General features: G+C 44.5%; 3 protein-coding genes and 2 non-coding genes across 8 annotated transcripts; 4 read left to right on the top strand and 1 right to left on the bottom strand.

Annotated features, from left to right (window-relative positions):
* Positions 1–3136: 3136 nt before the first annotated feature.
* On the bottom strand, positions 3137–8225 carry LOC111957868 (ubiquitin-conjugating enzyme E2 R2). 3 transcript variants are annotated; one of them, XM_070436853.1, is made up of 6 exons: positions 8112–8225; positions 6904–7152; positions 6411–6497; positions 6209–6306; positions 3937–4071; positions 3137–3746 (listed from the first exon to the last, which is right to left on the bottom strand). In XM_070436853.1, the coding sequence occupies exons 2-6, from the start codon at positions 7078–7080 to the stop codon at positions 3488–3490; spliced, it is 756 nt and encodes a 251-aa protein (XP_070292954.1). In that variant the 5' UTR covers positions 7081–7152; positions 8112–8225; the 3' UTR covers positions 3137–3487. The 3 variants fall into 3 exon arrangements, with proteins under 3 accessions (XP_070292954.1, XP_023834685.1, XP_070292953.1); XM_023978917.3 differs by lacking the exon at positions 8112–8225 and adding an exon at positions 7946–8051; XM_070436852.1 differs by lacking the exon at positions 8112–8225 and having other exon boundaries at positions 6904–7405.
* A 9278-nt stretch (positions 8226–17503) lies between these two features.
* On the top strand, positions 17504–17575 carry trnah-gug (transfer RNA histidin (anticodon GUG)). The gene has a single exon. It is a non-coding gene; the product is annotated as a tRNA-His (tRNA).
* A 909-nt stretch (positions 17576–18484) lies between these two features.
* Positions 18485–33823, top strand: LOC111958231 (kinesin-like protein KIF24). The gene is made up of 11 exons (XM_023979446.2): positions 18485–19440; positions 19673–19835; positions 23122–23219; positions 26894–27130; positions 29501–29588; positions 29759–29880; positions 30349–30454; positions 30560–30631; positions 30801–30910; positions 31034–33165; positions 33355–33823. Exons 1-11 carry the CDS (start codon positions 18704–18706, stop codon positions 33459–33461), a joined length of 3972 nt encoding a protein of 1323 aa, XP_023835214.1. The 5' UTR covers positions 18485–18703; the 3' UTR covers positions 33462–33823.
* A 6483-nt stretch (positions 33824–40306) lies between these two features.
* On the top strand, positions 40307–65012 carry LOC111957473 (ubiquitin-associated protein 2). 2 transcript variants are annotated; one of them, XR_011474737.1, is made up of 27 exons: positions 40307–40395; positions 42032–42169; positions 42831–42908; positions 44853–44963; positions 45629–45785; positions 48947–49033; positions 50956–51019; positions 51195–51280; positions 51628–51683; positions 51776–51831; positions 52248–52437; positions 52598–52859; positions 53333–53613; positions 53853–54046; positions 54154–54382; positions 54694–54733; positions 54870–54999; positions 58511–58568; positions 58748–58958; positions 59248–59339; positions 59527–59577; positions 59922–60000; positions 62785–63123; positions 63398–63500; positions 63744–63816; positions 64068–64251; positions 64828–64963. XR_011474737.1 is itself a non-coding variant. In XM_023978302.2 (26 exons), exons 2-26 carry the CDS (start codon positions 42074–42076, stop codon positions 64918–64920), a joined length of 3297 nt encoding a protein of 1098 aa, XP_023834070.1. In that variant the 5' UTR covers positions 40307–40395; positions 42032–42073; the 3' UTR covers positions 64921–65012. The 2 variants fall into 2 exon arrangements, 1 of the variants encoding a protein (XP_023834070.1); XM_023978302.2 differs by lacking the exon at positions 63398–63500 and having other exon boundaries at positions 64828–65012.
* LOC111958274 (small nucleolar RNA SNORD121A) lies at positions 54449–54524 on the top strand. The gene has a single exon (XR_002876511.1). It is a non-coding gene; the product is annotated as a small nucleolar RNA SNORD121A (small nucleolar RNA).
* Positions 65013–71027: the final 6015 nt, after the last annotated feature.

Genomic DNA, 71027 nt, shown 5'->3' with positions numbered 1-71027 from the left:
GTTCTAGTTCTTCCAAGCCTGCATACTCACCAGACATGTCACCCATTGAGTGTTTGGGATGCTCTGGATTGATGTGTATGACAGCATATTCCAGTTCCCGTCAATATCCAGCAACTTCGCACAGCCATTGAAGAAGAATGGGACAACATTCCACTGGCCACAATCAACAGCCTGATCAACTATATGCGAAGGACATGTGCCGAGCTACATGAGGCAAATACTGGTCACACCAGATACTGTTTTTCTGATCCACGCCCTTACCTAAAAAAAAAAAAAAAGGTATCTGTGACCAACAGATGCATATCTGTATTCCCAGTAATGTGAAATCTATAGATTACGGGCCTACTGAATTTCAATTGGCTGATTTCCTTATATGAACTGTAACTCAGTAAAATCTTTTGAAATTGTTGCATGTTGCGTTTATATTTTTGTTCAGTGTAGTTGATGCTACCAGCCTGGAGCCCTCGCAGACGTTTTCTCTCCCGGTGATCGCCTCAGCATCGCATCCGCAGCAAAGCAGAGGAAGGGAAGCGGACGCTTCTCATCACTCTGGAGAGCACTGCGAGGAAAAAATAAGAAGCCTGTTGTTGCACTGTTATACAGTTGAACCTGTTGATACAGGAATATCCAGTGTTTATGGCTCTTAACTCTGTAACTATCTATTTTCAGGCCCATGTGGCTGCAAAGAAAAAGGACAGAAGCTAGAAGGTTGAGAGCCTCACCTCACACCACAGGCAGATGCTGGCACCTTCATTGTGGAGGACCGGCTCATTGTAATGGCTGGAACGGAATAAATGGAACGGTATCGAACACATCAAACTAATGGTTTCCATGTGTTAGATACTATTCCATTCCAGCCATTATTATGAGCCATCCTCCCCTCAGTAGCTTCCTGTGCCACACAGGGAGATCAGTAGTGGGAGGTGCTCAATGCTACAGACACCTGCGATTGAGACTCAATTGCCTCTGCTTCCATCTTCAGACTTTCTCTCATTCACCCCACCGATTTTTATCAGCAAACTTTTTGGGGGCCATTTCATTTGAATGCATTTTCTTTTTCATTGAAACAAATATCTAACAAGTGGATGTTTTTAATGGCAAAAATAATTCTCACTTTGAAATAGCTTTGACAATTTCCAGCACTCTCTGTATTTATTTGACTTTGTGCAACAAACAACCCAAATATAAAGCCTTAGATTCACAAAAGAAAGCTTATTTTATCTTCAGTCAACGTTCATGACGTAAGTTCAGTTAGACCATGAAAAACAATGGGAATTTTCTACTCTGAAACAAACACGTAACATTAGCTGAAAGACACCAAGGGCCGGATCCAAGCCACCCTGCCTTAGCAATGTTTACACAATATCTTTGTTTACCCACTATGTTTAGGCCTACATACTACTGCATAAATATTGCCCTGTGCATTTGATTGAATCAAGCCCAAAGTCTCTAAGCGATTCTTGAACTTAAATTAAACATAATTGATATCTAGTAAATTATCATAATGGTTATGAAGCGCTCTACGTGTCCACAAACGGAATGCTTTTCTATGTAATGATTACCTATCTGTGGTCAAGGGCCTGTGACTGGCACTGGGAGGAGATCTCTTTGGCAACAAAACATCATGAATCACATTTACTTTGGAACCACTTGAGGACTACCAAACAAATGAAAAATCAAAAGACATTAAGTGGCTTTCAGTTCACTCCATTATACCCAAGCATTTTTAACCTCAATGTCTGGATCATCAGACCTGCATTCAAATACTATTTGAAATCAAATAGTTTGCTTTCAACAGTCTGGGGTGTCCAGTGAGTGGGGTTTGCACTTTTGGAACATTTCAAATGATTTCAAATTGTATGTGAATCCAGGTCTGTTGCTTATACACACCCTTAGTAGAGGAAGGTGACACACCCCAAACTTCAGCTGTAACAAAGTGTTATGGAATGGCCAACACTTCCCATGGTAATCCAGCATTCATTGTCTGTGTTTCTGGGTAAAGAGAGACGTTTTCATCAAACCTTGAACAGGAGATTACTGACTACAGCAAATACTAGCAGAACAAATTGTCTCTACTTGAAACAGCAGTGTTGCCTCTCTCAGTGCTGTTTTCTGTGCAGAGCAGTTTGATGGCTCCAACGCTCTGTGGTGTGGAGGGGGGTTGTCCACTTGTCTCATTCACCCCTGGTGTTCAAGTCCCCCATAGGCATAGAAAGAATGGGTTGTTACAAATCAGTCACCAAGGAAACAACGCCATGTCGCCAGTCCCCATGGAAATTATCCATCGATGGTTGAGGGCACAAGAGTTTAAGTGACATCAGGCGTGAGACTTAGCATCCTGTCTCAGAAACCCTTTATCAGTTTCAGGTGCATTTCACCTCAGAAGTTGGAGCAGAGATTGCTTCTCTACGGTCTCTGGTTGAAAATATGCATGTTGGGAGTCAGTACCCAACCCTTCCTATCTGCTAGCGATCTTTGAGTGGATGACTCAGAGAAACATGGGGAACCAAGCAAAAATTGCAGTGTCCTTTTTGTGTTCAGATCCCTGCCAGGGCAATACAGAAAGAGTAGGTTTTTGGTTTATTTATTTAACTGAAGAGTCTTCATCTTGTTGACTGTGTGAGAGAGTAAGAGAGGGGTATGTTAATTGAGTGCATCTTACCACCCTGTTCCACAGCTTAAGAACAAATTAGAGTTAATTTAAATTGTGTTTTTACGTTTGAATACGATTTGGTTTAACACAATGGAATTAGAACTAGTTTGAGTGTATTTTAACCCTGGGAGGGGTAGAAACCAGTGTTGCCAACTTAAAGTCGCTATATTCAGTGAGTTTTCAGACCCCCACAGCAACTTTTATTTGTCAAAGTGCCTAGCGACAAATTAAGCTACTTTTCAGGCTGCCTTGGAGATGAGTTTTGATACCCTTTAGTGACTTTTCCCACTAAATAATTCCACAAACGAAAGTGAGAAAAGCTGCCTATGCAACAGAAGTCACAGCAACACCGCACACACAGGTACAGAAGCATAAGGGGAGGGGGTGTGCAGCAGGAGAAGGGGTGAAAATGTCATGGTAACAGCAAAACATCATCTGGCGACAAATCAAGCAGCCAATAGGAATTCTCGCAAAAATATTGGTAGACAGCATACAAACCAGATTGGTGGCATTATAAAGCATGTGATTATGTTGAACTGTTTAAAACTGACCCCTCAAATGGCAGAATAAGAAAAATGCCATAATAAAACCATTAAATCTGACCCCCATAAAGCTGTTAAAAATCCCTGCTTCAGGTGTAGAGCGCCTTAATAGAATATGGGCATGTTAAGTGCTATGGGAAGCCGTCAAGAATGGGATGGATCCAGCAAGAGTGTGTGTGTTTGTGTGCGCACGTGGTAAGGAATCAGAAAGTAAGGATAGGAGGAGGCTGCAGCAGAGTCACTGGTAGGAAAGGTGTGGGGAGGAGCGGGATAAAAAGCGAGAGGAGGAAGGTCATGACTCTTCGTTGCCCGAGTCTTCCTCGTCAATTAAGCAGTTCCCCTCCTCTCCGGCTATCTGGCACCCAGCTTCTGCATCATCTTCATCTTCCTCGTCATCCTCTTCAATGTCATCATCGTAGAGGTCGTCGTAAAGCAAGTCCGAGCTGCTGTCGTGGGAAGGCACTTTGGTCTGGATGCAGTACTCTGCCAGCGTGGTAGGGACCTTCACCCCATCCCGCTCCGCCTCCACTTTAGTGGACACTACCTGCTTCCTGAGAGAAAAATAAAGAGAGGGAGAGAGCACAACCAATAGTAAATACAATGTCAGACAGACGGGTAAAAGAGAGTAAGATTCCAGGTAGAAAATTAAGTGATTGACTGCACTGAATTTGCATGTTTAGTCGTGTGTGTGAAGGAGTATATTGTTGTTTTCATTGTGTTAAAAGACAGAATTTTAGGTACCTGATGATCTCAGCATACTCTTTGTCCTTGCCCTTGCTGTCTCTCCACTTGCGGAACATAACAGAGGCATCGACATTGGCCGGGGAGAAGGTGTTGGGCTCGTTCAGCAGAGAGATCACACTCAGTAGGATGGTCCTGAATAGACATTCATATACAAAAAGTACACAGGTAAGGTCACAGGTGAGTACATCTGGGCCGTGTTCACTAGGCATGTCAGGGGTACGTTCAGTTGATTAAACATTTAGCTGAGTTTTACAATAGTACGTAGAGACATCCTCCTGAAATGTTGCGCACCATTCTTCAACTTTTAGGTATAAGGTGCATTTGGAAAGTATTCTGACCCATTGACCTTTTCCACTTTGTTACCTTACAGCCTCATTCTAAAATTGATTAAATTGTTTTTTCCCCCCTCATCAATCTACACACAATGCCCCATAATGACAAAGCAAAAACAGGTTTAGAAATGTTTGCAAAAGTATTAAAAATAAACTGAAATATCACATTTACATAAGTATTAAGACACTTCACTCAGTACTTTGAGGCAACTTTGGCAGCCTCAAGTCTTCTCGGGTATGACGCTACAAGCTTGGCACAACTATATTTCTCACATTCTTCTCTGCAGATCCTCTCAAGCTCTGTCAGGTTGGATGGGGAGCATCGCTGCACAGCTTCTCAAGGACATTCAGAGACTTGTCCCAAAGCCACTCCTGCATTGTCTTGGCTGTGTGCTTAGGGTTGTTGTCCTGCTGGAAGGTGAACCTTAACACCAGTCTGAGGTCCTAAGAGCTCTGGAGCATGTTTTCATCAAGGATCTGTACTTTGCTCTGTTCATCTTTCCCTCGATCTTGACTAGTCTCCCAGTCCCTGCCACAGCATGATGCTGCCACCACCATGCATCACCATAGGGATGGTGCCAGGTTTCCTATACGAGTAACGATTGGCATTCAGGCCAAAGAGTTCAATCTAGGTTTCATCAGACCAGAGAATCTTGTTTCTCATGGTCTGAGAGCCTTTAGATGCCTTTTGGCGAACTCAAAGCGGGCTGTCATGTGCCTTTTACTGAGGAGTGGCTTCCATCTGGCCACTACCATAAAAGCCTGAATGGTGGAGTGCTGCAGAGATGGTTGTAATTCTGGAAGGTTCTCCAATCTCCACAGAGGAACTCTGGAGCTCTGTCAGAGTGGCCATCAGGTTCTTGGTCACCTCCCTGACCAAGGCCCTTCTCCCCTGATTGCTCAGTTTGGCCAGGCGACCAGCTCTAGTAAGAGTGTTGGTGGTTCCAAACTTCTTCCATTTGAGAATGATGGAGGCCACTGTTCTTTGTCCTTCAATGCTGCAGATATTTTTTGGTACCCTTTCCCAGATCTGTGCCTTGACACAATCCGATCTCGGAGCTCTATGGACACTTCCTTTGACCTCATGACTTGGTTTTTGCTCTGACATACACTGTCAATTGTGGGACCTTATATAGACAGGTGTGTGCCTTTCCAAATCATGTCCAATCAATTGAATTTACCACCGGTGGACTCCAATCAAGTTGTTGAAACATTTCAAGGATGATCAATGGAAACGGGATGCACCTGAACTCAATTTCGAGTCTCATAGCAAAAGGTCTGAAAACTTAAGTAAATAAGGTATGTTTTTTTAAGCTTTTTTAATAAAGTCTTAAAACCTGTTTTCGCTTTGTCATTATGGGGTATTGTGTGTAGATTGATGAGGATATTTTTTAGAATAAGGCTGTAACGTGAAAAAGTCAAGGGCTCTGAAAACTTTCCGAATGCACTGTATAGAGAGCAATAGTAATGGGCTCCCGAGTGGCACAGCGGTCTAAGGCACTGCATCTCATTGCAAGAGGCATTACTATAGTACCTGGCTCGAATCCAGGCTGTATCACATCCGGCCGTATTTGGGAGTCCCATAGGGCGCCGCACAATTGGCTCAGCGTCATCCGGATTTGGCCGTCATTGTAAATAAGAATTTGTTCTTAACTGATTTGCCTAGTTAAATAAAGGTTTAAAAAAAATTCTAATTGTGTATTTTTAAGGCACTAACGTAGGCTAACTCCGCCATGGCTTGTTGGCCAAAGCCTATGGGGAAATTGGGTTTGTCAAGGGTTTTTGGATAAATTACAAAAATAAAGTCTGTGGTAACCACAGGCTTAGGAGATCTCATACGTTTTTGTTCTATGAGAAACTCGTCAGCTAATATCACTTTTTGTTCATTTTGAAGCATTTACAGTGCATTCGGAAACTATTCAGACGGAGTATTTTACCTGACATTCTGGGTGGGGTTCCATCTCTCAGAGGGTAGCTCTCCGCTTTGTGGGTCGTCAACAGGGGGGTGAAGGATGGAGATACACACTTCCCCATTCTGTAGACAAACAACAAGTTACTCTCCACAGCAAGACCAACAATTGCCCATGAACTCATAAATCACATAAAATCAAGACAAACATGCAATGTGGTATACATCACCTCATATATGTTGGGGTGCCACATCTTTGTGAGGAAACGGAAAGTAGGTGGAGAGTAGGGGTAGTCAACTGGAAACTTCATGTGTGCCTGGGAAATGAGAGTCAGTGATGTGTGAGGGAAGGAATACTCTGGCTTTTCACAAATAGTGTGTCGCATATCGACACCCACTGGAGGGTTGTGGCAAGTTCTTCCTGGGTGACAGCTTAAGACTCAGTTGTAACGTAAAATATTGCAATGTTTATTTATATGGTCAAAAAAACTATGGAAAGGCTACAAGCGGTATGCCAAGTTTGGGAAACACTGCTCTCTAGGCAGGGGTACAGGGATTGTCTACATATAACAAAAAAGTGTGTTTGTATATACTATAAGTAACGCTACTGTTTGGATTCTTGTTATTTTATTTATATACTTTCTATACTCTATAGACTAGTTAGCTATAGGTCCCAGATCAGGTGTATTGCCCACAGACATGACAGAAGAAATCCTCCCTCACCTTGAAGTATCCTCCCTCATAAAGTGTGTTGGGGGGTCCAAATATGGCCACCTCCCAGTTGTACAAGTCAGACTCTTCTACTGGGGTGATGCGGAAACCCTCCACTGGTTCCTCTTGGAGAGACTTCAGTTCAAGCATTAGTGCCTTCTGAGAGCTTGGCATCTGCTGCTGTGCCATGGTGACCCAGTGGCAATGAAGACTGGCTGAAAACCGGACGACCCCGTTTGCACTCGCTCTTTGGAAGCTTTCCTAAAAGCCAGTCAAATAAATCAGGACCAATTCAAATTGATCGTCCCAACAACCAATAGCTGGTTGTCAAATAGAGGGGCTGCAAGCATTACCCACCAGTGGTGGCACCACGTTTAGTTGGTAGCTAGGTTAGCTAACGTTATCCATCCAACTGTGCAGCCTGCTCTAAAAACGTTAGCTAGCTAGCTACAGTAGCGAGGTAAACAAAGCGACAAACTGCTGTTAGCTCTGTTGACAGTTCTGTAGATAATGAGGAAGCTGCTTTTGGTAGAGACTAAAATATTCCTATACGGTTTTATGACGTGACAAATATTTTTAACGCCGCATATTCCTCAATCTGATCATATATGTTATTATTTTATCCTGGCGGGAGGGGGTGCCGTTAACAAATTATCTTATATCGAAACGTTCAAAATATAGCTTGCTAGCGTCTTTGATCTCCAACCAGTTTAACTTGTGTAATAATAAATTAGACGACAAAGGGTGTTTCTAAAATGTTGCCCATGTCATTCGTCCGTTCTCTGTCGATAGGTGTGTACCGTCTCGGCACGTCCAGCGGGTTGTTTTCAGTCATTTGTTTGTGTGCGCGAGCATAGCAAGCTTCTCCACTAGAGTCAAACTCAACGAACGTTTATGATTTAGTTTTAAAGGCGTCCGACAAGCATAATCTCGTTAAAATAACTACAGTGATATAAATTAATCCAAGTGTGTAGGAACTTCATTTTCTCTCTCGTTCCTCACTTCGCAGTTTGCTTTCAACAGATTCCAGTGCACTTGCTGCCTCGCGCCATACCTGTGTGAAGCTAGCCAATTCTTCTTCGATGAGGTTTAACGGCGGTTGGCGTCCAATAAATGTTGCATTACCGTCACCTACTAGACTGGAGTATAACTTCCTTATTTTGCCTTTAAAAAATAAGAATACAAAAATAAACACCCTACACTCACTAAAAACCCACCACCCTACTCCACTTAACACACCCTGTAACTCTTCTGACGTCAAGTCTTGCACACTCAAATACCTCTCTGCAGCTGCCACCACAACCTCAATTTTCTGTGACTTACGTTCCATCCCTGCAGTACAGTTGATAACCATTGCTATAAATGCAAAAAAAATCTAATCTTACTGAAACATGTACTGTATCACTTGTTACTCACACCACTCCTCTCAGGATCCCTCCCCCTATTTTCTGAACTCCCTCAGCATAGGACAACTTCTGCTCTACTCTAACCCTGGAAACCTCAATCTGCCTCTCTCGCACAGGACATTTCTGATCTCCAACCCCATGGGCACCCCTACAATTAACGCATACCACTACTTTCCCCAATTCCCACACCTCCCTCCTACACACTGCTGCCACATGCCCATACGCTTGACACCTGTAACAACGTAATGCTTTTGGCACAAAATCTCGTAAGGGATAACATATATCTAACATCACTTTGTCGGGCAAAGACTCAACATCAACTCAAAAGGACAGACAACAACTCTTCTGTTTCGCCACCCTGTCTGCGTCGCACCAAACGACAAGTATCACAAACACTGGGAATCTTCCCTTTCAGTTGGTCAACTTTCACATTTACCCCTACCCCAGCAATCACTCCTCTCAATGGCACCCTTTCCTTGACAACAAAACAATTCACCTCCCTTGTCCCCATTCGTTTAACGCGGTGCGCCTGCTCCCTCTGGCCAGCAGAAACACAAACAATTATCACAAGACCACTTCTGGTTACCGTCACCGATTGCACAGGACCGAACTCTGTTTTCAGCCACCCTGAAACCACAAATGGATCAGCCAAAAGGGTCCACCTTTTCAAAAAATGTCACTCCTACGGTCACAGAGTCATCTTTATCCTGACCCTAGGTGCAAGCATCGAGCTCCGACAATGTCACCACACCTAGCGCCTCCGATACTTCGCCCTCTTTCACTTCCATTTCTCCTCCGGTCTTCGATCCGGCGTACAGCTCACTCTGCTTACACTTTCTACCATTCTTCTTTAATAAATCATCTCCTTACTGTGCTGAAGTGTGTGGTGATTCACAGTTTACAACATTTCTAAATCCTCCTACCTCACTACTTCTGAGAAAATAAAAAAGAGCCCTACTAGCTTCTAATAGACCCTCTCCCACCCCCCAAAATCCTTTCCAAACCTCAATGACCCTACACTTCAATCTTTCCCTCGCCAACATGCTTACAACAATATAACAACACATGCTCCACCGTTTCATCGACCATACACTCCAGACACAAACCATTCACATGCTTGCCAACCAGATGTAATGACGAGTTCAATGTACAATGTTCTTAGCGCAATCGAGCAAATACCACCTCTTCCTTCCTAATCTGAATTTTGAATCTTCCATACAGACAGAGAATCTGAGCATACTATAATTCTAACAGGTTGTATGTCCTTCACCCACTGGAGGGCAACTACTATTGCCAACAGTTCAACGGAGTATACTGACAGTTCATCTAGTCTTCTGCACATCAAATTCAGGAACGCAAACGCCTGCTCCTCTGCACCCACTATCTGGGTCCTTGGATCCATCTATGAAAAGCGGTAAAAAAAGCATAAATACTTTTACCAATGTAATTGTCAACCAGTTTCCCTAAATATCACTGACTTCTGACCAATCTTTCCTTTTCTCTACCAAGGTTAGATTAAGAAAAGGATCTGGGAGTAACCATGGAGGAAAATCCCCTATCACCACAGAAGGGCCAACCTCCAACTCCCTCAAACCACTCATCAGCAAGCTTTCCAACCAAAATATAGTCCATCAACGATTGTCTATTAGCACCCATTCATAACCAGAGACCGAGCACATAAGATTCAACACCTTCTTATACTTGGTTTCAACATTTATGACATGATCTGTCCATGTACAGTTGAAGTCGGAAGTTTACATACACCTTAGCCAAATACATTTAAACTCCGTTTTTCACAATTCCTGACATTTAATCCTAGTAAAAATCCCATGTCTTAGGTCAGGTAGGATCACCACTTTATTTAAAAAATGTGAAATGCCAGAATAACAGCAGATAGAATGATTTATTTCAGCTTTTATTTCCATCATCACATTCCCAGTGGGTCAGAGGTTTACATACACTCAATTAGTATTTGGTAGCATTGCCTTTAAATTGTTTAACTTGGGTCAAACGTTTCGGGTAGCCTTCCACAAGCTTCCCACAATAAGTTGGGTGAAATTTGGCCCGTTCCTCCTGACAGAGCTGGTGTAACTGAGTCAGTTTTGTAGGCCTCCTTGCTCGCACACGCTTTTTCAGTTCTGCCCACAAATTTTCTATAGGATTGAGGTCAGGGCTTTGTGATGGCCACTCCAATACCTTGACTTTGTTGTCCTTAAGCCATTTTGCCACAACTTTGGAAGTATGCACCCCCACAACATGATGCTGCCATCCCAGGGCTTCACAGTTGGGATGGTGTTCTTTGGCTTGCAAGCCTCCCCCTTTTTCCTCCTAACATAACAACGGTCATTATGGCCAAATAGTTATATTTTTGTTTCATCAGACCAGAGGACATTTCTCCAAAAAGTATGATCTTTGTCCCCATGTGCTGTTGCAAACCGTAGTCTGGCTTTTTTAAATGGCGGTTTTGGAGCAGTGGCTTCTTCCTTGCTGAGCGGCCTTTCAGGTTATGTCGATATAGGACTCGTTTTACTGTGGATATAGATACTTTTGTACCGGTTTCCTCCAGCATCTTCACAAGGTCCTTTGCTGTTGTTCTAGGATTGATTTGCACTTTTCGCACCAAAGTAAGTTCATCTCTAGGAGACAGAACGCGTCTCCTTCCTGAGCGGTATTGTCACGTTCTGACCATAGTTACTTTCTGGTGTTTTCTTTGTTTTAGTGTTGGTCAGGACGTGAGCTGAGTGGGCATTCTATGTTGTGTGTCTAGTTTTCCTTCCTTCTTTCTGTGTTTGGCCTAATATGGTTCCCAATCAGAGGCAGGTGTTAGTCGTTTGTCTCTGATTGGGAGCCATATTTTAGGTAGCCTGTTTTGTGTTGGGTTTTGTGGGTGGTTGTCTTCTGTCTTTGTGTTCTATGCCCAGATAGGACTGTTTCGGTTTTTCCACATTTATTGTTTTGTATTTTGTAGTGTTCACGTTTTTGTTGTTATTAAAGATGATGAACACTAACCACGCTGCGCTTTGTGTCCTCTCCTTTGTCCACCACAGAAGAAAGCCATTACAGAACCACCCACCAAAAAAGGACCAAGCAGCGTGGTAACGGGCAGCAGCAGCAGCAGGAGCAGCGCAAGAAGGAGGAATGGACATGGGAAACGTGTTGGACGGCAAGGTTGCTACACATGGGAAGAGATCCTGGCTGAAAGGGATCGCCTCCCATGGGAACAGGTGGAGGCAGCTAGGAGAGCAGAGGCAGCTGCGAAAGGGAACCGGTGTTACGAGGGAACACGGCTGGCAAGGAAGCCGGAGAGGCAGCCCCAAAAATTTATTGGGCGGGGGGCCACACGGGGAGTGTGGCGAAGTCAGGTAGGAGACCTGGGCACAACTTCCCGTGCTTACCGTGGAGAGCGAGAGTACGGGCAGACACCGTTTATGCGGAAGAGCGCACGGTGTCTCCTGTACGTGTGCATAGCCCGGTGCGGTACATCCCAGCTCCTCGTATCGGCCAGGCTAGGTTGGGCATCGAGCCAGGGTGCCATGAAGCCGGCTCAACGCATCTGGTCTCCAGTGCGTCTCCTCGGGCCGGTGTACATGGCACCAGCCTTACGCATGGTGTCCCGGTTCGCCAGCACGCCCAGTGCGGGCTATTCCACCTCGCCGCACTGGCCTGGCTACGGGGAGCATTCAACCAGGTAAGGTTGGCAGGGCTCGGTGCTCAAGAGCTCCAGTACGCCTTCACGTCCGGTATATCCGGTGCCACCTCCTCGCACCAGCCCCAGTACCACCAGTGCCAACACCACGCACCAGGCTTACTGTGCGTCTCCAGAGCCCTGTACGCACTGTTCTTTCTCCCCGCACTCGCCCTGAGGTGCGTGCCCTCAGCCTGGTACCACCAGTGCCGGTACCACGCCACCAGGCTTATAGTGCGCCTCGAGAGTCCAATGTGCCCTGTTCCTGCTCCCCGCACTCGCCCAGTGGTGCGTGTCTTCAGTCCGGTACCACCAGTTCCGGCACCAACGCACCAAGCCTCCTGTGCGTCTCCAGAGCCCTGTACGCACTGTTCCTTCTCCCGCACTCGCCCTGAGGTGCGTGCCCTCAGCCCGGTACCACCAGTGCCGGTACCACGCACCAGGCTTATAGTGCGCCTCGAGAGTCCAGTGTGCCCTGTTCCTGCTCCCCGCACTCGCCCAGTGGTGGCGTGTCTCCAGTCCGGTACACCAGTTCCGGCACCACGCACCAAGGCCTACTGTGCGCCTCAGCAGGCCAGACGTCTGCCGTGTTACTTCTTTGTGGGGCCCCAGGGCCCGGGCCCGCCTTGAGCTGCCCGTCTGCCCAGCGCCGCCTGCGCTGCCCGTCTGCCCAGCGCTTCCCGTCTGCCCAGCGCCGCCCGTCTGCCCAGCGCCGTCTGAGCTGCCCGTCTGCCCAGCGCCGTCTGAGCTGCCCGTCTGCCCAGCGCCATCTGAGCCGCCCGTCTGCCCAGCGCCAACTTCATTGCTCACCTGCTTACATCTGGTTTACTAATGCATCCAAAGTAGATCTACCTTTACGGAATCCACTTTGACATTGACTAACTAAATCTCTATGTTCCAGGAAATATGACAATCTGTTGACTATCCTCTTTTCCATCAGTTTACACAAATTAGAGGTTAGAGCTATTGGTCTATAACTTTCAGCACATGAAGGGTCCTTACCAGGCTTTACATAAGGTAATATTACTGCACGTTTCCTACCAGAAGGTATAACCCCCTCACTCCAAATCTTATTAAATAATCCCAGGAGAACATGTATGACCTGATCAGGTAGATGCTTAAACATTACATAACACAACTGATCATGACCTGGGGCTGTATATCTACAGCTTATCAAGGTTGAACGCATCTCATCTATGGTAAAAACAGCATCCAAAGAAGAGTCAAAAGTATCCTTTTTCTTATACCCATTAACACGCGCATTTAAAATCTCAAAGTAACCCCACTATGTACCCTAACAAATGTCTTCCCCAACAAGTCCGATTTTTCTTTATCAGTTTCGGCAATTTGTTGACCCAAACCTGGAACTTGCTTCTTTCAGTTATCTTCTTCAACATAGACTATACATCCCCCAGCTCAGTACCCTGCCTATTGTAGAGCAGAACTGTTTCCATGCATTTCTCTTGACAGACTTAATGACCCTACGTACTAAAGCCCTCTTCCTTTGGAAATCAAGTAGATTCTCAGGAGTCATATTGCCATGCAACACTCAACACTCTGTAAGCCCTATTTCTTTCTCGAATAGCTACAGCGCACTCTTCAGTCCACCAAGGAACCACCTTCCTTTTTCCCCCACCCACTTCACTCACTGGCACATATAAATTCGCAGCACACAAAATCAGAGCTGTCACATAGGCCGCACAAAGACAGCTCTCCAACAGACTTTGAGGCAATGATCACCAAACTTTTCCCAGTCTGCTTTATGAAAGCCCCATCTTCTGAACGATACTCTACCTGGAATAGGAACATCAAAGTTCATGAAATCAGGAAATGACCACTTCCAACAGTAGAATCATTCATTACCTTACATTCACACAAAGATGCAATAGAGTTAGAAGCCAGTGTGAGGTCCAGGCAGGATGTAACCCTTCTCACAACATCGACTCTACCACATCCATCGTTAGGACACACTAATGCTGGTTTCCATCACATCTTTCACAATAGTACCATTAGCATCTGTATGTGTGCTTCCCCATAAACTACTATGTGTATTAAAGTTGCCATACCATATCTCTCTAGAGCCCAATTCTCCTGATATTTCATCAAACATTGCTACAGATAGTTGATGACTAGGGTTGTAAAAATTTTGTAACTTAATATTACTACCTGCACTGTAGATTCCCACCATCACACATTCGTATGGGACAGTTATATTATGATATTCAAGACCTTCCCTTAGCACACTCACCACCCTGTCCAATCTATCAGATCTGATTGATCAATAACCAGAAATAATAAAATCAAGATGTGGTCTAAGCCATGTTTCTTGAAAACATATCACATCAGGTTTGATCTCTAAATCAATGACATGTTTCTTAAAACTCCTGACCGTTAGCAATGAGGCTTCTGGCATTCCACCGAAGGATAACAAAAACCATAACTCTAATTATCATCATACCGAGACATTCCATCATTAGTATTATTATTAGGAGTCAACATGTGAGAACAAGATTTCTGAACAGGTCTGGTATCTGTGTCTGGACCAACATAAGCAACATTTCCTACAGTAGGTCCACTTATTCCAGGAGTAGCCCTATTATCTCCATCATTCTGCCTAATAGTTCCATCAATCTGCCTTGCAGCCTCTACATAAGAGACGTTATGAGTGATTTTATATCTTTGGGCCTCTCTAGCCTTTTTCTGTACCTGGCATCCACCAAATGTGGCACTCTGTTCCCACCCCAATTACAACAGTTAAACCTCGACATTGTTCCCACATTCACCATAATCATGTGCCCCTCCACACTTGGCACATCCTTTCTTTCCTTTGCACAGAGCCACTACATGTCCCATTCATTGGCATTTAAAACACCTTAATGGAGGTGGGCCAAACTCTCTAACAGTGAAAACCAGGAAGCCGATCTGTACTTTCTTACGTAAAACCTTCTCAAACATTAATAATACAGACAGGATTTCACTTCTCTGCCCCTCTTTCTTACTGAACAGCCTTTTGGCTTCAACCACTATGCCCCCCTCTACCCCCCACTTTAGCCAAAACTCATTGACATGACTTGTGATTTTCTTCCCATTGAGCGTTTTCATTTTCAGAATCTTAGGGATTAGATGAGACAGACCCACGTGGTCGCATCAAACACGATTACAATTTGACACATCACTACATTGTTTTTCACTTCACGTTCTCAACACTAGAAGTGCCACTGCTGTTAGCAGCGTTTATAGCAGGGCCGTTATTTTTCCTTTTCACTTTCATCCCCAACCACACCATCAGGACTATCATTAATGTCGACCACAGTCCAGCACAGCTGTTGCTAAAATCGCCTACCACAATATAATGCGTTGGATTCTATTTCACTTCCTCGTTTGAAGTCGAACCCCTCGAATGCCGGTCGCTTTGTAGTGGTACACTCAGGCCTTGTAAAGCAGCTGCTTCGTCTTGATGTTCTTCTTTGGTAGTAGCTACCGAGCTTTTCCTTTTCAAACAAGCGCGCTCTTCCAACCACCATCCACAGACACTTCCTCACCTGACAGCCTCTCACCCCTCCGAAGCTAGCCACAACAAGGATTAGCCACAATAGTGGAATTTGCCTTTCCCCTTCAAAATAAAATGAAAGTGATTCAAACGGATACAGAAATAGTGGAATCGTGCCATATTTGGACTAGATCATGCTAAACAAGGTCAGAATGTTGTTATATAAATGCAACGAAAGACAATCATTTAAAATGTTGAAATCCCACTGATTATGTATTAGATTATGTATTAGAATTGCATTGGGGGTTATACTTCTATGCACTATACACCCTTATCTCCTTTATATGGATCTCGGATCCATAAATTGGGGTATGAGGCTACTCGATGACACCCACAGATTACGATTCTGAAGAGTTTACACAAATATTAGCACCGTAGTTCATCATATTAGGGAACTCTGTCAGATATCACCCCATTGTGCGTATTGACATTCGTATTGCAATGTACAGCCTTACCTATGGCTCTTGGGTCCATTAAAGGGGTATCAGCCTACTCGGTGACAGAATTTAAGATGGCAGGAGCAGTGGTTCCCTGTATGTCCCTGGTTCTCCTGGTTTAGGCCAGGTTACTTTAAAAGCACTTTGTGACGATTGCTGATGTTAAAAAAAGGCCATATATAATTTGACTTGATTGTATAAGTAATGTCCACTTGCCCATTAGGTAGGAAGTAGAAGTGCCAACACTGCCAAGTGGCTGGGATGTCCACCATCCTCTGCACCCTTATACTCAGCTGGCCCCTCCCTGGATTGTGTGTTAAATGCTCTACAACAAAGCTTTCTTAGTGTCCAACAAACTTTCTCTGCCATTAACCTTGTTCTGAACACCTCCAAAATAAAGGTAATGTGGTTTGATAAGAAGACTGACTCTCCCTGACTCTCCCTAGAGCTTGAGGTAGTCACCTCATACAAGTAGTTGGGAGTATGGCTAGACGGTACACTGTCCTTCTCTCAGGACATATCAAAGCTGCAGGCTAAAGTTAAATCTAGACTTGGTTTCCTCTATCATAATCGCTCCTCTTTCACCCCAGCTGCCAAACTAACCCTGATTCAGATGACCATCCTACCTATGCTAGATTACGGAGACATAATTTATAGATCGGCAGGAAAGGGTGCTCTCGAGCGGCTAGATGTTCTTTACCATTCGGCCATCAGATTTTCCACCAATGCTCCTTATAGGACACATCACTGCACTCTATACTCCTCTGTAAACTGGTCATCTCTGTATACCCATCGCAAGACCCACTGGTTGATGCTTATTTATAAAACCCTCTTAGGCCTCACTCCCCCCTATCTGAGATATTTACTGCAGCCCTCATCCTCCACATACAACACCCGTTATGCCAGTAACATTATGTTAAATGTCCCCAAAGCACACATCCCTGGGTTGCTCGTTTTTTCAGTTTCTGCAGCTAGTGACTGGAACGAGCTGCAACAAACACTCAAACTGGATAGTTTTATCTCAATCTCTTCATTCAAAGACTCAATCATGGACACCCTTACTGACAGTTGTGGCTGCTTCGCGTGATGTATTGTTGTCTCTACCTTCTTGCCTTTGTGCTGTTGTCTGTGCCCAATAAAGTTTGTACCATGTTTTGTGTTGCTACCATGTTGTTGTTATGTTGTGTTGCTACCATGCTGTGTTGTCATGTATTGCTGCCTTGCTATGTTGTTGTCTTAGGTCTCTCTTGTAGTTGTGTTGTCTCTCTTGTCGTGATGTGTGTTTTGTCCTATATATATATATATATATGTCATTTATTTATTTATTTATGTTTATTTATAATCCCAGCCCCCGTCCCCGCAGGTCTTTTGTCTTTTGTTAGGCCATCATTGTAAATAAGAATTTGTTCGTAATTGACTTGCCTAGGTAAATAAAGGTAAAAATACAATTTAAAACACGCTGCATTAGCCAGTTTTTTGTCAACGTCACTACAAATACAAATTTCTCCCATAGAGGGGCACGCCCTGGTAGCTCGCCGTGATCGTATAGTGGTTAGTACTCTGCGTTGTGGCCGCAGCAACCCCGGTTCGAATCCGGGTCACGGCATTGCGATACACAATGTCACGGCAAAAGGGCTCTATTTTTAGATGTTTATGAAAGAAACTTAGTCTTCCCTACCAAAAAAATTATCACGTTAACTCTCACAGCTTTTGGCCCACAGCTAATGAACAGCAGACAAAACGCGAGGATCCATGTGAGTGCAGCGCGCCGTACGGAAATGGAATGGTTCCCGATTCGCCAGCAGCCGGCGCACAAAGCAAACTAATTCTGCCTTTTCTGCCTTTCTCAACTCAATGCACATGCAGCAGCAGTATGCTCATTGGTCTGAGTTTACAGCGGGAAGAAATGCGCTAACTCAAACCGTTGTTATGGAGATGCTTTTTGTGTATGGAAACAGTGGGAAGGAGATGTCCACTGTTTAAAAATGTAATGCATACCGGTATGTTAGTTTCTTAGCTTTGATACACGAGACGGAAAGCTCGTTTGGTCAGTTAATCTTCCCGAAGAGGAGACTGACTTCGAAATTCGAACATTGGTGAGTGATGTGGGCACTTTTGGACTAACCTATTTGCTTGGCACCTCACCTTGCTTTGTAAAAACTACAGCCAGCACACTTTCAAGAAGGTTAACTTATATAATGTAGCCAGGTGAGGCGAGAGACAAAATTATTATTTAAATGTTTACAGCATTTTCCTTCCCTGGGTCCTCAACAACATCCCAGTGAATTCCTATTCCAAATTCCACTTGATTTGGTTCAGAGTTTTCATGACAGCTGCCAGAACACTGCAGCTGTCAACATAACTGTAAAGCTATGACAGCTGTTGTTCTGTTGGCTCATCTATATTTATCATATTTGCTACACTGCAATGTGTGACGTAGTGCCACCATCAGCAGTGTCAAGTTTCAGCACCAAAGCATGCAGCACACCCAGCCACAAGAGTAGGCTATCATTCATCAACAAAAAGCACGGAGGAAGGCAAGGTGTAAGCAAGGGAGTTGTCTTGTAATGTGCCACCGGTTTATACATTTGTAGACAAGGCTACTGAAGGTCTATTTGGTTGTGCCGCCTTGGGGACAGCGCGCTCCAACATTAACCAAATGGTATGACCACCGCTCATTCTCTCACAGGGATTGCGCACACATGCCAGAGGTGAGAAGGAACCAGTTGAGGCGATGACATCATGCCTGTACGAGTGCCTGCGCGAAGTCGGGCTTCAGCGTCACTACCCTTGTTTTACCGCCATGGGACTGAGACGCGCTGGACACCTGTCTTTGCTCACCATGGGCGACTACTCGAGCTTGGGGGTCCACAGCATGGGGGACCGTGCCCGGCTGTTCCATCTGGTACAGCTGGTCAAGTCTCTGGAGGAAGAGGAAGAGGAAGAGGAGGACCATGGGGGCCACGATGACGATAGAGTTGTGATAACAAGAAAGACTTTCACTTCAGGCAGCAAAGTCCCCACATGCAGGCAGCTAGATTTTGATGGTGATGGTAGGTCTAGCGAGCCCAAACGCGGATGGCTCAGTGACTATGACAGTCACAGGGGGGCTGGTGTCCACCCCTTCCCGAGCCCGAACACAGGGGTTAAACCCCAACCACGCTGCGACCTCAGCAGAGGGTCACCCATACACAGACCCCAGATCAGTGGGACGCCGAGGAGTAGCTGTCCTCACAAGCAGACTGTCAGACGGACCACAATGCACAGGAGCAACAGCAAAATGACCCATTGTCAGAGCGTCTGCATTTACAAGGAGGGGACGACCATCGGCAGCAGCCCAAGACCTGAGATGCGCCGGGAGGCGGATGGGACATCCAGGAGGACGGATGAGCCCACATACATGTACAAATCGAGGAGAACTCTTGGCTGCAACTATGATCTGCCCCTGAGTAGCCCGGTGTCAACCAGAAAGTAAGTTGTAATTATGTTTCAATTGTGTATAATGCTGTTGTTGTTAATGTATGGGTTACTAGGCTGGTAGTCTCTGGTCTGCTGCTATCTCTCCTTTCATCTGTTTTCCTACTTCTTTTCATTCTCCAAATAACTGCCCCTCACACTTGGTTAGTTGGAAAAGGTAACGCTCTCTTATTAATTTTACTGTTGTTCAAAAGACCTGTAATTTGTGTGTGTGTGTGTGTTGTAGGGAGGTAGGTGAGCAGAGGATCAGTGTGTGTGTGAGGAAGAGGCCCCTGACCTATGCTGAGAACAGGAGAGGGGAGGCAGACGTGGTCACAGCCCATGATGGAGACTCCGTTGTGGTCCATGAGAGCAAAGAGGCAGTGGACCTGACCCGGTACATACTCCAAGTAGGTACCAGGTCCAGTAGAGCCCTGCACAGGCATGAATCTAAAGCCGAGCTTCTACCCATGCTGGTGACGGTCAGGCCCTACCCTACCCAGGCCCGATTGCCTCTGCTAAATTTAAGGCCCGGCCCTGCCCTGCCCGAAACCAGAAATAACTTCCCCCGTTAGTAAATCCATGAGCTGCTCCTCTTTGTCACTCACTCTGTGAGTCTGCATGCGCTCTGCTCATGGCGCTCTGAGTCTAAGTATCCATAGCAATGGCTCCGCTTGGGCTGCTTTGTTCAATGAAGAGACATGAGAGAGCAGTTAGCGGTTAGCTTCTTTTCGTCACTCTAAACTCCGACAAAACTCAATGAGAATTATAATTTTTGGTGAAATAATCTCTCCAGTCTTATATTTGACGAGGTTGAAGCACTTCTGACGCCACGTTATGATCTTAGTCAGATATGACTGTACTGCGCAGCAGAGCACGCGCAAATGGCTCATCTTCAACATTTTATTGATCAATTTAGTGATACCCGAGCCCTACCCGTACCCTAGTTATTGATGAAAAAACAGGTCGGGCTCGGGCTCGGGTTGGGAGGCAGAACTCTAATGTACAGTACACCCAGAGGCTACATCACACAGTCACAGAGGACAGAGTCTAGCAAGACTTGAATATAGCAATGTATACAGTACAGACCGTGAATATACAGTATGTAGGTACAATAAAGGAGACATGTATGTTTGTATATCATACAGATGTAGGATCTTAAATTAGGGCCTTTTTGCTACAGCAGAAAAATTATCCTGCAACAACAGGAAATGTGAATTATTATGTGGATAATAGTTCATTTACATTGATACATTTTTCGTTAGGGTAAGTCAAGTCTGAATTTCAGAAATTACAAACTTTAGAAGCCTTTTTAAAACGCAAATACACTACAAGCTTGCATTTCCTGCTGTGCAGGAACATTCTCAACAACAAAAGACTGATCAAATGAAGATCCTATATCTGTATGTTTGGATGTACTGTGTACATCATCCAGTATTAACCAGTGTTAAGGCTAGGGTTGCACATTTTGGGGAATATTCAGAGGTGGAAACTTTCTGTGGGAATTAACTGCAATATATGGGAATTAACGGAAAAATATGCAAATTAATATGAATACCATTTAAATGTAGAAGTTGTTTTGCATTGGATATATTTACCATATCATATGGAAACAGAAACATAAACCTTTTACCTTATCATAAATAGACATAATTGCAAATGATTAAATCCTTCTAATAGAAATTTAAAAAACTATTTAGTTAAGAATTGAACTTTAATTAAATGAGTTGACTTTTCACATGGGATGATTTCACTGAACAACAAAAGAAAGGGAATATTGAATGATCCCCAATGATCCATTGCATCTCCCAAAAACATTTTCAACATAAATCTGTAAAATGATATTCTAGAAACTAAAGCTTTGGTTGTCTTCCTCTCAGGCTTTCATGTCTTCTCCCTGGACCTCGTCAATGTCCACCTCTTGAACATCAGACTCTGAGGCCTCATCTTTACTGTCACTTTCCAACCTTGTTGAGGATGGCTCGTTGTCAGGCTCAAAAAGCCTAAAATTTGCCCAGATGGCAACCAATTTTTCAACCCTTGTATTGGTCAGCCTGTTGTGTGCTTTGGTGTGTGTGTTCCCAAACAAGGACCAATTGCGCTCTGAGGCGGCTGATGTTGGTGGGATTTGGAGGATGATGGAGGCAACAGGGGAAAGAGCCTCAGATCCACAAAGTCAATTCAACCAGGTGGCTGATGAGATAAGTTGGCACGACTGCCATATTGCATCTCCATCCCAAAGCCCTTGCTTGGAAGTGTACTTCGCCAGACTGCCAAGAACCTTGCCCTCATCCAGGCCAAGGTGGCAAGACACGGTAGTGATGACACCATAGGCCTTGTTGATCTCTGCACCAGACAGGATGCTCTTGCCTAGGTGTCTGGTTAGACTGTAAACTCTCCTTCCAGACTCACATTAAACATCTCCAATCCAAAATTAAATCTAGAATCGGCTTCCTATTTCGCAACAAAGCATCCTTCACTCATGCTGCCAAACATACCCTCGTAAAACTGACCATCCTACCGATCCTCGACTTCGGCGATGTCATTTACAAAATAGCCTCCAACACTCTACTCAACAAATTGGATGCAGTCTATCACAGTGCCATCCGTTTTGTCACCAAAGCCCCATATACTACCCACCACTGCGACCTGTACGCTCTCGTTGGCTGGCCCTCGCTTCATACTCGTCGCCAAACCCACTGGCTCCAGGTCATCTACAAGTCTCTGCTAGGTAAAGCCCCACCTTATCTCAGCTCACTGGTCACCATAGCAGCACCCACCCATAGCACGCGCTCCAGCAGGTATATCTCACTGGTCACCCCCAAAGCCAATTCTTCCTTTGGCCATCTCTCCTTCCAGTTCTCTGCTGCCAATGACTGGAACGAACTGCAAAAATCACTAAAGCTGGAGACTCTTACCTCCCTCACTAGCTTTAAGCACCAGCTCTCAGAGCAGCTCACATATCACTGTACCTGTACATAGCTCATCTGTAAATAGCCCATCCAATCTACCTCATCCCCATACTGTATTTATTTATTTATCTTGCTCCTTTGCACCCCAGTATCTCTACTTGCACATTCATCTTCTGCACATTCTACCATTCCAGTGTTTAATTGCTATATTGTAATTACTTTGCCACCATGGCCTATTTATTGCCTTACCTCCCTTATCCTACCTCATTTGCACATGTTGTATATAGACTTGTCTACTGTATTATTGATTGTATGTTTGTTTATTCCATGTGTAACTCTGTGTTGTTGTATGTGTCGAACTGCTTTGCTTTTTCTTGGCCAGGTCGCAGTTGCAAATGAGAACTTGTTCTCAACTAGCCTACCTGGTTAAATAAAGGTGAAATAAAAAAGTTAAAAAACGTGATGGAAGAATGCACTGTGCATGCAGAGGGTTGTAATTCCATTGAATCGGGGATAGTTTAACCTAGATTTGCCTTATGTGTATCCCACAAAAAAGGTTCACTGTTATAAGCTAACTGTTTTAATGAATTTAAGCAAAATTCCCGAAATTCCAGGGCTTAACTTCCCATGGAAAATTTACGGAAATTTACTGGAATGTTTCCTACCCTTTGCAACCCAAGTTAAGGTACATAAATATTATTCATATAGCTTCAGCCCCCCTGATCCTTGTAACACAGTGTTGATCTGTGTGTGTGTCTGCACTCTTCTCTGGTCCCCTCCACAGCACAGGTTTAATTATGATGAGGTGTTTGGGGAAGAGAGCTCCAATGTGGATGTGTACCTGAAAACAGCCTTTCCGCTGATACAGCATGTTCTCAACGGGTAAGGAACCTTGTGTTGTGTTCATTAGGCTCCAAACAAAAGAAAACGGGGAGGACTCCAATAAGAAAAGTCTGTCGTTGTTAGCCATATTCCCCCCGTGTGTAAGACCTCTGCTGTCACACAATAATGTAACTGCAGAGGAGCAACTAGGTGTTGTTTACTGTAATGTACCCTAAAACAGTTGCGCTCAAACAGGTCGAACAGGTCGAGAGCTTCAAGTTCCTCAGTGTCCATATCACTAAAGAACTACACATTAACACAGTCGTGAAGAGGGCATGGCAACGCCTTTTCCCCCTCAGGAGGCTGGAAAGATTTGGCATTGGCCCTCAGTTCCTCAAAAAGTTCTACAGCTGCACCATTGAGAGCATCTTGACTGGCTGCATCACCACCTGGTATGGCAACTGCTTGGCATCTGAACGCAAGGCGCTACAGAGGGTAGTGCGTACGCCCAGGACACAGGGTTCGCACAAAGTGCTTGAGGTGCTTAAAGTACTTGAATTTGGCACTCTAAAATTCGAGTACTGGAATACCTTAAAAATCTGACATTTTCTCAGGTTGGTACTTGAAAAGTACTTGAATTAAAATGAGAGGAGAACAAATACTGATCAAATATGTTTATGAAAACTATTGGTCTTGCAAATTAATTTCCAGGCAGACTACTGAGTTTTATTGCCTCACGTGTTTCGTGCTGCGGTTGCCAGGCGAGCTCGCTCATTCCACCCTCACTGCCACTCAGCCAGGTAGGTACAGAACTGACTGATTAGGCGCCGCCAAACATCACATCGATAGCTAAACTGCCGGGAAAATGTAGATTCAAACCTGGCTTTTTTGCATATGGAACACTTATGGGCTCTTTTATTTCAGCTCATGAAACATGGGACCAACACATTACATGTTGTGTTTTATATTTTTGTTAAGCATAGTTTACTCACCTTTTTTTTACCACTACATCACTGGACCCAACCAACCCACACCATGTAAGGTGCAAAAGAAATGCGTCAGACTGGGTGAATCGGCCCTTTGTGAATCGGCCCTGAAGAGCCACATGAGGGGGGAAAGACACAACGCTGCATCCTGCACTGGCGACAGTTCTACATTATGTGACTTTTTCTCTGCAGCAACATCCAGAGCTTTTCATTCACAGGGCGCCGGCGATATTCCGCCTTATCAAGCGGCAGCCGTGCTCATGCCCTTCTGGTGGCCGTTCACGTGCCGTTTCCCTCACACAGCCCACCCAGTCATTAAGCTGGAGTTGTGCAGTAATGTGAATAGGAAATGTGTGTTCACCAGTAGGCAAGTCCCAAAACTCTGCTATTCAAATGACAAAATCATCAGTACTGACTTACCGCCTATGTATGTAGTAAATAAGTCGTTTTTTTCTGTTGGCGACTAGAAACAATTGCATAATATGAACTATTAAAAAATGAATGGTCCGTGAATATGACTTGCCACTGCCTGTACGAACCCTGAGTACACCACTGGGGCCGAGCTCTCTGCCATCCAGCACCTCTATACCAGGCGGTGTTAGAGGAAGGCCCTAAAAATTGTCAAAGACTTCAGCCATCCAAGTCACAGACTGTTCTCTCTGCTACCACACAGCAAGTAGTACCTATGACCAAGTCTGGAACCAACAGGACCCTGAACAGCTTCTACCCCCAGGCTATAAGACTGCTAATAGTTAGTTAAATAGTTAAGCAATAGTTACCTGGAATAACTGCACTGACCCTTTTTGCAATAATCTCTTTTGACTCATCACATACGCTGATGTTACTGTTAATTATCTATCCTGTTGCCTAGTCACTTTATTCCGACCTACGTGTACAGTTGAAGTCGGAAGTTTACATACACTTAGGTTGGAGTAATTAAAACTCGTTTTTCAACCACTCCACAAATTTCTTGTTAACAAACTATAGTTTTGGCAAGTCGGTTAGGACATCTACTTTATGCATGACACAAGTGGTTTTTCCAACAATTGTTTACAGACAGATTATTTCACATATAATTCACTGTATCACAATTCCAGTGGGTCAGAGGTTTACATACACTATGTTGACTGTGCCTCCAGAAAATTATGTCATGGCTTTAGAAGCTTCTGATAGACTACTTTACATAATTTGAGTCAATTGGAGGTGTACCCGTGGATGTATATCAAGGCCTGCTTTCAATCAGTGCCTCTTTGCTTGACATTGGGAAAATCAAAAAGAAATAAGCCAGAACCTCAGAAAAAAAATTGTAGACCTCCACAAGTCTGGTTCATCCTTGGGAGCAATTTCCAAATGCCTGAAGGTACCATGTCATCTGTACAAACAATAGTACGCAAGTATAAAACCACGCAGCCCGCCTACCACTCAGGAAGAATACACGTTCTGTCTCTAGAGATGAAGTACTTTGGTCGAAAAGTGCAAATCAATCACAAAACAACAGCAAAGGACCTTGTGAAGATGCTGGAGGAAACAGTACAAAAGTATCTATATCCACCAGTAAAAAGAGTCCTATATCGACATAACCTGAAAGGCGCTCAGCAAGGAAGAAGCACTGCTCAAAACGCCATAAGAAGCCAGACTACGGTTTGCAACTGCACATGGGGACAAAGATCGTACCTTTTGGAGAAATGTCCTCTAGTCTGATGAAAACAAAAATAGAACTGTTTGGCCATAATGACCATTGTTAAGTTTGGAGGAAAAGGGGAGGCTTGCAAACCGAAGAACACCATCCCAACAGTGAAGCACGGGGGGCAGCATCATGTTGTGGGGTGCCTTTGCTGCAGGAGAGATGGTGCACTTACCAAAATGGATTGGCATCATGAGGAGGAAAATTATATGGATATATAAGCAACATCTCAAGACATCAGTCAGGAAGTTAAAGCTCGGTCGCAAAATGGGTCTCCAAATGGACAATGACCCAAGCATTCTTCCAAAGTTGTGAAAATGGCTTAAGGACAAACAAAGTCAAGGTATTGGAGTGACCATCACGAACGAGCTGCTCAATCCATAGAAATGTGTGGGCAGAATCGAACAAAGCGTGTGCGAGCAAGGAGGTCTACAAACCTGACTCKGTTACACCAGCTCTGTCAGGAAGAATAGGCCAAAATTCATGAACTTATTGTAGGAAGCTTGTGGAAGGCTACCCGAAACGTTTGACCCAAGTTAAACAATTTAAAGGCAATGCTACCAAATACTAATTGAGTGTATGTAAACTTCTGACCCACTGGGAATGTGATTAAATAAATAAAAGCTGAAATAAATAATTCTCACTACTATTATTCTGACATTTGACATTCTTAAAATAAAGTGGTGATCCTACCTGACCTAAGACAGGGAATTTTTACTTAGATTACATGTCAGGATTTGTGAAAAACTGAGTTTAAATGTATTTGACTTCAACTGTACATATCTACCTCTGCACATCGACTCAGTACTGGTACCCCGTGTATACAGCCAAGTTATCGTTACTCATTGTGTATTTATTCCTTGTGTTATTATTTGCCTATTTTTCTATTTCTTCTACTATTTCTCAATTTTTTCTCTCTGCATTGTTGGGAAGGGCTAACAAATAAGTAAGCATTTCACTGTTAGTCTACACCTGTTGTTTACGAAGCATGTGACACATGAAATTTGATTTGATTTGAAATGGGATATTGTGTGACCTAGTTCTGTCTGTATGTACGTTGGCAGAGGCAAGGCCACTTGTTTTGCATACGGCCAGACGGGAGCAGGGAAGACACACACCATGCTGGGTTGTCCTCCTCAGAGACAGGGCCTATACGCTCTGGCTGCCAGGGACATATTTACCCAGCTGCACTCCACCCAGGACTGTGGCAACTCTACAGTCCCGTCCCACGTCTATGTCTATGTCAGCTTCTTTGAGATCTACTGTGGCCAGCTCTATGACTTGTTGGACCGTAGAAAACGGTGCGTGTGTGATTGTGTACGTACTCAAGTTCAGGACTGACTTAACTCGACCAGTAGTAGTGACTTTGTTTTCAGAAAATATTTCATAATGTGACACTCTAACTTGGACTCTGACTCGAACACTAGAGACTTGGGACTCGACTCGCACTCAAGGTTTAGTTAATTGACTACATCACTGAACATAACCCTGCTCTCTGATTGGTCCATTCTCGAGGTCGACCGATTATGATTTTTCAACTCTGATACCGATTATTGGAGGACCAAAACAAGCCGATACCGATTAATCGGCCGATTTTTATATAATGACAATTACAACAATACTGAATGAACAATGAACACTTTTATTTTAACTTCATATAATACATAAATAAAATCTATTTAGTCTCAAATAAATAATGAAACATGCTCAATTTGGTTTAAATAATGCAAAAACACAGTGTTGGAGAAGAAAGTAAAAGTGCAATATGTGCCATTTTTAAAAGCTAACGTTTAAGTTCCTTGCTCAGAACATGAGAACATATGAAAGCTGGTGGTTCAATATTCCCAGTTCTTCAATATTCCCAGTTAAGAAGTTTTAGGTTGTAGTTATTATAGGAATTACGTGTCGACTATTTCTCTCTATACCATTTGTATTTCATATACCTTTGACTATTGGATGTTCTTATAGGCACTATAGTATTGCCAGCCTAATCTCAGGAGTTGATAGGCTTGAAGTCATAAACAGAGCTGTGGAAGCAAGTATTGCTAAGAGCTGCTGGCAAACGCAGTAAAGTTTGAATGAATGCTTATGAGCCTGCTGCCGCCTACCACCGCTCAGTCAGACTGCTCTGTCAAATCATAGACTTAATTATAATGTAATAAACACAGAAATACGAGCCATTAATATGGTCAAATCAGGAAACTATAATTTCGAAAACAAAACATTTATTCTTTCTGTCACGATCATGTGGAGGAGAGACGGACCAAAACGCAGCATGAGGAAAATAAGCCATCTTCTTTTAATTAAATGAACGAAGATGAACATAAAACGAAAACACTATACAAACAACCAAAACAACAAACGATCGTGAAGCTAAATAACGTAGTACACACACACAGGCTACAAACGTTCTACATAGACAATTCCCCACAACAAACTAAAGCCTATGGCTACCTTAAATATGGCTCCCAATCAGAGACAACAGAAACCAGCTGTCTCTAATTGGGAACCCATTCAGGCAACCATAGACTTTCCTAGACAACTACACACAACATAGACACAGCTAGACAACTATACTAAACATAAAGCCAACTACTCTAAATAAACCCCCTAAACCTTACAATCACCCTGGACACTACAAAACCCACATAAATACCCATGTCACACCCTGACCTAACTAAAATAATAAAGAAAACAAAGAATACTAAGGCCAGGGCGTGACACTTTCAGTGAAATACGGAACAGTTCCGTATTTTATCGTACGGGCGGCAACCCTAAGTGTAAATATTGCTGTTACATTGCACAACCTTCAATGTTATGTCATAATTATGTAAAATTCTGGCAAATTAGTTTGCAACGAGCCAGGCGGCCCAAATTGTTGCATATGCCCTGACTGCGTGCAATGAACGCAAGCGAAGTGACACAATTTCCCTAGTTAATATTGCCTGCTAACATGAATTTCTTTTAACTAAATATGCAGGTTTAAAAAATATATACTTCTGTGTATTGATTTTAAGAAAGGCATTGATATTTATGGTTAGGTACATTCGTGCAACGATTGTGCTTTTTTCGCAAATGCGCTTTTGTTAAATCATCCCCCGTTTGGCGAAGAAGGCTGTGATTCGATGATAAATTAACAGGCACCACATTGATTATATGCAATGCAGGACAAGCTAGTTAACCTAGTAATATCATCAACCATGTGTATGTAGTTAACTAGTGATTATGTGAAGATTGATTGTTTTTTATACGATAAGTTTAATGCTAGCTAGCAACTTACCTTGGCTCCTTGCTACACTTGCATAACAGATGGTCAGCCTGCCACGCAGTTTCCTCGTGGAATGCAATGTAATCGGCCATAGTCGGCGTCCAAAAATGCAGATTACCGATTGTTATGAAAACTTGAAATCGGACCTAATTAATCGGCCTGCCGATTAATCGGTCGACCTCTAGTCCCTTCACAATGACATGGTCATAACCATGCTCTCTGATTGGTCCCTTCATAATAACACTGAACCAGTTGAACCACAACCACTCAGTGAACCACTCAATGAACCACGGAACCAGTGAACTACTCAGTGAACCACTCAATGAACCACCCAATGAAATAAGTGAACCAGTAAACCTCTGATTGGTCTCTTTATAATGACACCTGTGTCTTCTCTATGAAGCTTGTTTGCAAGGGAGGATGGGCACCAAGTGGTTCAGATAGCAGGGCTAAGAGAGGTCAAAGTGGACTCTGTCAACTCATTGCTGGAGGTGAGACTTTTATCCCTCTCTTCTCATTCTTCCTATTCTCGTCTGTTTTACCTCCCTGCCTTGCTGTTTTAATTTATTTCCCTTCTCCATTCCATCCTCCTTTCATCGCTTCTCCTGCCTCCACCCCTCCTCATTTATCCTCCCCACCTTCTCCTCTCTCCATCCTCCAGGTGATTTTGTTGGGTACAGGGGAGCGCACCCAGGGGGTGAGTGGAGTCAACCCTGTGTCGTCCCGTTCCCACGCTCTGCTCCAGATACAGCTCAGAGACTCTGGCCATCGGGCCACTGGCAGGTCAGTGTCACGTTATAATAAGTTATAGGACAAATTCGACAAATTAGTTCCAGGTAGCAAAACTCATTTCAATATTTTTGTTTTGAGAGTGATATATAGAAAATGATAAACCAGGTATATGTGGAGTTTGCACATTGCATTTCAGACACTTTTTTTTTTTAATGACTTTTTCAAGATTAGGACATTTTATAATCTAAAATAAAACACATATTCAGCAATATACCTGAGATTGAATGTGTTATTTGTGTGTGTGTGTGTGTGTGTGTGTGTGTGTGTGTGTGTGTGTGTGTGTGTGTGTGTGTGTGTGTGGTGTGTGTGTGTGTGGTGTGTGTGTGTGTGTGTGTGTGTGTGTGTGGTGTTGTGTGTGTGGTGTGTGTGTGTGTGTAATTCAGTAGCTTTGTAACATAGTTTATGTGACATTGAATTAAAAGTAATCGGACCAGATGTATCCCACACTGTGTTGTGTAGGATGTCATTTGTGGATCTGGCTGGGAGTGAGAGAGCAGCAGACTCCAGAGACCCAGACAGACTGAGTCGCATGGAGGGGGCGGAGATCAACCAGAGTCTACTGGCAGTGAGCGCAACACACACACAATAGGATACAATACAATACTTTATTGTTCATTTTCACACACACATAAAATGGGGTTGCTGTTAACATGTAGCCTATTTGTTTCAGCTGAAAGAATGTATCCGTTCTCTCGACCAAGAGCAGTCACACACACCGTTCAGGCAGAGCAAGCTCACGCAGGTAAAGAATCCCACACACGCATTGCAAACGTTCCCGGGTTCAACTCTCAACAACACATCTGAGCAACTCCACACCAGGCTTGTGCTTCAACTGTGTTGTCCACAGGGAATGATAGAACTTGGGTCAGTACCACTTTGTTCAAACTCTGTTTACCTTGTTGTCTGTATAGGTTTTGAAGGACTCCTTTGTTGGTGATTCAAAGACATGTATGATTGCAAACGTTTCCCCCAGTCACCTAGCAACCAAACACACACTCAATACGCTGAGATACGCTGACCGGTGAGTGTTACGTATTACGTAGGTCATATAAGAGCACACACTCCGACTCAACAGTTTTGACGACATTGTTTAGTTGGTCAATGACATTGGCCTGTGATATATCATGTCCTATTGGCTCTACAGGGTGAAGGAGCTGAGGGGGGGAGGGGGGAGAAGACGGCCCACAGTCACCCCGTCCCCATCCCCGGAACATGATCAGACTAGAGGCCGTGGTACTAGTGCCAGCAGGGGGAAAAGTCCCCCAGAAAGGGTGAAGTTGGGGGGACACAGGGAGGCCCCAAATGTGACTGGCACCCCTGCCAGGAGGTTAGCCCCAGGGGGAGCTCTGCTCTGCTCCACACCAAAGGGCCAGGGGGCGGGGGAGGGCTTTGGGAGGGGGAGAGAAGACCTCTGTTTGGAGCACACCACACCTATGAGGGGCTCACTGGGCCAGGGACTTTGGAGGCGCAGGAGGAGTGAGGGAGTGGGAGAGAGGGAGAGGAAGCAGGATAGCGAGAAGGAGGTGGAAAAGAAAGGGCACAGAAAGGAACGTGAGAAGACAGATGATTCCAACACGGAACAGGACCATGGGGTGGCTCGGGTGATGAGACAACGAATGGGAGAGGGGAGGACAACCCTTTGGGAAATACCCAGAGAAGGAAGAGCCACTACAAGCCAGATGGCCATAGGTAAGAGGGCAGCTGCTGCTTCCTGCCTCAGAGGAGTAGAGAGGCAGACGACTACTACGAGTAAAGGAGCGGGAGAGGGCAGGAGATGGATAGAGCAGGACCGAATTGTGGGGGAGAGGGAGAGAGAGAAGACGGCTGAGGGACAGAGAGAGTTAGGAGAGGGCAGGGAGAGAGATAGGAGGACTTGTACAGAATGGGAAAGGGAGAGAGAAACTGAGACGCCAAGGGAGCGGGAGAGCGAGAAGGAAAGAGAGAGGCATTTGAGAAGATACCACCAGCAGCTGCAGCAGATGCAGTGGCTCCAGCAGCCTCTGCCTGCCTCTCCGTCTGTCTACCGTGGTCTGGAGGAGCTGCTGGCTGGGTACAGGGCCACTGCTGGGGCCGGGGGAGACCACCTCCCGCTCCGGGGGGAAGGGACTGCAGGGGTCACAGTGGAGGCAAAGGGGAAGGGACAGAGTCACCTCTCTAACAACATGTCTCAGAGCCACTGCCACAATGGCGATAATGATGTTGAGGAAGGAGATTATGGTATTGGAGAGCACATCCTCGAGTGTCTCGTCCCCGGGGCTGGATCCGTGCTGTCTACCATCAGCAGGCTGGATGACCGAGGGACAGGAGGAGGAGGAGTGGAAAGAGGGACTGGGGATGAATGGGGGTCACCCAAGGAGGAGGAGAGGAGAGGGAGATGGGCATTGCCGGAGTGTAGAGTGGTCGAGTCAGAAGAGGGCGGCAGGTGGACAGGGGCTGTGTTGCGTCTTGGGGAGGAGGAACGGTTACCATCTAGCCTCCGCGGGGCATTTGAGAAGAGGGGGTGGGCAGGGGAACACAAGGAGAGAGGAGAAGAGGACATGCTGCTAGAGGCTGAATGGAGCACAGAGGAGGAAGGAGAGGTTGCCGTTAATGACTTCACCCGCGACTCCACAGACAGCAACAGTGACAACGACAGCTTTTACCGACACTGCAGCCAGCACGCTCCGGCCGAGAGGCCCCTCTCTCCACCCCCGCACCCAGCCAAGCTCAACGACCTGTCCCTGGAGTCCAAGCACATCAACCAGAGCTCCAGTGGCCTGTGCCTACACTTCCAAAATGTCCCCATTTGCCCCTGCCAGCAGGGAGTACCACTGAGCCCCAGAGAGAGGACAGCGCTACCAGGTGCTGAGCTGCTACGTCAGATAGACCCTGCCACCCCCCTTCTGTCCTTTGTGCAGATGGGGAGGGGAGCAGCGGTTGGCACCACAAGGCTTCCCCCTGAGAGCCAAAATAATTCTGGATTTGTGGCTCAAATGCCCCCTTCTTCACCACCACACTGTGAGTCCTCGGGCGATTCATCTAGATGCACCATGGACCCCCTCTCACTTTCCTTGCTTCAAGTAGACTGGCTGGCAGCCACAGACTCCTTCCTCTGCCAGCAGGTACCACACAGCACCTACTCCCCTTCCCTCCTGCCTAGGGAAGGTGGAAAGGGAAAAGGGGTGGTGAACGGTGGCCAGTCTCTAGTACCCACTCTAGTGATAGATGGGAAGAGTGGTGAAGGCCACATGGATCAGAGGAGATCCAAGATGGACGCTGCTCCTCTCTGGAGAATGGGTGAGTCACATACACAAGTTTGTGCAATGCTTTTCCCCCCCGCATTGTTTACTTAATATCCCTGTAAATACTTGCCACCTTCTCATTGACATTGTTCATTTGTGAGAATTGCGGTTTTGTTAGGGGATTGCGTGTAAAAAAAAATATTTAAAAAAGGTTGAATTCTCTTGTGTTGTCTGTTCTGTCCAGCTATGACCAAACCATCTGCCCCTGTGGTCTCCCTGGTGTCTGTCCAAGACCAAAGAGGAATCCTGAAAACCCCAGCCCAGTTAGGGAGGGAGGTCCTAGGCTCCTGAGACTCTACCTGTCCCCCTGGCCCTTCTCCACACTTCCACTCACCACACAACCGCACTGTATCCAATACACACACAACCAACTTCTCCCAAGGCCCAGTCCAGCCCAACACACAAACATCACACCCTCTGCCTTCCACTCATATACCACAACGTACACATAAGCCTCCCATCACGACTAAACACACATTTCAGGATACACCCAACTCCTCCATCCCTAGTGTACAAATTCTCCAACAAATGATCAACCCCGTACAATTTAACATTTTGCAGGACCAATCTCAGTCGCCCAGTTCAAACAGTCCTCCTAATCGCCACACTCCATGCCATCTCAGCGGTTCAAGCAGTCCAGACGTTCCAAACGGTCTGTTCAAGCACGTTGGACCCCCAGCCATCATCTTCTTCTCTACTCAGGAAGCCCTGGAGCATGCCCAGTAAGTTCAAGTCTATCTGTTATGTAGCATGAACAATGTGTAGGTCTATGGTTCCTTACTCATCCTGGCTCTATCCCTTGCCATCTCTTCCTCTTTCCTTCTCTCTCCCTCTCTCTCTCTCTCTCTCTCTCTCTTCTCTCTCTCTTCTCTCTCTCTCTCTCTCTCTCTCTCTCTCTCTCTCTCTCTCTCTCTCTCTCTCTCTCTCTCTCTCTCTTTCTCCATTTCTCCATTTTGTGTTCGTCAGGTGGTGTGTTGTCCAGACCCATTGGGAGCAGTTGAAGCAGATAGAGTCTCTGTGTCGTAGAGAGGGGACATTGCTGTGCCAACAGCCTGACATGGTGAGAACTCAGCACCTTGTATATACAAGTATTAAATATACTAGCTCTTAAATCATGGATTGGATTCATTAGATTCATTGCAATTACTATTTTTGTTGCTGAATAGGACACTTGGTTTGAGAGTAGTGCTCTCCATGACTGTCTACCATTTGTTGATCCAACTTCCTTCCCTGTCTGTCTCACCGGTCCCTCTCTATTCTTCAGGACATTAGGGAGTTACGTTCAGAAACTGGAGGAGATCATGGAGCAGAAGGCTGTGTGCGTTCAGAGCCTGAGATCTCTGCTACAGCCCTACCTCACCCAACTGAAAAATCCTTGTTGAAAACTATTAGTCATTTTGAATTCATGGAGTGAATTTCAATTCAGTTCTGTTTCTGAATTGAAAGCTGAATTGACCCCAAACCTGCCTGACGTACCTTAAATTACACCAGGCAAATCATTTGTGTGAGTGTGGAGTGAACTTGTGTGGAGTGAGCTGTATTTTTTTTAACAGTAGCCTACAGGAACAAACACTTATAGTCAGTACCTTCATGATTAAGGCACTGTACTACTTTAGCCTGTATCACAAATAATGAGATTCCCATAGAGAATGATAGAGTCCTCTAGTGGCCAAAAGGCCATTTAGCATGGACAGCACCATTGAGGGCTTCCACCATTATAATGTAGTCAACTGGGTGGGACTTCCAACTTCATTGTCTAATGCCTCCTGGTGACCCTGTTGGAGTCATGTCCAACCGGGTAATCAGGAGGGATCAGCCAATTGTGAAGAAGAAAATGTGCTACATCAAAATGGAGATAGCCTCAATGGTGCTGCCCATGCTGTCACAGACGCTATAATGGCACAGATACAAAGATGAGTCCTCTATCTCTATGGAGATTCCCAACCTCTGTCATTTCAAGAATTTTGCTACGAGTAACTTACCATAAAAAGTTATGGAATCATTATAATGTTGTCTAATGTTGTACTGGTAGTCTGTCCACGAGAGATTAAATATACATGGAAGAAAAATCACTTTTTTTATGTGGTAGGCCTATCCTCTGTGGTTGGTCTTTGAAATTCAGGCGCAAAGAAGATGTCTGCCAGTTGTTCATCTGTCTTGCCAGCTGATGGAGGTACTGTGTGTGAAAATCCTAGTTTTCAGAGTAGAAAATGTATTGCACAATTCACTCAAAGAGAAAAGTCACATGCTTCGTAAAACAACCGGTGTAGACTAAAAGTGAAATGTTTACTTACATCTCCTTTTCCAACAATGCAGAGTTAAGATAAATATAAAAAAAATGATATAAAAATTGATATGACACAAGACATAAATACACAGTGAATAACAAAAATCTTGGGTAAAAATAGCATGGCTATATACAGGGAGTACCAGTACTGAGTTGATGTGCAGGGGTATGAGGTAATTGAGATAGCTATGTACTTATAGGTATGGGTAAAGTGAACTAGTCAACAGGATAGATAATAGACAGTAGAGTATATGTTGAGTGTGAAAATGTGTGTGTGTGTGTGGTGTCAGTATGCATGTGTGCACATGTTATGTGTGTGGGCGTATATAGTGTGTGTGTGTGTGTGTGTGTGTTGTGGTGTCAGTGTAAGTATGTGTGAGTGTCCAGTGTTTGTGCATAACAGGATCAATGCAGGTAGTCCGGGTAGCCATTTTATTAGCTATTCAGCAGTCTTGTTTAGCAGTCTTATGGCTTGTGGGTAGAAGCTGTTCAGGGTTCTGTTGGTTCTAGACTTGGTGCACTAATACCGCTTGCTGTGCGGTAGCAGAGAGAACCGTCTATGGCTTGGGTGGCTGGAGTCTGACAATATTTTGGGCCTTTCTCTGACAACGCCTGGTATAGAGGTCCTGGATGGAAGGGATCTCGGCCCCAGTGATGTACCCCAGTGATGCCGTACTTACCACCAATGTTCCCTCTCATTTTTTTCGGCACTGAGCAAATTTCAAGTCTGCTGAGCGCAAACTTTAACATTGTGAAAATTCTGTGCAACTTCCAGCATGCGTTTACTGTGAACACTGAGGCTGTACCCGCTTTATGTTACAGTTTTAACAGTGGTCAAGTAGGCTACTTGATCATAATGTAGGCATACCAGAGTGGCCTACCATCAAAAACAATGGAGAAAATGCATACCATAACATTTTAACGCGGAAATATATTTTCTCATTCAGCCTACAGTAGCAGCCAATGTGTGGTGTTCAATGTAGGCCTACATTCCATGAGACATTTGAAAAAAATATGCAGGGCTTGACATTAACCTGTTTATCCACCTGTCCTTCATACAAGGAGTTCATTGTAAATGTTGTTGTGTTTTTTGATGCAAGAAACCACTTTACAAAATAAAATGTAGTATTATTTCCATACCATTATTACAGAGAATCAGACAAATTATGCTACCCTCTGCCTATTGGCTACTTAGTTTATTCAAGCATGTCTCAAAATACAACACTGCCCCTCTAGGAGAAAAAATGATCACTCCCCTATTTCTGACTAAAATGATATAGAACTGGGCTAATAACTCACTAACTAGCAAAGGATATGAACAAAATGTGCACACTTGGCTACATGAAGCTCTCACTTTGATCTCAAAACAAGCGCATCTACAGTACCAGTCATAAGTTTGGAGACACCTACTCATTCAAAGGTTTTTCTTTATTTTGACTATTTTCTACATTGTAGAATAATAGTGAAGACATCAAAACTATGAAATAAAACATATGGACCAAACAAATCCAAAAAATATTTTATATTTGAGAATTCTTCAAAGTAGCCACCCTTTTCCTTGATGACATCTTTGCACACTCTTGGCATTCTCTCAACCAGCTTCATGAGGTAGTCACCTGGAATGCATTTCAATTAACAAAAGTTGTTAAAAGTTAATTTGTGGAATTTCTTTCCCTCTTAATGTGTTTGAGTCAATTAATGTGTTTGAGTCAATGGTACACAGAAGATTGCCCTATTTGGTAAAGACCAAGTCCATATTATGGCAAGAACAGCTCAAATAAGCAAAGAGAAACAACAGTCCATCATTACTTTCAGACATGAAGGTCAGTTAATCTGGAACATTTCAGGAACTTTGAAAGTTTCTCCAAGTGCGGTCGCAAAAACCATAACGTGCAATGATGAAACTGGCTCTCATGAGGACTGTCACAGGAAAGGAAGACCCAGAGTTACCTCTGCTGCAGAGGATAAGTTCATTAAAGTTACCAGCCTCAGAAATTGCAGCCCAAATAAATGCTTCACAGAGTTCAAGTAACAGGACACATCTCAACATCAACTCTTCAGAAGAGACTGCGTGAATCAGGCCTTCGTGGTCGAATTGCTGCAAAGAAACCACTATTAAAGGACACCAATAATAAGAAGAGACTTGCTTGAGCCAAGAAACACGAACAATGGACATTAGACCGGTGGAAATCTGTTCTTTAGTCTAATGAGTCCAAATTTGAGACGCAGAGAAGGTGAACAGATGATTTCAGCATGTGTAGTTCCCACACTTTTTTGGTTACTACATGATTCCATGTGTTATTTCATAGTTTTGATGTCTTCACTATTATTCTACAATGTAGAAATAGTAAAAAATAAAGAAAAACCCTTGAATTACTAGGTGTGTCCAAACTTTTGACTGGTACTGTACTTGAGACCACTCATGCTGTAAACACAATCCAGTTCCTTGCATTTGACGTAACAATAGGTGATGCAGCTAGTCAAGATGCTCTCAATGGGCCAGCTTTAGAACCTTTTGAGGATCTGAGGGCCCTTGACAAATCTTTTCAGCCTCCTGAGAGGGAAGAGGCGTTGCCGTGCCTTCTTCACGACTGTGTTAATGTGTGTGGACCACGATAGTTCTTTAGTGATGTTGACACTGAGGAACTTGAAGCTCTCGACCTGTTCGACCCTCCATTTCCTGTAGTCCACAATCAGCTCTTTTATCTTGCTGACGTTGAGGGAGACGTTGTTGTCCTGGCACCACACTGCCAGGTCTCTGACCTCCTCCCTAAAGACTGCCTCATTGTCGACGGTGATCAGACCTACCACCGTCTTGCGGTCAGCAAACTTGATGATGTTGGAGTCGTGCATGGCCACACAGTCGTGGGTGAACAGGGAGAACAGGAGAGGACTAAGCACACACCCCTGAGGGGCTTCATGTTAATGGTAAGCATGGAGGATGTGTTGTTGCCTACCCTCACCGCCAGGGGGTGTCCCGTCAGGAAGTCCAGGATCCAGTTGCAGTGGGAGATGTTCAGTACCAGGGTCCTGAGCTTGGAAGGGACTATGGTGTTGAATGCTGAGCTGTAGTCAATAAACAGCATTCTTACAAAGGTATTCCTTTTGTCCAGTTGGGTGAGGCCAGTGTGGAGTGTAATAGAGACTGCGTCATCTGTGGATCTGTTGGGGCGGTATGCAAATTGGAATGGGTCCAAGGTGTCTGGGATGATGGTGTTGATCTTTTTTTTTTTATTACTTTTTATTTTAGCCTACTTAGTAAATATTTTCTTATTTTTGAACTGCACTGTTGGTTAAGGGCTTGTAAGTAAGCATTTCACGTTAAAGTCTACACTTGTTGTATTCAGCGTATGTGGCAAAAAAAGTTTGATTTGACCAACCTTTCAAAGCATTTCATGGCTATAAATGTGAATGCTACGGGGCAAGTGATTTAGGCAGGTAACCTTGGCGTTATTGGGCACAGGGACTATGGTGGTCGGCTTGAAGAAGTTGGGTTTTCAGACCGGGTCAGGGATAGGTTGAAAATATCAGTGAAGACACTTGCCAGCTGGTCAGTGCATGATCTAAGTACATGTCCTGGTATTCTGTCTGGCCCCGCGGCCTTGCGAATGTTAACCTGTTTAAAGGTCTTACTCACATCGGCTATGGAGAGCGAGATCACACATTCGTCCGGAACAGCTGGTGCTCTCATGCATGGTTCAGTGTTGCTTGCCTCGAAGCTAGCATAGAAGGTATTTAGCTCATCTGGTAGGCTTGTGTCACTGGGCAGCTCGCGGCTGGGTTTCCCTTTGTAATCCATGATAGTTTGCAAGTACTGCCACATCTGTAGAACGTTAGAGCTGGCGTAGTAGGATTACATCTTAGTCCTGTATTGACGCCTTGCCTGTAATCCATGGCATCTGGTTGGGGTATCTACAGTGTCTTCAGAAGGTATTCACACCCCTTGACTTTTTCCACATTCTGTGGTGTTACAGCCTGAATTTAAAATGGATCAAATTTAGATTTTTTTTGTCCCTGGCGTTACCACAATACCCCATAATGTCAAAGTGGAATTATGTTTTTCTAAATGTTTACAAATTAATGAAAAATGAAAACCTGAAATGTCTTGAGGCAATAAGTATTCAACCCCTTTGTTATGGCAAGGCTAAATAAGTTCAGGAGTGGAAATGTGCTTAACAAGTCACATAATAACTTCAACAATAGGACAGAGGGCAATGGCGGTCTATTTCCTCATCGACAAAGGCTCATCGGGATGGCAACTCGCCTGCCTCTCTATTGCAGCCGCCGCTCAGTAAAGACCATCCGAGCCCCTGATTTTGCATATAGTGGCTATTTAGATTTTTCTTTCAATTATTGTTATACACATGTGTGGTCTACCTTAGTTGAATGCACTGATTGTAAGTCGCTCTGGGTAAGAGCGCCTGCTAAATTACTAAATGTTTTATCTAAAATGTACTGCTTCGCTTGTGTCCATAGAAAGTGGGGTTGAAATAAATTACTTTGTACCATCTGTCTCTTGATTTGTAACTAACATTTGGGGTTTGAGCTCACAAAATAGTTTAATCACATTCTGTTTTTTTTGCTCTATGTCTACATGTCTGTAATACCTTCCCTTTCTTTAGTCATTTTGGTAGATAAGGATGAACAGAAGATGATTCCTTGAGCTGTCATAAGTAGCTTGCAGGTGGCATAATACCAACAAGAGCCATCCATATCAAATGCCAATGAGGCCAAACAACCACTGACTTATCAACAGCGCGTTCCGAGGTGGAGGGAGCGAGCACGTACACCAGCAGAGTGCGTAAAACAACCTGATCTGCTAGGCCTGTTATTAGTGGCTGGTTCGGTTATTCGGGGTTGAACAACGGCGCGGTGTGTCACGTGACGGCATCTGCTGCTGGCTGAGTGAAGCGTGTTAGCAGGTAAAGAAAGAAAAAGGTTTGTTATGATAATCATAAACAACAACAAAAATACGGTTGATCCACTTTACTGTAGTGATACTCCGAAAATAGATAGACCGAGCCATCATTTCACGTTGCCAGTTAGCTTAGCCACTTCAGTGCTAAGTTAGCTCTAGCGTATCCACATTGTGCTATCGTTTTCAAATGCTAAAAATGTATGCTAACTAGCATGCTAGCCAGATAGCTCACGGGTCAAATAGCTAGCTACCTAGCTATGTCCACACTTCTTTCTAGCGGGTTACATTGTACTATTGTATACAATTTGTAGATATAACGTTACTAGCTACATGTTATTCTTTAATGTAATATTATTCGTCCACGTGTGTGGAGTACTGACTTGGGCGACTGTTCCTCAAAGAGCGACCATTATCATAAATCATTAACTAGGGGTACTAGCTAACTGGCTAATATTAGCCGTTTACACAAAGAGCTCCGTCCAACATTGTTTATTTTGGTCTCTGACAGTGACTGCAAACCAAGTTATCTGCGGTAGCATACTTAGCTAGCTATCAAACGGGCGTTATGGGCTTAATACTGAAGTTAGCTACTATAGTTACAGTAATTTAGTAAACATTTAGCTAGCTAACGTTATCTATTTAACGTTTAGAGCGAGGCAGACAGTTTGGTCTTTGCCCAAGCTTACTTTAGACATGTGAACAAAGAATAGATTGGCGATGTTAACGTTATAACTAGCTACGTTAACGCGTCATTACCTATTTTGTAAGTCATCGTCTTTACTGTGAATCATCAAAATAATAAAGCGCTCGACCAAGCTCATTTTGGGATGCTCTTATTTCTGGAAATAGCTAGCAAACCTAGCTAACAAATCTTACATTAATATAGTTTTTATCTCGATTACGAAGACGCTTAGTTATTTAGCTAACCGAATCCGGTTTGTTCATTTGTGTACCCACCCCGATTAGAGAACACAGCTGTCACAACAACAATGGCAGCTGCTTTGTTAGCTAGACGAGAGCTAGCAAACCAGCTACGCACTATCATTAGATTATCAGAATCACACTTAATTTGTCAATTGGTTGGCTAGCTAGGCCATATATCCGCTTGGCATTCCGTTAATAGCGATGCCTAATTTAGCTAGCTGGCAAACGTTAGTAGTTTTTAGTAACTTCACGGGCACATGTCATGAACCATTGGCACGTCTGAACTTTTTTGGGCAATCCCAAATGGCTGCCCCATGATTTGGACTAGGCGCTGTGGTTTGAATGCCTAGCTATAATGTTGAACGCTAGCTTCAAATCCACATTCGCCACTATCAACAGAGCAATAAAACTATTTATAAATTGCCAGTACTTATAGCTGCCATTTAGTTCAATAAAATTGATTGTAGCCAGATGTATGAGTGATGCTTGTTTGACCATTACATCTATGTTTGTGAGAATGTTTTTGAATGTGTGCGTGAGAGATGTAAGTTGACACCAGAACAGCCCGGTGTCTAAATTTAAACATGAGGAGCTATGGACAGGGTTATAGTCTTACATGGCACAGGCAAAGTTGACGACAAAAGCAAGACTCAGTACAAGTAGTCCTGTGAGGTTGAAATGATTATGATGTCCATTTGACTGACTGCCTCCCCCTCCATTGATCTGTTTCAGATTTTTCTATTTTGTACATACATTGTTTTGTATATACTGTATATGATGACTTCAGTGGTCAGCAATCCAGCTCGAGGAACTCGAGACAGAGCGCTGCCCACCACCACACAAACCACACAGCCACAAAAACAGATACAGGTGAGTTTCATACACAATTTCAGAGTAGCAACATTGTACAGTGTAGTTTTGGTTGCTGGCAGAGGTGACTGGTACTAAGAAAATGTAGCTGCGTGTAGCTCTGATGCAATGGATTTAAAAATGTTTTTATTTGATTAACCCACTGCAGTGTGCAGATAAATAGTTTTTTCTAAGTGTTCTGTTGCGTCTGCCTGCACTTCGTCAAATCAGTGATCTCCCCCCCTTACACTTATGGTACCAGTAACATAGTAGAATCTTTTTATTGGAAAGATAATTTCTAGCTGACATGAAAGATAAAGGCCATATCGGCATATGTTTCAAACCATTTTGAAAGTGATTGAATATTGCCGTTTCTAAATGTTAAGACGCAGCATCAGAGTTGTAGTTCACATGGTGCCAACCGTTGGTGAATGTAACCGCTGAAAACCCTTACATATGGAGAATGGTTTTCAAGAGCTACATATACTCATGTCTTGGCCAACTTGACTTAATGTCCCAACAAGCCTTTGAAATACCATACACAGGGGTCGCATGATCTTTTCTCATGTTATTCCTGCCATCGCCAGTACATATTTCAAATGTGCCTATCACCTTCTAGTCTTATCACACACAAACAAAATGGAGGTCACCTGGGTGTAACTACTCTATTTTTTGAATGCAGGCCACAGCGGAACAGATTCGGCTTGCCCAGATGATCTACGACAAAAATGATGCCGACTTTGAGGATAAGGTCAAACAGGTGAGGACAGTGTGTGAAAGATGTGGTGAACGTGGCATTTGTATAGCAGTCTGTATGATGTTTAAGTACAGTACACTCATCCCACACATGTCTGTTTGTATCCTCTTTGTATTTGTGAGTGTGTTTGTCGGCACTGCTAAGTTGTTTTATGTGCGCACGTGCTGATTAGGGCAGTGAACATTTAAATGAAATTTGGATCCTTAACGTTAAGAATCCCTAACCCTTCCCCCAAAGAATTCCTCATAAAATTAAATTCACAGTGCAGTTATCACAAAATATATACATTTCTTGGTTAGTCTAACTACACGATAAAGGCCTGGGAAATGTTTTAATTTGAAATAAAACCAGAAGAGGTGAACAAGACATTCCCAGGTGCAGATTACCAAGACAGCCCGTGGTGGCCCCTCTTTCCCTCGCGCTGGCTCGCCCGGGTTGCATTCATTACGCCCATTCTGTATCGCGAAGGAAGCAAACTAAACGGCCGAGACCTACCTCACTTTGTCCAATTGAAACTCTCGTTTTAGTTCCAAACTAATGATTACAGCCCACGCTCTTTCTTTTAGCTAATGATGCGAGTTTGTTCAGTCTTCGGTTTGTTGTGGCTAGAATATCCTACCCTATTTATTGATTAGGTCCTGCTTTACTGAACTTGCAAGCCAAGAAATTGAGAGGTACGGCTGTAGCCGATAGATGAGCCTGGTGCACGGTTCTTGCTCTCTGCCTAGTGGCCGGCCTGCCTATACTGTGCCCCTCTTACTCCATCCCTCGCTAATTTGCTATGAAAGATCCAAGTGTTTGTGTATCTGGAAGTACAGCAACTAATCGGTCTGTCCCAAAAACACAAACGTAGGAGTCGATTTCTAGCAGAATCGAATGTTGACACTCAGAAATGGAGTCCACACCAGGAGTCTCCTCCACTGTCATTGCCGTTAACGGTTAGAAAAATGTGTCAGAGAAAGGCAAGCGACAGCAGCGAAGTCCCGTATGGCAATACTTTGAGAAGGAAATGGCAACTTTTGGAGGTGGAGTTGGGGTACAGTAATGTTAGTACATGTGCAATGTTTAATCATCTGAAAGGAACTCGCCGTGAGACCCAACCCGTTGCCGACAGCTGCATTGTGAATTCAAGTGGAATTTTATTGATTTTCCTCTTTTGTACTTTTCCCCCTTTTTCCTCCCCAATTTCGTGATATCCAATTGGAAGTCGGTCTTGTCCCATCGCTGCAATTCTCCTACGGACTCAGGAGAGGCAATGGTCGAGAGTCACGTGTCCTCAGAAACACGACCCTGCTAAGCCACACTGCTCCTTGAAACACTGTTCGCTTAACCTGGAAGCCAGCCGCACCAATGTGTTGGAAGAAACGCCATCCAACTGGCGCCCGAGGTCAGCCACAAGGAGTCGCTGGAGTGCGACGTGACTAGGGAATCCCGGCTGGCCAGACCCTCCCCTAACCCGTACGACGCTGGGCCAGTTGTACGCCGCCTCATGGGTGTCACGGCCGTCTGTGACACAGCCTGGAATCGAACCCGGGACTGTAGTGATGCCTTAAGCACTGCGATGCAGTGCCTTAGACTGCTGCGCCACTCGGGAGGCCCATTTCCCTTAGTTTTAATGGGAAAATTAGTAAAGAAATTATTAAATGGCAGTTTAAACGTTAAAAATGGTGTACTTGGGGAAAGGGGGTACCTAGTCAGCTGCACGACTGAATGAATTCAACCAAAATGTGTCTTCCGTGTTTCGCCTCAACCCATCTTAATCACTGTCATCTACACCCGGGGAGAAGTTGTTGGGGGATTAACTGCCTTGCTCAAGGGCAAGCGGCAGATTTGTCCACCTTGCTGGCTCAGGGATTTGAACCAGCGAACTTTTGGTTACTTGCCCAATGCTCTTAACCGCTAGACTACCTGCTGCCTAGTGCTGATCATATGTGTATATTCCCACAGCTGATTGAGGTGACTGGGAAGACCCAAGATGAGTGTATGGTGGCCCTCCATGACTGCAACGAGGATGTCAACAGAGCCATCAATTTCCTGCTGGAAAGCACCTCTGACACGGTGAGGTCCACTCTGACACATGAATACACATCCAGTGACACTAACTCTAATTAAAGGGGCAATCTGCAGTTCAAACATCCACAAAGCAAACACCCTGCTACTGTTTTGGTAAACGGCTGAGTGATGGGGCGGGAGAAGTGTAACCACTCTCAAATTTAGAGACTGTTATGGATGCTAGTACTGACCATACATGAGATCCAAATGATAGTTTAAATCATGTTTTCAGCCTATACAGAACAGCTCTCTCCAACCCTGTACTTGGAGAGCTACTGTCCTGTAGGTCTTTGCTGCAACCCTAATCTAGCCTACCTGATTCTAATAATTAGCTGGTTGAATCAGGTTAGTTACAACTTAAGGTTGGATCGAAAATCTCCGCGAGGGTTGCTCTCCAAGGACAGGTTTGGAGTGCCCTGCTAAACAGTGTTTGATCACAATTACATTGTTTACAAACTATGAAGTTAAACTAGCTTGTATTTTGGGTTCTTATAGAGTATGACAGTTGAACTATACATCATTAACTTACCTACAAAAATGAATTCCAATTGCAGGTAGGCTTTTTAACTACTTTATTAGTCAGTCCCAAGTTTGCGCTCAAAGTATTCTCGTGTTTGCTTATTCAGTGTTGAGTGTATTTGTGTTTGCAATAAGGTCTCTTTGTCATTCAGACCTCCTGGGAGACGGTTGGGAAAAAGGCGCGAGGCCCCATGAAGGAGGGAGGACCCTCTGAGACGAAGGACAACCGAGAGAAGAGGGATCGCGAGGCAAGCCGGGGCCGCGGGGGCCTCAACAGGAGGGGCCGTGGAACCAGCCGTAGCCGAGAAGGTGAGAGCGGGACTCCTAGGGCTGTTACAGTGACCATATTACCGCCACAACGGCGGTCAAGAGTCATGAATGTGGTCAAATTCGACGTGATCGTTGAGTCACGGTAACTATTCAAACTGTGCTCTGTAAAGGAATGGCGCTGAGTAGCCTAACCAACTTGCTAATAGTAAAAATTAAAATCCTTGAATGAGTAGGTGTCCAAACCTTTGACTAGTACTGTAGATATTTCTGCCGAGATAGTTGTTGGCTCAATGACTGGAAGTCTATGGGAACAGCTAGCGTAAATGAAGCCATACAGAGTTGGCTGCAACTTCATCTTCCAGGTAAGGCGGATCAAATATTACAGTAAGTAATATGACTAAACTCAAATGTACTGAGGGGGTAAAACAAATGTTCTTAGAAAAAATGGGTATAATATGTATGAATACATTGTAAACAGTAAAATTGTCACGCGTAACTAAGTGTATGAAGGTGTATGCTCAATACAAAATTACAACCAACATATTGTGGCTCTGCCACAGTTAGAAGAGAGACTTTCTTTAAGAAAGTCTGTCTGCCACCCATTAAACTATAAATTGCTTCAAATTATTAGTATAAATAAAAAATATCACTTTCACTTAAAGGTAGTCTCGGCAATATAACTTAGATGCAGAAAGGAAATGGCATAGTGACTAAATTTGCGCAACGACGAAGAGTGAACGGTGGCCACGTCATATTAGGGTTCAGGTGGACATGCAAACTAATGTTAGGACCTGGAAAAACACGATCAGTCAATGGGAAATATCACTATACCCTTGGGTAATATTGGTAGAAATGTTACAAATGGGGAGGTTCAAGACCCTCGGAGGGATGTATTGCAAAATGGTATACTGTGGACATCGGAGGTTTGGAGTTAAGATCACACTGAATGGTGGATTGGCCGCTGTGGGGGAAAATCCAGCACTTGCAGAAAGAGGAAATTAGGAAATCATTATACATGTGCTGTAGATGTGAGTAAAAATAGCTGTAAGTGGAAGTTTTGTTGTCGGTTGGTCCGACTCTAATCAGGGGAGGGGTGGTGGATTAGGGGGGATTATAGATGACGCTAACAATTTTATTTGCTAGAACCCAAAATCTGCTGTATTAAAGTAGCAATCCAATTTTTACGTCGATCTTGTTTCAAACTCTAAGCCAAACGCAACGGTAGCCATTTGGACTAAGCTGAATCAGATTCTAAACATCTGAGGCTGTAGTGAACCTTCAGGAGGGTAGCTCTCCAGGAACAGGGTTGGAGAGCCCTGGCATAGAGTTTGAGATTAATAGGCCTGTCGCACAGACAGAGGCAGCTCCCCAAACAGCTGGTTGATGCATGGAGTAAAATGTGTTTCTCTAAGTCTAGTCATTGCGCAACATTGCTATACTGAATCACGTGCGACGAGTTTTGATGGCCTCTTAAAAGGAGGATCCCAGCTTTCTAGTCATAATAAATAAAAAAAATCTCAACTCCTAATGCGCAATGATTCACTTTACATCCGGAGTAGCCTACTGGCAACACGGGACAGGCATCCTATATGCATCTCTGCTGCCTGCGACTGGAACGAATTGCAAAAATCTCTGAAGTTGGAGACTTTTATCTCCCTCAACAACTTTAAAAATCTGCTATCCGAGCAGCTAACCGATCGCTGCAGCTGTACATAGTCCATCTGTAAACTACCCACCCAATTTACCTACCTCACCCCCCATACTGCTTTTATTTATTTACTTTTCTGCTCTTTTGCACACCAGTATCTCTTCTTGCACATGATCATCTGATGATTTATCACTCCAGTGTTAATCTGCTAAATTGTAATTATTCGATTTATTGCCTACCTCATGCCTTTTGCACACATTGTATATAGATTCTCTTTTTCTACCATGTTATTGACTTGTTTATTGTTTACTCCATGTGTAACTCTGTGTTGTCTGTTCACACTGCTATGCTTTATCTTGGCCAGGTCGCAGTTGCAAATGAGAACTTGTTCTCAACCTGTCTCTTATACACATCTAGATGTGTATAAGAGACAGGATTTTGCACACATTGTATATAGATTCTCTTTTTCTACCATGTTATTGACTTGTTTATTGTTTACTCCATGTGTAACTCTGTGTTGTCTGTTCACACTGCTATGCTTTATCTTGGCCAGGTCGCAGTTGCAAATGAGAACTTGTTCTCAACTAGCCTACCTGGTTAAATAAAGGTGAAATAAATAAAAATAAAAAATAAAATGCTATTACCAAGATGGTGCATACGAAAGACATGCCCTGATAATGGCCCGTTAATAATGTGTGAAATTGGTTTCCATTTATTAGTATAATATGTAAAGACAATATTAAATTGTGACTAGTCTGATGGGTGAGAAGAACATTATCACTTGGGAATGAGACTGGCTGCGTGTGCAGTCTAGGCCAGAAACCGAGCGAATGCCTTTGGCTTTTGTCAAATCAATCATCAAATTGCATCATGCTGCCCATATTTTGAATTCTAAGACATTCTACGCTTTATCACGAAGGTTGCTAAATAATTCTAAATTAAGCGTTTAAGACCTGTTTCAAATCACTTTTTACACCACATGTAATAGCCTCTCAATGTGCACACTCCCTTGGAAATCATTTGAGAAATATATTTTCTATTTTATTCAGCTATATGGTCACTTGTATTCATATAACTGAAATCATATGATGGGAATTATAAGCATATCTTGTCTGCTATAAATGAACTAGACCACAGCCTAGGCACCAGGTGTATGGATTTAGCTAAACGTGTTTGTTTATTAAAGGTCAATTACTGTGAGACAGGCAGTCCATTTTCATGACCGCCACAGCCCTAGGGACACCTACCATCCCCCTTTCAAAGGTACTTAAGTCTTTTGTCTTGCCCATTCATCCTCTGAATGGCACACATACACAATCCATGTCTCAATTGTCTCGAGGTAAAAAAAATGAGGCTTTAACCTGTCGTCTCCCCTTCATATACACTGATTTCTGAAGTGGATTTAACAGGTGACCACAATAAAGGATCACAGCGTTCAGCTAGTCTCATGGAAAGAGGTGTCCTTAATGTTCTGGAAACTGTTAAATCGCCTCTTTGTTTTGCGAGTGTCTTGACGTATGTCATTGTTTTTGTTTTTCCCCTTACCTTTCAGTGCGGTCAGAGGAGAATGTGTTTGAAATGGGTCCTGGAGATAGAGGGGCAGACCGTGGTCGCAGGGGGAGAGGCGTTGCTGGCAGAGGTGAGTGTTACTGGTACTAAGAAAAGAATGTAGCCACGTTCTCTAGCTTTGATGCAATGGGAACCCTGTGGTGTCACGATAGTGCTTGGTGTCGTGACACTTGGCCTAGTATCACATCGTTAGTGAAACGCTGGGCTTGCGATGACCTCACTCTGAAAATAGGCACATTTCTTGCAGTTCTAGGATTTTTTCCGGTGTGAAAAATGTCACCTTTGTGCACCTTCACTAGGTTGTACCCTTGCCTTACTTTGAAAATTGTACACACTCTTTAAAAAAAAGTTTGACAACATGCAAGAGATCAGTCCGCCTCATTCATTGCTATGGCCATTGATCTCCTGAAGAAGCTATCCCTTTTCCCTTTATTTCTGTGCCCTCAAATGTTTGGATATACTGGTCAAGTAACCGGATTGTTAAGTAGCTAGATAACTGAACAACGTGCAAACAAATGATTAGCGGCTCGCGAGTCGACCTAGTTTTAGAACTGCCCGCGACATGGATGGAAAATGTGGCCCGCCAATGCGTGATGGAAAGAGGAAATTTGTAGCGCTGGTTATTTGGGACATATCTTGGGCTAGAAAAACACATCTGTTTTCATTGTGGCAATGGTCCAGCCGTGACCGGCACCTTTCTTTAGGATACTACAGCGAAGCCTAGTTATTAGAACAATTATTCTGGCTCTTTATATATATTTCTCGTAAACAAATAACATTCTCGCACGACTACAGAAAAATAAAAACACTGCGGGTGCGCCCTCGCCGCCTCCAGGCTGCGCCTTTCAGCATCCAACGCTGCCTACCAAATAATAAAAAATACACTCGGCAACAGACAGCAAAATATTTGAGCATATACGACATTTACATTTTTTTTTTTTTTTACATTTTAGTCATTTAGCAGACGCTCTTATCCAGAGCGACTTACAGTAGAGTGCATACATTTTTTATACATTTTTAATACTGAGACAAGGATATCCCTACCGGCCAAACCCTCCCTAACCCGGACGACGCTATGCAATTGTGCGTCGCCCCACGGATCTCCCGGTTGAGGCCGGCTGCGACAGAGCCTGGGCACGAACCCAGCCCAGCCTGGGCGCGAACCCAGAGACTCTGGTGGCGCAGCTAGCACTGCGATGCAGTGCCCTAGACCACTGCGCCACCCGGTCCCATTTTTAGAGTCCTGTGTGCCCCACAATAAGATTCCACTACTATGCTGTACGCTACAATAGCCTCCACAATAACCCTCCCTGATCTTAGTTTTGCGAAACCCACTCTCTCTACTCTACGGGGCCCTTGTCTCCCCAAAATGGCATGTGATGTGGGCATTTGTATGTCTGGTAGGTGGTGTAGAATTTAGTTGGCAATGTGTCTATTTGTGTCGCCCAGCTATTACCACAAGTGCCATGCAACGTGTGAAATGTACTGTGTCCTGCAGCTGCTAGGAAGAGGGTGCCGAGATGGGGGGGGGGGGGTTTTGTGGTGTTTTGGTCGGGACAGTCAAAGACAGACGTGGATAGTGTGAGGGTCGGGTCAGGGGTGCCTATGACGGCAGTTGCTGTCTCTAGATGTGTTTCCTCATACGTCTTAACTTAATCTGTCTAGGCTAAGCCCGCTCTCGTATACTGATCTGAAGCCTGTCAAATGGTGTCGCTGTTGTCAAGCTGAAGTCTAAACACTGATTTCTGATAAGCAAGTAACGTTAGGCTTTTAGTCTGTTCAAAATTCTCTACCGGTCTAGACGTGGAACTCGCACATTATTAACATGCCCCCCTCTAATCTATGCTTGTGTGTTTTTGAAGCAACATATCAGACGTGTGCGGAAAACGTATGTCTGTTTTGTTTTTTTACTCACAAACTTCACGTGTGGTTGTTAGACAGGGGTTTGTGTGTCTTGCAGCAGAGGTCAGACGTGTGTCTGTGTGTCCTTAGGGTCGGGGGGTCGCGGCAGAGGAAGAGCAGCTGGTGGGAACCGGTTCTCCTCTCAAGGGATGGGGTGAGTTGGAAAGAGTCCACCCGTTGTCTCCCGCTGTTCATGTCTATTCAGCCCGGTATCCAGGAGGTCTTTAGTGTGTGGGTGGCTGTTTCACTGTATCATAGCATTGCTGAATACTGGCGATTTTAATGATTACACACAGACAAACCCCTAAACAACCCCTCTTCGCCTCCAGACTCTTCAACCCTGCTGACTACAACGCCAACTCGGGCGGGTCTCGCCAGGAAACCTGGGAAACTGAGGGGATTGACGATGGAACAGGTGAGACCTTTCTGGCACGCCAGTTGAGTTTTAGATGGCCAAATGGGTTTCTCTGAGGTGTGAAATGAAGGCCCACTCCTTTACAAGTTGTATGTTTTAGAGCTTTAAAGTGTAGTAGTAAACAACTAGGGTTGTGTTAATTCGGGAAGAACACAGGAAGGGACTACCTAGGTTTGTCCAATAAGAAACACTTTTTTTTGTTTTCTGTTATGATGCGTTTTCTTTAGGGGGCGTCCTAATGAATACAACCCAGATGTTATTGTGCTGACTGAGCTCTGTTGGCCAGAGTAGGCCAGGCATGAAGACGTGTCTAACTTATGTACCCCTACTGTCCCCTACCCGCGTAGGAGGAACATGGCGAGGCACCTTAGAAGACTGGGCTGCGGAAGACTGGAATGAGGATGTAAGTGTTTGCCACTTTTGGCTTTATATTGCAGTGGATACACACACACACACCAAAGGTTCTCTTCCTGATGTTTCTGTTTTTATCAACAGCTGTCTGAGACCAAAGTGTTCACTGCCTCTGCAAACCACATCACACCTGGACACAAGTAAGGGCTCCAATCTAATACTCACCACAGTAAAGCACACTTTACACCCCTGAAATACTCGAGTACCTCTGGCTCTCTCTGCTAGCACGAAAACAAAAAAGTACATTGGCTGGGGTTGGTATGCGTTTCTCTGTACCGGCCTTTCAAATGATGGAGATAATGATGGTTACAAGCACATAGCTGAATCGTAATATGTAGACTACCTCAATCTCTGAATCTCCTTCTGTCCTATAAGTACATTATTTTTCCATTACATTCTCACTCTGCTCAACTTCTCATTGAGATATAAATGAGACGCATTATAAGTAAATTGAAGTGATATCTAATCGTGACAAAGCAGTATCCGGGTACAACACAACACTTTGCATTCAGTGTCCCATTGTAAACTGCTGGTTGTTTTATCGCCCCCTCTGTAGTGTGGACTTAGGCTTGCTGCTGCCCAAGACTGGTGGCGTGGAGGCAGAGCTGGGTGGCATGGAGCCCCCCGCCGCCGAGGGCCTCGGGGGCCAGAGCCTGGTGTTCACCAACTCCCATCACAATGGCACTCGCACCGCCACACACAGCTATGCCAGTGCCGCCGCCAACAGCTACGCCCCCGCCTCCCTGGTGAGGCAGCCAGCCGAACGCATGCCCGCAACATGGTTACACGCATTCATATTCTTATGCTTATACATACACACTAGTATTATGCTCTCAAGTGAATTTAGACACCTGGAAATGCTTTCAGACAGACATTATCAACTCTCTTCCCCCCCCCCCCCGACAGTCCTCAGTCCTGGGCTCTGGTTTTGGGGCTTTGAGTGGGCCCAAGCCGGCCCCGGATGAGGTCAGGATACCAGAGCAGCTCAACGGGCCCCGGCTCGCCCCGCGGCCCAATCAGCAGCTGGTCACAGCGGGCAACGGCAGTGTCGCCAAAGAATCCGGTCCACCTGCAGTTGAAGTCCCCTCGCCCATTTCCGCCAGCGAATTCAAGGCCCCAAGAGTGGAGCATGGCCCAGTTCCAACCTCTCAACTTAAGACACACGCAGGTACTATCACACGGAAATCAAGTTTCAAGTGTGGGTACGTCATTGTCTGTCTGTCTATCGGCTTGTCGATATGGTTACAAGCACATAGCTTAAACTTAATTTTAGCATTTTTCCCCCAGTACATTATCACTCTGTTCAACTTCTCTTTCTACCTCTCCCCCAGTGACACAGTGGGGAGGAGAATCATCAGGGTACACCAAGAACCTTAAGTCAGAGTTCTGTTGTAAAAGCTGCCGCACATATCCGGTCCCTATTTTTTTTCCTTAGTCCAATCCCCTGGGTCCTAACCCCAGATCTGATGAGTCTGGGTAGGTGTAAGCAGTGTAGTGGTGGTGGCGCTAACATTGAAGGGGAAGGAGAAGGGAGTCAATTTTGGACCAGCAGTCATACTGGCACAAGTTTTTCCATGCATGTATTTACTGTACTCCCAATACCACTATAAACCCTTTTGTCGGTCTCTCTGTCTTCTCTAGTGGATCTGAAGATGCAGCCAGAGCCGTCCCCTGTCCTCAGCAAACTGGCCCAGCGGCAGCAGCAGGCCCAGCAGAGCTCTCTGCCCCAGGCAGAGCCTTTGTCTCTTCCCCCCTCGGTCCCCACTCCCCCAGGCCACGGCCACTACAACGCCAGGCCCCCGCCTCCCAGAGACGAGCCTTCCCCCGGGGTCAAGCTGGCTCTCGACCACCAGGCCCCCATGGCTGAACCCCAACAGAGGCAGATCAAGACCCAAAGACGCAGAGTACCACCTCCCTCCAAGGTTAGGAAACGTGTGTGGAAATTGAGGCTGCCTGCTCACTCAGTGGGTACATACAAGGAGTGTTTCTCTATTTGTAAACATCTGCAAGTAGTGAGTAACTTTGCATGCTCTTACACAGTGGGTCTGAAATGTCAGTGTGCTCATTAATCACACTGTGAATAGCGTATGTACATTGATGTGATTTCATGTGTAAATGTCCCTCACCCTCTTTCTTTACGTCTCTCGCTTTCTCTTCTCAGATCCCCTCGTCTGCGGTGGAGATGCCAGGCTCGGCAGACGTGTCTGGTCTCAACGTGCAGTTTGGGGCTCTGGACTTTGGCTCGGAGCCCAGTGTGACTGACATGGGCCAACAGGCTGAGTCTACCAGGGAGCCGGCCTCCACAGCCGTACCTCAACCCCAGAGTAGCTTGTTCTCAAAACCTGGACCTGTCAGGTGTGTTTAAAACAAATACAAATTAATTAGCTTAATTAGTCTCACTGTTGTATGAGCGTAGAGGCCACGGTGAACTTGTCTCACACTAGCTCTTCCCTCTGTTGCAGTGAGCCCCTGGGCAGCTTGCCGTCCATGCCTCCGGTGTCGGACCCCAGTTTCCCCTCCCCGTCTCTGGGCTTGCCCAGTGCCACGCCTTCCCCCTCCCTGGGTCTCCCCAGCGCCGCTCCGCCCTCCTCCAACCCCTCGGCTAGCAGAGTGGACAGTGGCACTCCGCGGAGCATGCCCTCGCACCTGGGCTACTCCCAGAGCAAAGACGCCCCCTCCACCCCTCTCACCGTGAGTAACCCACACTATAGACACTGTCTCTGACTCGATTAAGACGACAACTCCTGTCACTCGTAAACCTGGAGATAATGATGGTTACAAGCACATATCTGATTATAATGTAGAATACATCAATTACTGAATCTCCTATGGTCAATGGACATTTTCGAGACTAGGTGTGATTTTAAGATTACTAGAGCTTTAATGTAACAGCACGATATGCCCAAGAACACCCTTTCAAAAGGCTTGTGGCCACTGATACAGGACGTATCATTGTTAGTGAAATCAGATTGCCCTCTGAGTGTCAATGTCTTCTTTCACAGAATGGCTATTGTGGCATGAGGACACCGGGCCCACAGGACTGTAAGTACCCATGAGAATTTGTGGTTGACAAAACAGAAACCCTTTTGAAGGAAAAGGTTTTCTTAGTTCATGTTTAAGACAGAAACGAGTCCAGCGTGCTTGCTTATCTGTCGGTCTCGCTCCTCTTCTTTCTCAGCAACGTCATTGGCCTCTCGTACCCAAAAGCCAGAGTCGCCCCCCATGAGCAGTGAAAGTGGCCCCGTCCACCATGTTCCCTCCCCGGCCCCCATGCCCTCCCACTCCGCCCCCCTGCCATCCCTCAACAGGTAAGCCCATAACTCACCCCCCTAGTCATTCTCATGATAATATTTACAAGTACATAGCTGAATCTTAATAATATGGACTACCTCAATGACTGAATCTCCCGTGTTGACTCAGTAGAATTGAAGTCCTTGTTATCGGTTGGTTCAACCCTTTTTAACCCTATCAGTCCCGAGACCCCAGGAAACGTTGTCTTTTTATTTATCTGCATGTCCAGCCCTTATATTTAGCCTCACAACCATTTTATTTTCAGGACAACCAGGGCTACAAGTAGACCACACAATTTGACATTAACAGTTGCTTTCATGAATTTTATTGACTAATGTCAATTGGAAAAAATAAGGTCCACCAAACCAACCTGATAAAAATGAATTTATATGAAGGATGTAAGTACAGATTGTTTGTTTGCTGGGAAATGAATATCCAACTAATCAGTGACAACTGGTGTTTGTGAGAGCAACTGTGAGCTTATTACAGTGTTATGAACACTGCCCTGGGTTTTCCTGTGATCTGTCTAGAAGAACTCCTTACCTTCTAACGACTCTTGTATAGCTTGTGAGGGTCATGGAGCAAAGCATGTTTGTGAGAGTCTCGGTTTTTAGCTCAAACCATTTGGACTTAACAGACTTTATTTTTTTTAAAGACCCTGGCCCTGTCAGGATCCACCATTGTCTCAAATAGTGCTCTAGTGTTAGTCACACACACTAATGGTATCTACGGCTGCAGAAGAAATGGACGAATCCAAACACACAATGTTTAACTCGCTGCAGTCTAAGCCTACCAAGCCATATGGAATTGCTTTAAAAAGGTCACACCAAGAATCATTGATCTACTTGATTTTTAATTTAAGAAATCTAGAAAGAAATAAAAAATATCTGTATTTTATTAACATTTTTGTTTGGCCTTACTGCTATTAGCTCATACAAACTCATTGATTTAAGATTCACGACATGGAACAGAGTTGTCGTCCCCCCTATACAGTGTCTGTATAAGATACAAGAGAGATCAGGACACGGCAAAAGTTTTAGAACACCTACTCATTCAAGGGTTTTTCTTTATTTTAACTATTTTCTACATTGTAGAATAATAGTGAAGACAAACTATGAAATAAAAAATATGGAATCATGTAGTAACCATGTAGTGTTAAACAAATCAAAATATATTTCACATTTTATTGGTCACATACACATGGTTAGCAGATGTTATTGCGAGTGTAGCGAAATGCTTGTGCTTCTAGTTCCGATAGATATTGCTGCACTAACATGTAATCTAACAATTCCACAACTACCTAATGCACACACCTAAGGAATGGAATAAGAATATATACATAAAAATATATGGATGAGCAATGACAGAGAGGCAGAGGCAAGATGCAATAGATGGTATAAAATACAGTATATATACGATCGTTCAAAAGTTTGGGGTCACTTAGAAATGTCCTTGTTTTTTGAAAGAAAAGCAACAAAAAAGTGTCCATTTTTAAAATAACAAATTGATCAGAAATACAGTGTAGACATTACTATTGTAGCTGCAAACGGCTTTTTATTTATTCTTTATGGTAGATCTACAAAGGCGCCTGGAGGCCCATTATCAGCAACCATCACTCCTTTGTTCCAATGGCACGTTGTTAGCCTTTTAAAATTATAAACTTGGATTAGCTAATTGATCATTAGAAAACCCTTTTGCAATTATGTTAGAACAGCTGAAAACTGTTCTGCTGTTTTAAAGAAGCAAATAAAACTGTCGTTTAGACTAGTTGAGTGTCTGGAGCATCAGCATTTGTGGTTTCGATTACAGGCTCAAAATGGCCAGAAACCACGAACTTTCTTCTGAAACTCGTCAGTCTATTCTTGTTCTCAGAAATGAAGGCTATTCCATGCAAGAAATTGACAAGAAACTGAAGATCTTGTACAACGCTGTGTACTACTCCCTTCACAGAACAGCGCAAACTGGCTCTAACCAGAATAGAAAGAGTGGGAGCACAACTGAGCAAGAAGACAAGTACATTAGTGTCTAGTTTGAGAAACAGACGCCTCACAAGTCCTCAACTGGCAGCTTCATTAAATAGTACCTGCAAAACACCAGTCTCAACGTGAAGAGGGGACTCCGGGATGCTGGCTTTCCAGGCAGAGTTGCAAAGAAAAAGCCATAGCTCAGACTGGCAGGCAAAATAACAATCTTAATGTTTTTTTATATTCAGTCTGAGGTATGTCCTTTGGTCAAATTTGAGCTTTTTGGTTCCGACTTGTGTGTGGTGAAGGGATGATCTCTGCATGCGTATAACCCACCGTATAGCATGGAGGTGTGGGGGTGTTTTGCTGGTGACACTCAGACACACTTAACCAGCATGGCTACCACAGCGTTCTGCAGCGATACGCCATCCCATCTGGTTTGGGCTTAGTGGGACTATCATTTGTTTTTCAACAGGACAATGGCCCAACACATTGTCCAGGCTGTGTAAGGGCTATTTTACCATGAAGGAGAGTTTTATCAGATGACCTGGCCTCCACAATCCTCCGACTTCAACCAAATTGGGATGAGTCGGACCGCAGAGTGAAGGAAAAGCAGCCAACAAGTGCTCAGCATATGTGGGAACTTCTTCAAGACTGTTGGAAAAGCATTCCAGGTGAAGCTGGTTGAGAGAACGCCAAGAGTGTGTAAAGCTCTCATCAAGGCAAAGGGTGTCTATTTGAAGAATCTCAAATATAAATTCTATTTTGATTTGTTTAACACTTTTTTTTTTTGGTTACTATATGATTCCATGTGTTATTTTATAGTTTTGATGTCTTCACTATTATTCTACAATGTAGAAAATTGTAAAATATAGAAAAGCCCTTACATGAGTAGGTGTGTCCAAGCTTTTGACCGGTGGTGTATGTGGATTTTTTAAAATATATATTTTTAATGGATTTAACTTTTTATTTTTTTTGGCACTAAACATTCTCCATATACTTCAATTCATATATATTTTTTAAACTGTTACCGGGGGACCTTCAGATGAGGCCTGTGGGTTCCTAGAGCAAAACCAACATGTTCGTGAGTCACCTTTCCTCAGAGGGGTCATATTAGTGTGCAGCCCAAACTGTTCGGACGCTACAGACAAGTTGGCAGATCGGCTGTACCGACTTCAGACGAGTCCCAAGATGCTTGTGTGGGTCGTAGAGCAAAACGAAGAACACGTGTTTGTGAGAATCATCTTTCCATAGAGGGGGTCATAAGTTTGTAGCCCAAACCGTTCGGACACTACAGATTTTGTGAGGAGACCGATTTTTCGTTATGTCTCAGTCAAACACCGCTCTAGCTCTGCCACAGTGCGACGTCGGCGGATGCGGTGGATTGAGACTAATCAAATGCAAAAGAAAATGTATCTAGCTTAAACTGACAGATTTTTGGGGGGATTCTAGGGGGTTAAAAGGGGTTAGAGGTCAAATGCACTTGCATTATGGTGGGACTCATTGGGTTAATACTTATCAGATTCGATAACATTACCTGTTTTCTCTACTGCTCTCTCTCCAGTCATGTGACCAGTACATACTCATCAGGATCTGCCCTCTCCACTAGCTCCTCCCTCACGGTAAGCACCGCCTCTTCTTGGGCTGACGTAAAACACTTCCTAGACGATGTGTGTCTATGGTTGTTGATCGCCGAGGGACTGATCTTAAATAAGCACAAACGCTGGAGACGAGAAAGGCAACCGATTTAAAGCTAAGCTTCTGTCAGGCTAACTCTCTCTTCCCCCACCCTACCATACAGATGACCAGTGAGGAGAACAGCAGTCTCCACGCCTTCTCCTCCTCGGGCCCTTCGATCAACGCCGCTGTTAGCAGCTCCAATGGCATGATGCACGGCCCCGGAGGGCTTGGTCTGACTGGCAACGCCGCCCTCTCGGCCGCCGGGCGCACCGCCCAACCTCTGCTGACCACCACCTCGGGTGAGTCCAGGAGAACCCTGCCGTCACACATAGGTTTGTTACGGTCACGTAATGGTTCTCCTCCAGGGTTTCCCAAACTCTGTCCCCGGAACATTTCGTTTTTTGCCCTAGCACTACACAGCTGATTATAATAACCAACTAATCAAGTGTTGATCATTTGAATCGGCTGTGTGGTGTTAGATAAACAAACCGGGCACACTTTGGGATCCCGGGGACAGAGTTTGGGGAAACCCTGTCCTACTCCCTCTGCTTATTTGACCGTTGATTTATAGACCAGTGTGATTTTTGACTCCTCTTCCTCTCTCATTCTGATGTTCCACAGGCAAACCCCCCCCTAACCTGGCCCAAGGAGTGCCCCCTCTGTTGGCCAATCAGTACATTATGGGCCCTGGAGGCCTGCTTCCTGCATACCCGGTAACTACGCTACCCCTCTTTTTCCTTTTGCGCGCTCTTGCTCTTTTTTTGTTTCCATGAATTCCCATCCATTTCTCTCTTTCTCTCTAGCCTGCCATTGATTCTTGCTTAGCGAGTTGTGGTTGACTATTTCAGTTGAGATGTATCAACGGACCTGTTTTCATTTGGTCTTTGTCCTGCTCTAAAGCAGATCTATGGCTATGAGGACCTGCAGATGCTTCAGTCTCGTCTGCCTATGGTGAGTGACCTTTCACACATGGAACATCACTTGTGTAGATGAAGAGCAATGCAGCACACATTTCTGTTTGCCCAGATGGACTCTCGAATGGTCTCTGGTTTAGATGTACTTTTAGTAGACCAGGCATAAATAAATGTCAATGATTAATATTGTCTGTTGTGCCCGTCTTAATATGGAGATGATGATGATGATGATGATGGTGGTTACAAGCACATAGCTGAATCCTAATATGTGGACCACCTCAATGACAACCTCCCATCTCCTGTGTAGAATCTGATTTATTTGGTGATGTTTTTTCTCCTTCTGTCTCTCGTTTAAGCTGGTGTGTTTCTCCATCTCTGTAGGACTACTATGGAGTCCCATTCCCTGGTACAACGGCAACGATGCCTGGCAGAGATGGGCTAGCCAACAATCCATACTCAGGTAACGCTTGTTGCACACTCGTTTACAAATGCACTAATCTCTGAGGCCAGAACCAAATCTTGTGTGTTCACCATAATATGGAGATGATGATGGTTACAAGCACATAGCTGAATCTTAATATGTGGACTACCTCAATGACTGAATCTCCCATCTCCTCTGACTAATGAATTGAACAAATGGCTGATTCAGCCCCATCCTGCGATGGAACTATTCATACATACTATTTAATAATAATACATTTAATTTGTATATCGCTTTTGGTGAGTTCTCAACTCTACTGTGGGAGGAGAAACATTAGACAATAAAAACATGCCTTTAGAATCAAGGCAGGTAAAATGGCATAGTGGGATGGGTGCTAAATACATTGGGACTAGGACTGTGAAAAATAGTCTGTAGAAGTGGCTTTTTTGGCCGGTATTTAAAACAAAATAATAATAATAATAAGTTCCCAATGATGGAGGCGCATGGTCAGGGAGAGCGTTCCATAAGCGAGAGGCAAGGTAGCAGAAGGCTGGTTTGGAGGTGACTTAGCCTAATAGACAGAAGCGTGTCTGTTCTACGAAATGAATATATTCCCAAATAAATGTGCACTGAACTGACACGCGTGATTGGTTAATGACAATCATGCGCTCACCTCAGACAGCGGTGTGTACCCTACTGTAGCTGCTGGCGAAGTCATTCAAAGCCTATACTTTATCGCTCAGGATGGAACTTTCCAGTGCTACTATTTTTGCCATGTAATGTTATTAAAGCAAAATCAGACAACCCCATAGTAGAATAGTTGACCTATTTACCTAGTCGGCTTGTGTGTTCTATCCTAGCTAAATATTCCTTGCGAGAGCCATTGGACAAGCAGTCCAATGCACAACAATTCTTAATGCGATCACGGGAAAACAGTTTTGAGAGCAGTGTTGCTTAATAAAAACAATATAAACAAAAAAAAATAATACTTTAAAGTGAACAAAGATTTATGTTTATAATAACAATCAGGATGTAGTGTCCAATGGGGTAAATACAGATGGACGAACCCCATGCTTCAGCCGATGTACATTTTATAGCCATGATGCTTCATCAGTTGGGCTACAGGTGATAATGCTTATTGCTAATAGCACATCTGATACTATAGACCACGCATAGGCTATGTGCAATAGATGGTATAAGGTACAGTATATACATATGAGCTAACTAATGTAAGATACTTTAAACAATTCCACTTTAATAATGTTAGTGACTAGTGTTCCATTTATTAAAGTGGCCAATGATTTCAAGTCTGTATGTAGGCAGCAGCCTCTCTGTGTTAGTGATGGCTGTTTAACAGTCTGATGGCCTTGAGATAGAAGCTGTTTTTCAGTCTCTCGGCCCCAGCTTTGATGCACCTGTACTGACCTCGCCTTCTGGATGGTAGCGGAGTGAACAGGCAGTGGCTCGGGTGGTTGTTGTCCTTGATCATCTTTTTGGCCTTCCTGTGACATCGGGTGCTGCAGGTGTCTTGGAGGCCAGGTAGTTTGCCCCCGGTGATGCGTTGTGCAAACCGCACCAACCTCCGGCCTCACAACCGCAGACCATGTGTAACCACGCCAGCCCAGGACCTCCACATCCAGCTTCTTCGCCTGCGGGATCATCTGAGGGGTGCTGAAGAGTATTTCTGTCTGTAATAAAGCCTTTTTGTGGGGCAGAATTCAATTTTGATTGGCTGGGCTTGGCTTCCCAGTTGGTGGGCTTAGCTCCCAAGTGTGTCCACCCATAACTGTTCCCCTGCCCAGTAAGGTGAAATCCATAGATTAGAGCCTAATGAATTTATTTCAATTGACTGATTTCCTTCTATGAACTAACTCGGTAAAATGTTTGAAATTGTTGCATGTTGCGCTTCTATATTTTTGGTTATAGTTAAGAAAACTGAGGTAAGAGGTGCTTGTCTTGGGGAGGTAGTAAACAAGAATAGGATTTTGGTTGTTTACTTTTTAAAAGCAAGGCACTCAAAAGACTGAACTGGCAGCAATCTGTGCGTTTAAAATATGGCAGTGCACCTTTTCAATGCATTTGTGTCCAGGTGGAGCTGCTACATCCTTTCAGTGAGGCAGATCATATCATTGTCATGTACTTATACAGAAGAGGAGACTTGTTTTATGTATTGTAGAGTGTAAAACGTGTTGAGGCGTTGGTGGAAATGGATTCATTGCATTTTGGTTGGTCCGCTGCACTCTTTATGGACTGGAGTGGGTGACGTCAATAGCCTGCAGAACTGGCAAGTAAAATGTATTGTCCAACTTCGTTGTGCTTGTTGTACTGCTCGCATTGCGAGTGCACACTAGACTTTAATTTGCTGATCGGTTTCCTACCGCCTCGTTGCCTCTGCGGTCTGCATGTTTTCCAGAAGATCCCGTATTGCATAAGGCTGTTCTTGAGCTACTTGCACAGGGTTGTTTAAAAAATCTAAAACTTCGGGGGAATCCTTGTAGTGGAGGAAAGTTGCTGCCATTTCTTATTCTTTGGTCCGGCCTTCTATCCAGGAGATAAGAGAAGTGGCTAGTATTCGAATCCAAACAATTAGCTAGTTGATTGGATAAGTAGGCTAGTTAAATGTTTTCGGTTTAGAAAACTAGATTTTTGTATTCAGTACTTGATTAGCAACTAAAAGTTGAAAATAATACTGCACATCAAAAAGAAACTTTAAGAAATAATTATAGATCAATTCCCACGAACAAAAACCCATTTTGCCTCATCCCCTTCTATGCATTTACCTTTTTTTCATATCGATCACCATCTCTCCTCTCTCTTGTTTAGGTGAAGCGACCAAATTTGGCAGAGGGGATTCGTCATCCCCGGCTCCCCCCTCCAGCCTTTCACAGGGCCCCTCGCAGCCCCCCCAAGCTCAGAGCCAAGGCCAGGGCCAGCAGACCCAGAACCAGGCCTTCCTCAACCCCCCTCTGCCCCCGGGCTACGGCTACACCGGCCTGCCCTACTACGCCGGCATGCCCGGGGTGCCCAGCGCCTTCCAGTACGGCCCCACCGTCTTTGTGCCTCCGGCCTCGGCCAAGCAGCCCAACATGGGCCTGGGGAACCCCTCCAGCCAGTACCACCAACAGCATCAGCCCAGCTACGGCCAGCACACGTATGGAACAGGTATGTGTAAGAGGATGACCTGAAATCAGACCGTGTGTGTCTGTTGTGTGCGTGGCTGAGAGGGAGATCTTGCTTAGCGAGCATGCCGTCCCCCCCGTCCCACCTCTGCCGGATATAGTCGCTGTTCACATGCTATCCTAGCCAGTTACCTTATTGCTTCTCTCTCGGTTCTTCTCCCCCTTCCTCCTCTGCTGTCTTTTAATTTTTTTATTTTTTTACTCTCCCCCCTCCACTTCACTCGGTCCTCCTGGTCCTCTTCCATTCCTCCTCTCAGCTTTTGACGACCTGTCTCAGGGCCACGCGGGGGAGTACAGTAAGGGAGGGTACGGAGGCTCTGCCCAGTCACAGGCAAATCAAGCTGAGCGGCCCAGGGAAAGGTACACTCATTGAACTCGGCTGCCCAGGACGCACCCCCCCCCCTCCCGCCTCCTTCACTGTTATCCGCCGTGATTTACTACTACTGTTCTGAAACACCTTCCTCACTACTAAGAAATACTCCTCACTCACTACTAACTCTTGAAATGGTGAACTCCCTCACTAGAAATGTTGAACATTGCCTACTGGCGCCGTGCCACCTCACAGGGTCAAACTGACATGTTTGATTGTTCTCTCGCTCACAGCTCCAGGTTTGTCCGGCTCGGGCAGCAGTGGAGGTGTGCTGAAATGGGGGCTTCAATGTACAGCAAGACACAGGTGAGTCAGTCCACAAATGGTGTTTAGTTTGTTGCTGTGTAGCTGTTGGGCGTTTCAGCGAAGTCATGTCTGAGAATAACGAATAGACATGAATTTAAACGGCTGGTTGGATTAATTGTGGTTAATAGCAATGCTGTCTGATCGAGGAGCACACAACCTCAGTACACAGGATTGAAACATAAGGATCAATTTAGGATTATACTCAGGCATGACATAATATAATGGTCTTCTGCCCCCTCACCCCACACCAGGCTTTTGATAAGCAGGGCTTCCACACGGGAACCCCCCTCTTCAGCCTGCCGTCTGCCCTGGGGGGCACAGGCCCCTGAACCCGGCGGTGCCCTGGTTACGCCCCAGCCCCCTTCCTCCACATCCTGCCTGCCACCAGCAGCCCACTCCCAGATGCTGCACCATCACCTCGCCCAAGATGGACAGGTAACACCCCCCCCCCCCCCCCCCCACCTGTTATTAATAAACACCGTAGACTTGTATTTCCACTTGCTGTTAATAAACACCATATGCATGGTCTCCTGGTGAGCTGTACCACGCCTCCATGGCGAAACTTGCACTCCTGTAGACTAGATTTTAAATGATTGGATGGTGAAACTTGCATCCAGCCAACCAGAAAAGCAAGGTCGACGCAATTCGGGCATCTTGAAAGTCGAGATAATCCTTGTCCTGCAAGAAACTATTCTTATAGTTGAAAAATTGATTTAGCAAGCAGTAGGCATTTAGAATTGAATGTGGAGTGGAGCTTTATAGTTACATGATGACATCACGTGCCCCACACAGTTCCCAGCATTTTTTCGCAGTGAAGTTAGACAAAATTAAAATCCACCTGTCGGACGGATTAAAAGATTAATCTTGTAGAAGGTTTCTCCTATAGCTGCCGTTTCCGTTACACATGTCATTGTTTTTTTTCGGACATTGCTTTGGTGGAATAAACGTGGGTCAATTGAAACCTGCCTATTGACTTGGGTGTATGTGTGCGCTCTCTCACCCCCCTTGCAGGGTGGTCCGGGTCAGCGCAACCAGTCCAGCAGCATGCAGCAGAAGAGCCAGGGCAACAAGTCCAGCTATGGCAGCCCTTACTGGGCCAACTGAAGGGCACTGTGGTGACACCTAGGGGAGTCTGTCCTACCCCCCCATGGCCCCCCCATCCTAAAGGCTCTGTGTGTGGAGCTAAACAAAAACACACTGCCCAAACATAACCCTCCTTCTCCAACTTCCCTCACCCCCAAAGTCCTTACAACATTTTCTTTTCCCTTTTTCAAATTGGTTGTACATGTAAGATATTTATGTATGTATTTATATATATAAATATATATACTGTATATGTAATAGTAGAACAACAAATGTGGTGGCTGCATTTTTATTTTTGAAGGACGTTTTTGTTCACTTTTTCAAAACTGCAGGAAGACGTTACAGCAAAATCTGAACTCCTATAGAGAAATGGAATGAGCTTTACCACTGATGAAATGAGGACATCTCAGATGGAGGGTTTTCACATTAACAAACTGCATTTGTCTCCTTTTTTATACACATCTGAGTGACCCAGCTAATCCCACTCATTTTGACGCTCTTTTAAAACTCCATTTCAATTTTGTAGCCGTAGATCTCTTCCCCCTTCCCTGTTTTCTGTTTCTGGTGGGGGGGCTTTGGGGAGGGAGAGGGGGGGCGCCTCTGTGCCCTCCCCGCATCGATCCCCCTCAAAGACTTGCCCATTCAAATTTTATATTTTAATGTAATTTTAACCATTGTTTACCTCTAAATAAAAGTTCTGCGCTGTAACTTTGTCTTGCGCAGAAGTTCTTTGTCTGTCTGCGAGGGACTATTGTCAAGGCAGACTGTGGTCTTGGATGTTGTCATAAATGTGTGTATGTTTGTGTCGTGTTGTCCCTTTCCTTTCCAGAGCTCGAATTGACCAGATATACCACGACACCTTACTCAAGCATCGGTCCATACCACTGAACCAGCACAGATGACAATTGCAAAAGGGTGGACACTAGCGAGCGCACTGCTAATTTGGCAGCAATTTAATTTCACATTGGCTAAACATGCACAATACGCATCCTCAGAAACCCTAGCAAGATCTCTGGAGATGCTCAAGTTGTACTCTTTACAGCTGGATCTCTAATCGCAAAAAAATATAAACTCAGAAATGTCAACCGTTTTACAGAGCTCATAGAAGGAAATCAGTCAATTTTAAATTAATTGGGCTCTAATGTGTGGATTTCACATACTGGGCAGGGGTGCAACTGCGCCCCTCCCATGGGTGGGCCTGGGAGGGCATAAGCCCACCCATTGGTTAGGCCTGGCTCCCCAATCAGAATTTTTCTCCACAAAAGGGCCTTTAGGTAGCCTAGTGGTTGGGCCAGTAACCGAGAGGTTGCTGGATCGAATCCCCGAGCTGACCTGGTAAAAATCTGCCGTTCTGCCCCTGAACCCACTGTTCCCCGGTAGGCCGTCATTGTAAATAAGAATTTGTTACTAACTGACTTGCCTAGTTAAATAAAGGTTAAACATAAAAATTATAATAATATTAGACAAATACTCCACAGTTTCATCAGCTCTCCGGGTGGCTGGTCACAGACGATCCCGCAGGTGAAGAAGCCGGATGCGGAGGTCCTGGGCTGGCATGGTTACATGTGGTCTGCGGTTGTGAGGCTGGTTGCATGTACTGCCAAATTCTCTAAAATGAAGTTGGAGGCGGGTTATGGTGGAGAAATTAACATTTTAAATTGTCTAGCAAAACTCTGATGCGCATTCCTGCAGTCAGCATGTCAATTGCACGCTCCCTCAATTTGAGAAATGTGTTGTGACAAAACGACACATTTTAGTGGCCTTTTATTGTCCCCAACACAAGGTGCACCTGTGTAATGACCATGCTGTTAAATCAGCTTCTTGACATGCCACACCTGTCAGGTGGATGGATTATCTTGGCGAAGGAGAAATGCTCACTAACGGATGTAAACACATTTGAGAGAGATCAGCTTTTTGTGCGTATGGAACATTTCTGGGATCTTTTATTTCAGCTCATGAAACATGGGCCCAACACTTTACATGTTTTTTTTTATTTTATTTTAAGCAGTGTAGAAAGAACGGTCAACTGCGTACGCAACCTTAATCTTAACAATTGCTGCTTGAAGGTTGGCTGCTATGTTTATATTATACACAAAGCCAGTAACATAGGTTTGTACTTTACAAACTACGTTAGTTTGTAGGCTGTGATACATTGTGTAAGCATATGCCTATAGTGCCTTCAAAGTACTCATGCCCCTTGACTTATTCCACATTTTGTTACAGCATGAATTCAAAATTGATTAAATATTAAATTCTCAGCCATCTACACACTATCCCATAATGAAAACAATAAATGAAAATGTATTGTAAATGAAATACAGCGAAATATCATTTACGCAAGTATTCACACCTCCGAGTCAATACTTTGTAGAAGCATCTTTGGCAGCGATTTACGGCTGAGTCTTTCTGGGTAAGTCGCTAAGAGCTTTCCACACCTGGATTGTACAACATTTTTCTTTTCAAAATTCTTCAAGCTCTGTCAAATTGGATATTAGTCATTACTAGACAACCATTTTCAGGTCTTGACATTAGATTTTTAAGTAGATTTAAATCAAGACTAACTTGGCCACTCAGGAACATTCACTGTCTTGATAATCAACTCTGGTGTAGAGTTGGCCTTGTTGTGAGTTCATTTAAGTGTCTGGTGGAAAGCAGACAACCAGGTTTTCATCTAGAATTTTGTCTGTGCTTTGCTCCGTTTCATTATCTTTTATCTTAACTCCCTAGTCCTTAGATTACAAGCATACCAATAACATACTGTCCACAATGTCTATACATCCCATATATATATACATACAGTGCATTCTGAAAGTTTTCAGACCACTTGACTTTTTCCACATTGTGTAAATTACAGCCTTATTCTAAAATTATTTGTAAAAAAATGTCTTCATTAATCTACACACAATACCCCACAATGACAAAGAAAAACGTTTTTTTAGTAATGTTTGCAAATGTATAAAAAGATTAACTTGGCACACCTGTATTCAGGGAGTTTCTCCCATTCTCTGCAGATCCTCAAGCACAGTCAGGTTGGATGGGGAGTGTCACTGCGCAGATATTTTCAGGTCTCTCCGGTGATGCTCGTTCAGGTCCGGCATCCGTCCTGTAGCCACTTCTGCGTTGTCCAGGCTGTGTGCTTAGGGTCGTTCTCCTGTTGGAAGGTGAACCTTCTCCCCAGCCTGAGGTCCTGAGTGCTCTAGAGCAGATTTTCATAATGGATCTCTCTGTGCTTTGCTCTGTTCATCTTTCCCTTGATCCAAACTAGTCTCGCAGTCCCTGCCACTGAAAAACATCCCCACAGCATCATGATGCTGCCACCACCATGTTTCACCGTAGGGATGGTGCCAGGTTTACACCAGATGTGACACTTTGCGTTCAGGCCAAAGAGTTCAATCTTGGGTTCATCAGACCAGAAAATCTTGTTTGTCATGGTCTGAGAGGACTTTAGGTACATTTGACAAACTCCAAGTGGGCTGTCGTTCCTTTTACTGAGGAGTGGCTTCCGTCTGGCCACTATACCATAAAGGCCTGATTGGTGGAGTGCTGCAGAGATGGTTATCCTTCTGGAAGATTGCCCAATCTCTACAGAGGAACTCTGGAGCTCTGTCAGAGTGACCATCGGGTTCTTGGTCACCACCCTGACCAAGGCCCGTCTTCCCCGATTACTCAGTTTGGCTAGGTGGCCAGCTCTAGGAAGAGTCTTGGTGGTTCCAAACTTCTTCCATTTAAGAATGATGGAAGACACTTTGTTCTTGGGGAACTTCAATGCTGCAGAAATGTTTTGGTACCCTTCCCCAGATCTGTGCATCGACACAATCCTGTCTCAGAGCTCTACTGACAATTCCTACGACCTCATGGCTTGGTTTTTGCTTTGACATGCACTGTCAACTGTGAGACATTTTATATAGATAGGTGTGTTCTTTTCCAAATCATGTCAAATCAATTGAATTTACCACCGGTGGACTCCAAGTTATAGAAACATCTCAAGGATGATCAATGGAAACAAGATGCACCTGAGCTCAATCTCGAGTCTCATAGCAAAGGGTCTGAATACTTATGTAAATAAGATTATTTCTGTTTTTTTTTTAAACTGTTTTTGCTTTGTCATTATGGGGTATGGTGAGAAGATTGATGACAAAATAATATATTTTTTAATCCATTTTAGAATAAGGCTGTAACAATGTGGAAAAAGTCAAGGGGTCTGAACACTTTTTGAATGTACTGTATATACAGTTGAAGTCGGAAGTTTACATACTTAGGTTGGAGTCATTAAAACTCATTTTTCAACCACTCCACAAATTTCTTGTTAAACTAGTTTAGGCAAGTCGGTTAGGACATCTACTTTGTGCATGACACAAGTGATTTTTCCAACAATTGTTTATAGACAGATTATTTCACATAGTGAATTATATCACAATTCCAGTGGGTCAGAAGTTTACATACACTAAGTTGACTGTGCCTTTTAAACAGCTTGGAAAATTCCAGAAAATGATGTCATGGCTTTAGAAGCTTCTGATAGGCTAATTGACATCATTTGAGTCAATTGGAGGTGTACCTGTGGATATATTTCAAGGCCTACCTTCAAACTCTGCCTCTTTACTTGACATCATGGGAAAATCAGCCAAGACCTCAGATTTTTTTTTTTTTTTTAGACCTCCACAGATATCACTGCACTGTTGGAGCTACAGTATTTCGTCACACCAGCAATAACATCTGCTAAATATGTGTATGTGACCAATAGAATTTGATTTGATGCAGCCACCACTATGCTTGAAAATATGGAGAGTGGTACTCGGTAATGTGATGTATTTATATATATATAAATACATCACAAAAAAATAAAGGGAAGACTAAAATAACACATCCTAGATCTGAATGAATGAAATATTCTTATTAAATACTTTTTTCTTTACATAGTTGAATGTGCTGACAACAAAATCACACAAAAATGATCAATGGAAATCAAATTTATCAACCCATGGAGGTCTGGATTTGGAGTCACACTCAAAATTAAAGTGGAAAACCACACTACAGGCTGATCCAACTTTKATGTAATGTCCTTAAAACAAGTMAAAATGAGGCTCAGTAGTGTGTGTGGCCTCCACGTGCCTGTATGACCTCCCTACAACGCCTGGGCATGCTCCTGATGAGGTGGCGGTCTCCTGAGGGATCTCCTCCCAGACCTGGACTAAAGCATCCGCCAACTCCTGGACAGTCTGTGGTGCAACGTGGCGCAACGTGGCGTTGGTGGATGGAGCGAGAGATGATGTCCCAGATGTGCTCAATTGGATTCAGGTCTGGGGAACGGGCGGGCCAGTCCATAGCATCAATGCCTTCCTCTTGCAGGAACTGCTGACACACTCCAGCCACATRAGGTCTAGCATTGTCTTGCATTAGGAGGTCCCCAGGGCCAACCGCACCAGCATATGGTCTCACAAGGGGTCTGAGGATCTCATCTCGGTACCTAATGGCAGTCAGGCTACCTCTAGAGAGCACATGGAGGGCTGTGTGGCCCCCCAAAGAAATGCCACCCCACACCATGACTGACCCACCGCCAAACCGGTCATGCTGGAGGATGTTGCAGGCAGCAGAACGTTCTCCACGGCGTCTCCAGACTCTGTCACGTCTGTCACGTGCTCAGTGTGAACCTGCTTTCATCTGTGAAGAGCACAGGGCGCCAGTGGCGAATTTGCCAATCTTGGTGTTCTCTGGCAAATGCCAAACGTCCTGCACGGTGTTGGGCTGTAAGCACAACCCCCACTTGTGGACGTCGGGCCCTCATACCACCCTCATGGAGTCTGTTTCTGACCGTTTGAGCAGACACATGCACATTTGTGGCCTGCTGGAGGTCATTTTGCAGGGCTCTGGCAGTGCTCCTCCTGCTCCTCCTTGCACAAAGGCGGAGGTAGCGGTCCTGCTGCTGGGTTGTTGCCCTCCTACGGCCTCCTCCACGTCTCCTGATGTACTGGCCTGTCTCCTGGTAGCGCCTCCATGCTCTGGACACTACGCTGACAGACACAGCAAACCTTCTTGCCACAGCTCGCATTGATGTGCCATCCTGGATGARCTGCACTACCTGAGMCACTTGTGTGGGTTGTAGACTCCGTCTCATGCTACCACTAGAGTGA

The sequence above is a fragment of the Salvelinus sp. IW2-2015 genome, linkage group LG33 (assembly GCF_002910315.2).
Source record: "Salvelinus sp. IW2-2015 linkage group LG33, ASM291031v2, whole genome shotgun sequence".
In the NCBI taxonomy this organism is placed as follows: Eukaryota; Metazoa; Chordata; class Actinopteri; order Salmoniformes; family Salmonidae; genus Salvelinus; species Salvelinus sp. IW2-2015.
This window is presented reverse-complemented; position numbering and strand designations above follow the sequence as displayed.

What these genes read in the sequence shown, in the direction of transcription:
- LOC111958231 (XM_023979446.2), top strand. Translation starts at nt 18,704, where the DNA reads ATGACATCATGCCTGTACGAGTGCCTGCGCGAAGTCGGGCTTCAGCGT. An exon ending in CTGTCAACTCATTGCTGGAG is followed by an intron (nt 29,589 to 29,758) that starts GTGAGACTTTTA and finishes TCCATCCTCCAG; the next exon opens with GTGATTTTGTTGGGTACAGG. An exon ending in GGCAGAGCAAGCTCACGCAG is followed by an intron (nt 30,632 to 30,800) that starts GTAAAGAATCCC and finishes TTGTCTGTATAG; the next exon opens with GTTTTGAAGGACTCCTTTGT.
- LOC111957868 (XM_070436853.1), bottom strand. Translation starts at nt 7,080, where the DNA reads ATGGCACAGCAGCAGATGCCAAGCTCTCAGAAGGCACTAATGCTTGAA. An exon ending in AACCCCACCCAGAATGTCAG is followed by an intron (nt 4,072 to 6,208) that starts GTAAAATACTCC and finishes ATGTCTATTCAG; the next exon opens with GACCATCCTACTGAGTGTGA. An exon ending in GAGTATGCTGAGATCATCAG is followed by an intron (nt 3,747 to 3,936) that starts GTACCTAAAATT and finishes TTTTTCTCTCAG; the next exon opens with GAAGCAGGTAGTGTCCACTA.
- LOC111957473 (XM_023978302.2), top strand. Translation starts at nt 42,074, where the DNA reads ATGATGACTTCAGTGGTCAGCAATCCAGCTCGAGGAACTCGAGACAGA. An exon ending in AACCAGCCGTAGCCGAGAAG is followed by an intron (nt 45,786 to 48,946) that starts GTGAGAGCGGGA and finishes CTTACCTTTCAG; the next exon opens with TGCGGTCAGAGGAGAATGTG. An exon ending in TCAAAACCTGGACCTGTCAG is followed by an intron (nt 54,047 to 54,153) that starts GTGTGTTTAAAA and finishes CCTCTGTTGCAG; the next exon opens with TGAGCCCCTGGGCAGCTTGC.